The sequence below is a fragment of the Dendropsophus ebraccatus genome, chromosome 6 (assembly GCF_027789765.1).
Source record: "Dendropsophus ebraccatus isolate aDenEbr1 chromosome 6, aDenEbr1.pat, whole genome shotgun sequence".
Lineage (NCBI taxonomy): Eukaryota > Metazoa > Chordata > Amphibia > Anura > Hylidae > Dendropsophus > Dendropsophus ebraccatus.
The window spans coordinates 127,548,921-127,606,332 of NC_091459.1; the positions used below are offsets into that span (position 1 = coordinate 127,548,921).

Below are 57,412 nucleotides of genomic sequence, written 5' to 3' on the forward strand. Positions count from 1 at the left end.
AGACGAGGACACGTTCGGAACCCGGAAGACGCGTTCGGAACCCGGAAGACGCGATCGGGACGCTGGATCCGGTGAGTATGGGTCAATACCTGCTCTGGACACCTCAGCTACCTAGCTGAGGTGTCCACAGCAGGTATTTAACCCTTTCATGGGGTACTTATATCGCCGTGATCGGCCGGCCGGCCGGTCCCGGCGATCGGGACGTGGCACCATGGCCACCGTTACTTTTAACAGTAATGGCGGTCGGTGTCGTCCTCGGATCGGGTCACCGATGACCCGGAAAGCTGCAGATCGCCGCCACATGCTGATCTGAATTGATCAGCCAATAGCGGCAATCGTCAGCACGGGAGGGGTTAATCACCCCCCGTGCCGACAAGCAGGGATGGCCTGCTATACATTATAGCAGGCCATCTTCCCAGATCGCTGCGTGTGTACACGCAGCGATCGGGGAAACCGCGGGCGTAAATGTACGCCCGTTTGCGTTAAGGCACGGGTTTTGGGGGCGTACACTTACGCCCTCGGTCGTTAAGGGGTTAATTACAGAAACCTAAGCTCAGGGACACATGTAAGTCTATGGAAGCAGCACAGGTGCATGGAGATAATGCAGATGATGTCTCCAAGTTAATAGACAGCTAACTCAGCCCCCAGAGAGGAGATAACATGTCCTGTTTACAAAGGGATAGGGGAAGAGGGAGCAGCGTGTTGCCAGAGTGAACATAGAGAAAATTATTTTAGACATCCAGAGCGGATAAGTATGAGAAAAACAAACCAACAAACAAACAAACAGGGAAAAGGTGCAAGATGGGGTTTACATGTATATTAAACATAGGGTGGTATTGGGAAGGGGAATTGTTTAGAATATTGTTTTTGTTACCCGGATAACCCTTTTAATCCCTAGATGACCCTGGGCGTACACATACTTGCAGGGCCGCCTACGAGTGTTCAGGGCAGGCCCATGTGATGGCTGCGCTCTGAACCGCCGTGCTCTCGGGTGCAGCATGTAGCCCGGGACCGCGGCTATTAGCGGGCACGGTGCAATCGCTGTGCCCGCTAATTAAGTAATCAGATGCAGCTGTCAAAATTGACAGCTGCATCTGATTACTTGTTTGCAGCCTATCCCTGGTGTCTAGTGGGGTGGATCGCCCCCTCCAGTACGTTGTCCCGGAGGAGCGATCCACACATCCTTTACTGGCCGGGGTTAGCGCTGTAATGGAGCGCAGCTGCAGCAGCCGGAAGCAATCAAGTGCCTATCTCATTGATCTATGCTGTATAACTATACAGCATAGATCTCAATGAGAGATCTGTGTGCTTATACTAGAAGTCCCCCAGGGGGAATAACCCTAACCCCAGGGGGGCTTCTAGTATAAGTGTAAAAAAAAAAAAAAAAAAGTGTTGTTGTTAATAAAAAAAAAACCCTCCCCTAATAAAAGTGTGAATCACCCCCCTTTCCCCATGTTATAAAAAAAAATAACTAAACATGTTTGGTATTGCCACGTGCGTAATCGCCCAGACTATTAATTAATCACATTCGTGATTTTGGTCGCATCAAAGCCAGAAAAATTGTAATAAAAAGCGATCATCGTATATGTGCAATCAAGGTACCGATAGAAAGTAAACATCATGGCGCAAAAAATTACACCTCACAGATCAAAGGACAGCCCCATAGACCAAAGGATAAAAGCGCTATAAGCCTGGGAATAGAGCAATTTTAAGGAACATATATTTGTTAACAATGGTTTGAATTTTTTACAAGCCATCAAATAAAATAAAAGTTATACATCTTACATATAACAACTTGAGTACTTCCTTACATCTCTAGTCAATCACATCACATATTCCACTCTGCTAAGCCATGCCATATTAATTGTAAAGTTCACTGAACAAGCTATAGATGGCAAATAAAGAAAGAGTGGGTTACTGATGCACTGTGTTTGGTGGGCATAAACAGCAATAGTACAGAAAAGAAAACAAAACACTGAGCTGCTGCTGAGGGGAGAGGGAGATTACACTGCTGCACTGTGGTTACACAGCAGTGGATACACTGGTATTTATGTAAAGGAACAGTTGTTTAGAATTTTATGGATAATAAAGAAGCATTGATTTACCTTAAAGGAACAGTGTGGATCATTTTCAGATGGCAGACTGGCTCAGCTTGCAGGTACACAGCTAATGTTTGCTCTGTCTCTCTCTCTTACCGCTGCTGTACATAGCACATTCTTATCCTAACCCCACTTCCCTTGTTCTATTCACTTTTTTTTTTTTTTTTTCATTTTATTTTTCATTTTTCAGGAATAATTTCTCCTACATTTAGAAATTATCTTGACATTTATCTCAGATTAGGCTTGACTAAAAAAAACTTCTAGCTGCGGGGTATGGCACAGATTTCGTAAGGTTTGGGCCCATTTGTTGAGGACATTGCAGGGCTCAGGTCCAGCTTAGCTCCCGGTGGGGCCTGGAATATGAAGTTCTGAAGGAGGGTGGTGAAGAAGAGGAACAGCTCCATTTTGGCTAAGGTCTCACCTGCACAACTTCTCTTACCTGGCAGACAAAGACACAAAGGATAATAATTAGTAATTCCTTTATTTATATAGCACCACCGTATTCTGTAGCACTGTACATAGCTTGTCATCACTCAGATCAGCCCCTGTCCCCATTGGAGCACACAAATAAATTCACTTATCTACAGTATATGTCTTGGAGTGTGAGAGGAAATCACAAACATGGGGAGAACATATAAACTCCTTGAGGATGTTGTCCTTGGTGGGATTTAATAATTGGCAATAGTGCTAATCACTAGGCCACAGTGCTGCCACAAAAATATTAACATCAGGTCTGTATTGGTGTATAATGTCATTTAAGGTGACGGTGTGTGAGATTTTAACCAAACCTTGATCACCTGCAGATAATACTTATAGCTCGTCAAAAGAAGCTGTTCTGAGCTGCTGCATGCATGTCTCCCCCCTTCCCTGCATGATTGATGTATTTTGTCTTTCAGCACTGAGCCCTGCATTTCAATCAGTTAAGGCAGAAATGGTGGGGGAGGAATGAGGCATGCATCCTGTAGCTCAGCATAGCCTTCTGGACACTTGACCATTAGTTAATGGAGCCTTGTGAACACTGATGTCTATTTGACAGACATTTGTTTACATGGGTATAAAAAAGGAAGACCCCCGGTTTAGGATCCCCTTCCATTAGCTAACATGCTGAGCCACTAACTTAAAGCACTTGAGACTAGTCCAGCCATGTACTTCATGCACATTATGTAACATTAGGCTATGTTCACACTACGTACGTTTCGTAATAATCACGGCCGTTGTTGCCGATTTGCAACAACGGCCGTGATTACTAAGGAACTTACGTAGTGCTGCCATCGATGGAATCTCAGGTGGAGTGTATACACATAGTATACACTTCGGCCGGCATCCCTAGTGGCGCCACAAAAAACGGACATGTCAGTTTTCTGCGGCCCGCCTTCCAGTTCATCAGCAGCGAAGATCATTCAGCCGGTACTGATTTTCTCTGACACCAGCCGCTCCGTGATCGGGCCGGGTCACGGAGCGCTCAGTGTCTTACATTGAATTGTAAAGCTAAAAAGTCTTTTAGAGTGGAAAAGCCTTAAGAGACTCTAAAAGCACATGCAGCAAAAATGTTACCGATAGAGAATGGTATGAAGGCCTCGATCTTCTTTAGTTTTCCTTCTGAGTCAAGAAAGTGTTCAGGGTAAAACTCGTCGGGTCTCTCAAAGTAAGTTTTGTCTCTGAGCACAGAGTGCAGTAGTGGGATGATAGCAGTGCCCTGGGGGGGTAAGAAGTTTGGCGTTATGTAGGATACACATACAGGTAACACATCCTATTCATGCAGAATAGCCAGTTTATCCCTTCTTTTTCAAAGCCAAAAATGGTGCCCTCTCTTAGGATACCAAAAGACTGAGGGAAATATTATGTGTGAACATAGGCTAAAAGAGGTATTCCACTCAAACATAACTTTTCATATGTTGCTGCCCATGGTGAGACTAATAATAATTATTCATTCCATAGTTATTATCTGTTCAGTCTCCTTTCCTCATTTGTCAGCTATTGCTTTCTGTTGGACACACAAAAAGAGTGTGTGAGCTTTTCTTTCCATCTCCCTCTCTTCTCCCCCTCCCTTATAAGAAGACTGAAGTCCCTATGTGCAACTTTGTAGCAACTGAGTAATTTCATTAGCTTCTTGACCTCAAATTAACCCTACAAAAGTTGCAGATAAAGCCTGCCAGGAACTTGTTTACATGACCCGTCTAAGAAGGGAAGGAGGGAAAGGGGGAGACAGAGAGAAAAGCTCACACACAGTTTTTTGTGTGTCTTCAGCAGAAAGCAGCAGTTCAGAACTGGGGGAAGGAGACTGAATAGATAATAAGTATGGAATGAATTATAAGTATCACCATAGACAGTAACATATGAAAAATGTTTGAGCGGAATCCCTGTTTATATTATTGTTTGTCAGCTGTTCAAAAGTAGATTGTTAATCCTAGTGACAGATTTCCTACTCACTTATGATTGTGTGTGAGTGGTCACTTGGACCTTACTACGAAGAAAAGAAACAAATGCAACAATTAACTGATCACCAGAGTGGCTTCATTCCAGTTGGGATGGCTCAATCTATGCATGGCGTATTGATACGTGAACCTGATTCTTACCTTAGGAATAGAGTAGCCCCTGAAGTTAACATCCTGGGAGGTTAGATGTGGGGCACTCCCTGGTACAATATCCCCAAACCTCTGCATTTCATGTATGACTGCATCTGTATATGGCATTTGTCTCCTATGATCTATCTGAGGCTGAGCTGATCCGATCACTGCTTCAATTTCATTATGAACTTTTCCTGTCATAAAAGAATTATCTTTGTAATTGTCCAAATTTAGATTTCACAATAATAGATGAGAACAAAAGCTTACAGACAGTGAGGTAGCTACCATGGAGGCAGAACACACAACTGCTACGGGGCCCTTGCAGCAGGGGCACCTGGTTATTCAGCTACAGCTCACAGCACCCACATCTACCACCAATGGCAGGACTCCCTACCCCGAAACAGCTGTCTGTGGATGGATACCTTGCTTGGGTGGTTTACTTGAGTAGAGACCTTCCTTAGCTTGGTTGTTCCTTCACAGAGCAAGGTCTCTGCAGTGTTTTTTGCATATTTTTCCCCTTCCCTGCCAGTATCTCTTGTGGCCGAAGGAAGCATCGCTCCTCCAGCCATAAGAGCCCCCTATACTCACATGACCCGGCACAGTCCTTCGGTGTTTATTCTCCGCGGTGCACCAGTGACGTCACTCGGGTGCTGGGGATCTGGGAGAACTGTAACGCCATGGAACTGCATCAGGTCATGTGAGTATTGGGGGCCCTTACAGGATTCATGGGGCTCCGTACAGTTTCTTGCCTTGGGGCCCCATGAATCCTAGCTACGCCCCTGCTTACAGTTGTGTTCCTCCTGTGTTACTACTTCTAAGTTAACAACTTTGCTATAAAAAAAAAGCAAGCATCATATAAATTTTACTATTTTAGATGACAAAACCAAAAAATGTTGTTCTATAGAAACTTACGTTGAATTTCTGGATACTTCATCATGAGCAGTAGACCCCATCTAAGGGTGGTTGATGTGGTCTCCATTCCCGCAGTAAAGAGATTTTCCACAAGTGCAATTAGGTTCTCGTCATGGAAATACTGAGTAGATTCTGGTTTTCCCTGAAAAACAAACAAAAAAAATCAATGTGTATAACTAACGAGGAATTGCCGAACTGTTCAGATTCTGCAACGTTCTCCGAACCCAAATGCTCAGCATTTGATTTCTGACATCTGGAGAAGTTAGATGCCACCCTAGGGAGTCCTGGAAAACATGAATACAGCCATAGGCCGTATCCATGTTTTCCGGGTAGCCTTAGAGCAGCATCCAACTTCTCCAAATGACAAGAGTCAAATGCTGGGAGTTTGGGTTTGGAGAACGTTGCAGAACCCGGACAGTTCGGCAACTGTGCTCAACACTATACATAACTTATTACTATGCGTTTTATTCCCAGAAGTAAACCATTTGGTATCTATACCTGCTACAGTAGCAATGTGAAGAGAATATGTGTATAGATGGGAGCGCCGTTGTGTCTTTACACATTTTATTAATGACTCAAATCTCTCAAAATAGAAAATGTATTTTTGAAATGCTAGTAAAATCCATAACAAGTGGCAATCCTCATCATTACCACTAGGTGGCCACACAGACACACAGAAAGCATAGCTATCTCCCCGTAATGTGACATTTTTAAAAAAATTCAAAGTGTCTGTAGCTCATGGCAGCAGTCTGTAGCTTGGAGGTAAGGAGGTGCTGTTTATCATTGAAGAGATCCAATGGTGTATGGGGATTTATGAAAAAACTTGTTTCGGGTCAGCACTTATTTATTTGTAATCCATATTCAAAAGGTCATGGCAAATTATCGGATAGGAAAAACATACAGGACACACAGTCTGACACGTTTCTGGCCTCACTGACCCTATGGGGATTTATATTCAGGCGATGGTCTGTGGGAGATCAGTGCGAGAATTAGCTCTCCTCCAGGAGGGAGAAAACTATTTTTTATTATATTTTCATGGGGTTCTCTTCTCTCACTAGTGCTAAACAGGGTACTGTTTAGCTAGAAGGTTGTTTTAATGCAGCTTGGGGGGAAGGGTTACTATTTCTCATTGAATACTGCTAGTTAGAGAAGGCTGTTTATGGATGGGCTTCTCAGCCTTTTGGATAAAACTCCAGTATGGCTAATGTAAGATAATCTTTTTCCTTACACAGAGTAAAATTGCAAAAAAAATATCACATAGAGTCAAATTAAAGTTTGTTAACCAGGTTAGAAAAATATAGTCGATGGTCAATATGATGTTTTACCACTTACAACTATTAAGATCTACTTCCTCTACCTACCTCTTGTTGCTTAGCAAGGTAGGCATCTACGAGGTTCCTCTGGTCATTGATATCCAGCTCCGTCCTTTGTCTGGTAAAGGTTTCTCTTATAAAGTCATGCATCTCCTTCATGTTGACAAAAACTTTTTTGTGGGGGCCCGGCATCCAGTGGATCAGGTAGGGATAACTGTTATAAAGCTTTATAGAAAGTAATAAAAATCAATAAATCATAAATCAACATCTTTTATAGCTGAACATATCACAGTGTATCCATTCCAATTCAGGCTGGGTTCACACTACGCATATTTCAGTCAGTATTGTGGTCCTCATATTGCAACCAAAACCAGGAGTGGATTAAAAACACAGAAAGGATCTGTTCACACAATGGTGAAATTGAGTGGATGGCCGACATTTAATGGCAAATATTTGCTGTTATTTTAAAACAACGGCTGTTGTATTGAAATAATGGCCGTTATTTACTGTTATATGGCGGCCATCCACTCAATTTCAACATTGTGTGAACAGAGCCTTTCTGTGTTTTTAATCCACTCCTGGTTTTGGTTGCAATATGAGGACCACAATACTGACTGAAATATACTGTACGTAGTGTGAACCCAGCCTCAAGAAGGATAAGTGTAAAAACAAAAAGGTAAAAAAGTTTTACATGTCACAGAACTAGAGTATGTGCAAAATTACTGCACAAAAAACACATAAAGAAAATGGGGGTTCAATGATTTCTACCCCCCAACAACCCGACATGAGTGACTGTGAGAGTAAAGGACATATTATTACTATTTACATCATTGGTGAGGGCCGACATCTGAGATCCTCACCCCACCGATCCTCAGAATAAAGTGCTCACAACACTGATATAACACTTCTTCCCTGTCTATGTCTTTTCTGCACAATAATGCCCATGTTTAACTTATATTTATACCATTTCCAGAAACTTTTGACATTTTCAGAAGTCCCCAGAACCTCATCCTTCAGTTACTGATTGCACAAGGTCTCATTACAGAGACCTTTTCAGATCCTGAGATACAATTTGGTGCAGCAGATCCTCCACTTTCCATCCATCAGGGCCTTTATAGACTCCATAGACTCTAATAGAGTGAAGGAGTTAGATTTAATCAACAGATGGAACTCAAGAGCGTTTTAAGTTAATTGTTCACTTTTGGTCTTTTGAGGGACATAATGGGGGACATTAAACGCAGTAAACGCCGGACTTAAAAATTACTCCGCAGCTCCGACATTACGGAGATTTATATAAATCCTGTGCGGCGAGTTCAAGCGCCAGGAAACCTACTCCAGCTCAGAGCAGGATTAGGTTTCCTGACTATTTTATGGCAAACAAATTGATGAATAGAGCAGACTCTGAATCTGTGCCCCCTGTTCCGCCCCTCCACAACCCCTCCCCGCCCACCTGGCGTACCGGGCGAAAAATGGCCAGATGAGAAAATTTTATTCCCAAAACAGCCATTTGCAAATAAATTTATTCGCATCTGGCCATTCTCGGCGAAAACTACGACTTTTTTCATTGATAAATGTCCCCCAATGTGTTTTTTTTTTTAAGTAAAAGAACCAAAAAACAGTAAATAAAATAAAAATTTAATAAAGGAAAGCATGTTTCCCCTAGCCTAAAGTCCAGCTTTGTCCCTGCCTTTAAAACTCAGATCTATACGATACGTATGTTTATCAAAATGAATGGATCCACTTTGTAGCACTTTGTATTTAAGATTTAAATATAAAAAAAAAACACCCCACATTTTAGCATTCCTTTTATAAGATTTTTCACTGTAAACACTCAATAAAAGTAAAACAAATACTACTATAAAAAATTTCATAAAAATAAAGCCTCTTGCATAAAGAAAAAAAAAAAAAGACAAACATTGGTTTTAAAAAAATCATAGTCCATGTATGTACTATGCACCTACAGTATAAAAATGATGGTGTGCCAGGTCAATAATAAGGGCAAGGCAGCTAGTTAGACAACCAGAGACTCACCCTGACCAGAGGACTTCCTAACAATCTGATGTTCTCATTGATTAGACCAACAAGCTTGGTTATGGTGGGATCTTCATAGTCAAATCTGATACCGATCACCGTGGACACGATTATATTGGCCACTGCTGTATTGATTACTTGCAGGTTATCAAAGGATTTTCCTGAAAACAAAACAAAACAAGAGAGAACAGCTGTAATGGTGCTATGCTAATTAATAATAATAATTCACAAATAAAAACCTTATGGAGGGATTTATAATGTTGTGCTCACAAAATACAGCCAGAATCCATAGAACGGATAAAAGCGGCACTCACAGGTACACACCATGCTTCGTTATGCTTTTGTGAGCCAGGTGACATGTGGTAGCGTGATACGTGTGGTGCTCTCTCAGTGGAGCGTACTTGCTGTATTGTCCATTACTCCCTGAAATAAATCATCATGTATACCTGTGAGTGCCGATTTTATCAGTTCTATGGATTCTTGATGCTGCCATTGCCTTACATCTTAGCATAGAGAAGAGAAGCCCAACAGGTCTCCTGATCCCAAGCACACTGCAGAGACTAGCACACAGTAATGCCAACTGACTTGTTGGTGTTATTTGCAGATTTTTTATTTTTATTTTTTTTGTCATTGGCGAGCCAGCGATACCAAAAATAGGTGAAATAATGTATCAGATATGGCAGTCTTGTGTTACTTCCTACCCAGCACAATGGGAACTAACAGGTTACAAAAATACATAAATTTTTTAACCAAAACTATTTCTAAATCTGCTTCACTTTGTTCTCTTACAAAAGATTTACAACTTTTTTTTCGAGATCTTGCAGCTGTTTTTGACGCTAGTGACATGAATGTTTATGAATGTAAAAGATATCTACTATTTCAGAACTCAAAAGAAGTTTTTAGTTGAAGAGAAACAAGAAACCTATAAAACAGATGAAGAGAATGGCTTAATGGTTATAAAGGGATTTAAATCAACACACAAGTTAATTTTTTTTTTTACATAAATTGTTTAAAATATCTTCTTATTATATATAATTTTTGTACTAATCTGATATATATATATATATATATATATATATATATATATATATATTTATTTTTTTAAGAAACGTACAACCAAGGTGAATAGGTAGGGAAAACACAATAGTGAGCTCTAGTGCCCCCAACTGTCCCTACCTACTTGCCCATCTGACCCAAGGTAGTCCATTAAAACTGTTCAATCTTCCCATCCTACGCTGAAGTGCACACTGAGACAAGACAAGGCAAATAAACACTAAGGAATGGTCACACAGAAATGGGTAAAAACCAAACACAGTACCAAATCAGCAGAGAAAAGGCCAGTCAGAAAAGAGCAAGACAGAGGTCAGAAAATACAAAATAGCAATCCAGGTAAATGCCAGGAAAATTCAAAACATACTTACAACAAGCACTGAGTAAAGTGCTTGCTGAGGGTGGAATTCATAGGTGATGTCAAAGTCCTGGTCCAGGGCATCATTGGACCAGCCCTCAGACATCCAGGCCACACAGATCACAGACTGGTAAGGAAGGAATATAAGTGTTGAATGAACTGTCAATCACAACTAGCTTAACTGTTTGCAGCCCAGAACAAAATTGTTAGGAGAAACAGACAGGTGCAGTGGAATCCAATTACCACAGCAAAGTGTGAAATAGAGCAGTGTTCAGACCACTGCAAGACAAAATACAATATATGTACAAAACCACAATTAACGGCGTATCCACTGCCATACTTTACAAACCGAGGCTGACACTGAAACCTGTGCGGGCACGGATGTTACAATTTTACATCTAATTTTATCAATCTGGACTTCTTTTTAACCTAAAATAAAGAAAATGCTAATTAATTTAATGGTCGTTAAAATAACAAAGATTCTTCCCCTAAGGTGTGCAGTTATGGCCAATTTCCCATTGACAAAAATGGGACACAACTCAAAATGAAAATAAATAAATAAATAAAAAATACAGCCAATTTAACAAGAAAGTTAAAATAATTCTATAAGCCTTACATAGTATTGTTTCCAATGCACCCATGTAATAATGATGGAGTAGGCACTCACCTTTATGCGCTTTAAATGCCTGAACTAAACAACTGGCTTCATCGATGATCTTGTTTTCTATGCCTTTTTTCCCCATTCCATAATCTCGCAGGGTGGACAGAGTAAATCTTCTCATCACTTTCCAGTTTTCCCCATTAGCAAAGATTAGTCCTAAAAAAAAATATATAGTATTGCTTAGTGGCCTAGTGTCGGGGGGAGGTGTTGTCCTGCCTATTTTGTCTGATAGCATAGGGCACCATAGAAACAGAGTGCTATGACATCAGGATAACATGGCATGAGATGACTGGGGTATTGCTGATGGCAGCTGAGCAACCATGGGTGGGCAGTAGAGATGAGCGAACCTGGAGCATGCTCGAGTCCATCCGAACCCGAACTTTCGGCATTTGATTAGCGGTAGCTGCTGAACTTGGATAAAGCCCTAAGGCTATGTGGAAAACATGGATATAGTCATTGGCTGTATCCATGTTTTCCAGACAACCTTAGAGCTTTATCCAAGTGCAGCAGCCCCAGCTAATCAAATGCCGAGAGTTCGGGTTCGGATGGACTCGAACCCGAACCCGGTTTCCTCATCTCTAGTGGGCACGCTTAAGCTTGAAACTGAAGCTCCCCCTCTGACTCACCACCCTTATAGTCTCCCATTCTCTGCTAAGTAAACCCCCCCCCCCCCCCCCCCCCCACCACCACCACCACCACTCCATGCCCTCTATTTATCTTTGGATAAGATTGTATGACATTAGGAAAGGCAGAGAATAGGGGAATACGGTGGAAATACCAGGGTAAGGTGAGAGGTTAGATGCTGTATTGTTGAAACAAGTAATGCAACCCCCTAACTTATTCTTTTAGCCCTTCCAGAGTCATATTACAGGGATATGAAAATGTTCAAGGTGCCTGATGTTAGGGCACAATTGTTTTTTAATTGCCCGTGCTATGTAACCGGTACAGAACCATGTGTAGCTGCTATGCGATATAGGAATTCTATAAATACAACATTTAAAAAAATAAATAAATTAGCATGAAAAATATTTTATTAGTTACCGTGATCCTTTGTAGTTTTAGAAAAGAGTTCTAATTTTGGCCGATCAGAGAATTCCTCCCCATGGTTGACAAGAGCGTCTTTAATGGTGTCATAACCACACAGGATGACTAATTTATCGAAGCCGATCTGCACACTGAATACCGTTCCGTACGTTTTAGACAACTGGAAGAACAAAGGGAATAGTATTATCATTTAGATCTGTTAGATTTTATTGGGTTGTTCTGTGTGCTATAAAGCTACAAAAATAAAGGGAACACTCAAATAACAATGAATGAATGAAATATACTCATTGAATAAGTTGAATGTGCTGCTGACAACAACATCACACAACAATCATTAATGGAAATCAAATGTATTAACCAATGGAGGCCTGGATTTGGAGTCACACACAAAATTAAAGTAGAAAAACGCACTGCAGGCTGATCCGACTTTGATGTGATGTCCTTAAAACAAGTCACAATGAGGCTGAGTATTGTGTGTGGCCTCCACGTGTCTGTATGACCTCCCTACAACGCCTGGGCATGCTCCTGATGAGGTGGCGGATGGTCACCTGAGGGATCTCCTCCCAGACCTGGACTAAAGCATCTACCAACTCCTGGAGAGTCTGAGGTGCAATGTGACGTTGCTGAATGGAGTGAGACATGATGTCCCAGATGTGCTCAAGGAACGGACAGGCCAATTCATAGCTTTAATGCCTTCATCTTGCAGGAACTGCTGACATACTCCAGCCACATGCGGTCTGGCATTGTCCTGCATTAGGAGGAACCCAGGGCCAACTGCACCAGCATATGGTCTCATAAGGGGCCTGAGGATCTCATCTCGGTACCTAATGGCAGTCAGGCTACCTCTGGCGGGCACATGGAGGGCAATGTGGCCCTCCAAGGAAATACCACCCCACACCATTACTGACCCACTGCCAAATCAGTCATGCTAAAGGATGTTGCAGGCAGCAGATCACTCTCCACAGCATCTCAAGACTCTGTAGCGTCCATCAGTGTGAACCTGCTTTCATCTATAAAGAACACAGGACCAATCCTGTGCTGTGAGCACAACCCCTATGTGTGGACGTCAGGCCCTCATACCATCCTCATGGAGTCAGTTTCTAACCGTTTGCAGATTTGTGGCCTGCTGGAGGTCATTTTGCAGGGCTCTAGCAGTGCTCGACCTGTTCCTCCTTGCACAAAGGCGGGGGTAGAAGGCCTCCTCCATGTTTCCTGGTGTACTGGCCTGTTTCCTGGTAGCGCCTCCAGCCTTTGGACACTACGCTGACAGACACAGAAAACTTTCTTTCCACAACTCACATTGATGTGCCATCCTGGATAAGCTGCACTACCTCAGCAAATTGTATGGGTTGTAGAGTCAGTCTCATGCTACCACAAGTGTGAAATCACCACCAACGTTCAAAAGTGACCAAAACATCAGTCAGAAAGCATAAGTAGTGAGAAGTTATCAGCCTGTAGTGTGTTTTTCCACTTTAATTTTGTGTGTGACTTCAAATCCAATTCCATTGATGATTTTTGTGTGATTTTCAACTTTGTACAGAACAAAGTATTCAGTGAGAATATTTAATTCATTCAGAGCTAGGATGTGTTATTTGAGTGTTCCCTTTATTTTTTTGAGCAGTGTATATTCCTTCCTTACTTCATGGCACTCCACTCCCAGGCGCTGGCACTGCCCAATAGCTTTCTTCCTGCTTATAGGGGGCAGGCTGTGCTGAAACTGCAGCATATGGGTGAAGCCAAGCCTGTGTGCAGTGGTCAGGGGCTGCACATTTTTTTCTACAACCTTGGCACCATTGTGCTGCCATTGGTTACTTTAGGCAGGGGCAGTTTCACATGTATGCTGCAGTCATGAAATAAAATTTCAACCTTATTTAATAAAAAAAATAAAAAATTTGATCAAGGGGGTCCAGGTATTGATACCCCCACCAATCCTTAAAAATAGCAGAGAGAAGCATTTAGCTATAAAACTCTAAGGATTCTATAGAAAGTTTATGGAGATGGCAAGGAAAGAAGCACTTAGCTGAGCACTTCTTCCCGCTTGTCCAAGCAATCACTAGGTCAACACCCAAACACGACTGAAAACTTTTAAAATATCTCAATGACAGTGACATTTTATACCACGCCCCAGAAACACAGCTCGTCCCCTTTCGCCCAGCTTCAGGACTCACCAAGGGGTGGAGCGCTAAGGAACATTGACGGCAATTGTTTTTTTTTCCCAGGTAGACCCCTTTAAAGTGAATTTGTGACCTCCTGGCTGCTTACCAAGCTGGTTGCACCATTGTATATGTATGAGTGGAAACATTCAGGACATACCTTTGTTCCCTATGTCTGGGGGTTTTCTTTATTATTCCCTGGGCTCTAGCCCCGCTACACCTTACTGTGTAGCAGAGTGTATGTGTTGGATAATGCAGGGGGTGGACATACAGCATAGTAAGGCATTAGAGGGCTCAGGGAATAATAAGCTCCACCTCTTTGACACCATTCAGAGTTATCTAGTGATTTCCAATAAGACGCCACATATATATACACCTATATTGTACAATAAATTCTATTTTACCTCCAAAAATGTTTTATGGGGCTTTGACATGTCCAGCATCAGCGCATTTCCAAGGATCGGTAGAGGTCTTGGTCCAGGAGGGAAATTACTGGGTAACTTGCGATTTTTATTAAAGACAGTGGCCAAAAACAAGACAACGGCAAAAGCCAAAAGAACGGTCACCAGGTCCATGGCGAACTTCTGTAACAGAATAAAACATAAGCCTAGTGAGTCCCAGAGGTGGTGAGTCCATGCCATTACCTCTTCCTGGGCCAAACAGATTCTCTTACCTGATAAAAATTCAACTGTTTTCAGGTCATTTTTTAAATTATATATAATATAATATAATATATATATATATATATATATATATATATATATATATATATATATATATATATATATATATATATATATATTAGTGGAATTTTATACTCACCGTAAATTCTCTTTCCTGTAGTCCGAAGCAGCAGCACATAATAGGGGAAGATTCTATCTTCCTGCAATGATAGGACAGATGGTAACAAGCAATAAAGAGTTAATTGCCCCGCCTATAAGGCCCTATGCTGACCCAGCCTCCTTGTGTACTTCTAACGATCTAGGAAAACATAACCCAAAACACTCAAGGTATGCTGCATAAACTTTTATAGGGAGGGTTAGTTTGTGCTGCTGCTTCGGACTACAGGAAAGAGAATTTACGGTGAGTATAAAATTCCACTTTCCCTTACGTCCTAAGCAGCAGCACATAAAGGGGATATAGCAAGATCACATAAAGGGTGGGAGAATCATACAGCAGCCATGAGAACCGGTTTACCAAGATTGGTTGCCCAGAGGTTCTAATGTCCAAAAGTATAAGAAGACCACAATGCAGTTCTGTATATCTGATCAATGGGCATGCACATCTCCTCCACCCAGGATGTACACATTGCCCTTGTGGTAAGGGCCTTAATGGATTCAGGTACTTGGACTCTCACCTCTTGGTAACACACAGAGTCTGCCGTATCCATCTGGATAAAGTGGCTTTTGAGGACTTCCAATTACTGTTCCTTCCTGAAAAAGATACAGATAAAATCTTCTGACTTCTCTGGTTCTCACTAAATAAACTCAAGTCTCCGCCCACAACCAGAGAGTGCCGGCACAAGGCTCCGCCCACATCCAGAGTGCGCCGTTGTAACGCTTCCTCATTGGAGGAGTTTAGGCAAAAACAGGTAACTCAATCTGCTGAGTAATGTTGGATAGGGAAGGAACCTTAAGGGTAAAAGACGAAGTCCTGAAGGATAACAAGATATGGTTCAGTGCCTCCTAATGTCTGAACATACTCCTGCGTTTAGCAGATGTAATAGCTACTAGGAAGCATACCTTGAGGGTCAGGTATTTTAATTCAAGTAAAGATAAGAACTCAAAACGGAGCCGTGCAAGGTGATGAAGGACGAGTCCCGGAACCCTCCTGGGAGTTGAATCCATTACAGTTGCTTTAATCATTTGCGTAGCTTTAATAAATCTCTGTTTTAGGGATTTATGGGACAGTCAGCTGTCTGGAAGAGCAGAGACATGTACTTGACGGTCGCAGCTTCAGCTCATTCTCAAACTCATCCTGGAGAAATCGAAGGATCGCCTTTCTAGCCAGTGATATAAGTCCAATTCTTCACACCAGGATAGAAAACCTCCTTCACCCTCAGGGAGGTTCTCTTTGTGGGTTCTGCTCTTAGTAGCAGAATCATGTTTACCACCAATTCTAAAAAGCCTCAGCTCATCAGGCCTGTCAATCTTCAGGCCGTCAATCATAGGTGGTCCAGACCCAGACACAATCTGCCCTTCTGTGACAGTAAGTGAGGATTCTGGGGAAGTCTCCAAAATGTCCTTTTGGACACATGCATCAGGAGAGAACAACCATGCCTTCTTGAGCTATTAGGAGTAATGAGGCATGATTCTGTCTTGTCCTTACAAGACTACTACGGGTTGTCGTCCCTAGCAGTTTTAGGGAGTAAAAACCACGTATTCTGGCGTTATCCGAAATGGCCATTAGGTCCACGTAAGGGTCGCCATAATATCTGGTGATTTGCCAGACATAATACGTCCTCATGGGGCAGTAGGTGAGGAATCTGGGGAAGTATCCAAAATGTCCTTTTGGACATATTCCATCAGGAGAGGACAACAACTACCACAATGACCTCTTGGGCCAATCCGTGGCTATCAGCATTAATGAGACTTGATCCTGTATTGTCTTTTACCAGACTTCTACTGATTGTTGTCCACAGTAGTTTTTAGGAGTCAAAACCACGCATCCTGGTTTTACCCGAAATGGCCATGGGACCAATGGGTCGCTGTAATATCTGGCGATTCACTAGAACATCTCTTGGTCCAGAGACCATTCTTCTGTCAGGGTAATATAATGGCTTTAGCCTTTTACATTAAGGTATTGTGACTTCCCTTGTTGCTGGATAGATCTCTTGGTCCATGCAAAAACAGCTTCTGCTTTTAACAGTAATGCTACTGGTCACATGCAGCTCTGAAGATCGATATGCACCACTGTAGATGCTTTCTTGAGCTTACCCCGATAGCTTCCCCATAGATTGATGTGCTGAAGTGGACTGGAGCTCACTTACCGCACTCATCTCTCACATGTTGGATGACGGCCACTTCTGTTAGGAACAAAGTCTTCTTCGCCTGTCTCACCCTTTGTTAGATAGATCGGTGGTTGCCTCCACCCACTTTGAGGGAGAGATTGGTCTGCCACTGACTGAAGAAAATGTTGAGGCCCTTGTATCTGTGGGTATAAACCATAACCCAATGTAGGCTGTTTATTCTTTGGTCCCATACTGACAGCATCTGCTGCAAGGGGATACATATGCCAACCTGCCGATTCAATTCGTTGCTTGCAGACGTCATGAGACCTGACAATCATTGGGTGAAGGGACACCAATTGGGGAGTTCTAGGAATCCTGACCCAGGAATGGTTCCGGGTAGGTGAAAATATAGTACTGTAAGTTTTTGACAATTAACTGGTGCAGGAAGGAGACAATGGTGATCTTGGATTCTCTCCAGATGGTGACTACAGCTGACATAACATAGAAGAGTGTCCCATCTACTTACCTTCTTATCTTAGGATAGATATATGTCATCCCAGGCCCGGCAGGTAACCTTAGTGAATGTAAAGGGAGCTGGGGTGATTTCAGAAAGATGCAAAGGAATATGCAGTCTTCTCTGTAGCCAGGTATATGCAGGTGTATACAGTCTTCTCTGTAGCCAGGTACATGCAGGTGTATGCAGTCTTCTCTGTAGCCAGGTATATGTAGATATGAGTCTCTCACAACTAGCATGGTTAGTCACCTTTAGGAGGGGGAACACAGAGCATATGTTCTCCATATAGAACCTTCTTTGCTTAGAACTGTAGATCTATGGACGTTCACCAACAACTTACCTTCTTTGGATCGGAAACTGTCGAGAATTTGGCATCATAAGGTAATCCCACGGTTGCTGCCAGAGGAGCTTTTGTCACAAGCTTTTTTTTTTTTTTTTTTTTTCACATCCACAAGACCTCTAAGATGGACGATCCCTTTTAGTGACTGATCCATCATTTCTTCCAGTACCTTCAATGCTGGAAACTTCTATAGAATGGGGAACAAGGGAGGATTTCCTTCTCCTTTTCAGACTGGGGCAGAGATTGTACCTTTCTGTAAGGAAGAGTCCTTCCTTAGAGTGTCCCCAATCCATTCAGGTGGATTCTCATGGTACACAGAGTATTATTAGAAAGAACATCGATCTCTAGCAAAGTCTAATGCTCCTCTCCAAGCGTGGAGGGGCCACGGATTGGGAAGCCAAATGTGGAGGGGCCACGCATACTCAGAAGTAAGCACTATAGTATCTTCTGTAATGGTTTACAATGAAGATACAATCTACAAACAAAAATCAATTCCACTGCCATCTGGATGTGGGATCTTGCAGGATACACATACATAAGTGACTGAGCTTTCCCAAAGGTTTCCTCACCCTGAAACCTTGGACATTAGATTCCTGCATTAAGTGAGATAAAATGATAATAAACCTGTGCCAGGTAAAGAGGCAACAGACTGCTGTGTAGTGCAAGAAAACCAGATACCTCAGAGCAGCTGATACACAACTAGCAATTCTAAGGCTGTGTTCACACAATGCAGCCTCATTGTTTCAATGGATCATTGTTTCAATAGCAGAACTAATGTAAGACAGACACCAGGTATACTCGGTACACAACTAGAAACTCTAAAGTTGTGATCATACCATGCAATATCTTCGTTTTACTATTTTTAAAAATAGCAGTACTATACAACTCTAGGAGTGTGTACACACAATGCTGTTTCATAGCTTCAATGCAACATTAAATATCAGTAACTGTGCTAGAAAAACCCCCAGATGCACTCAATACACAACCAGGAACTTTAGGGTTGTGTTCATACAATGCAGTCTCATAACTGCACTGCATCAAACAAAAAGCAGAGCTATAGATGACATTAAGGTGCAATTAATACACCACTAGCAATCCTAGGGTTGTGTTCACACAACGAAGTTTCATAACTTTACTGCCTCATTCAATAGCAGTACTGAGAGGAACATCAGGTGTAATAAAAAAAAAAAATAGCAACTTTAGGCTTGTGTTCACACAATGCATCTTCCCACAACAGAACTAGAGCAAGGAATCAGACATCAGGTCCAATAAATAGCAACTCTAGGCTTGTGTTCACACAATGCATCTTTCCACAGCAGAGCTAGAGCAAGGAATCAGACATCAGGTGCAATAAGAGCAACTCTAGGCTTGTGTTCACACAATGCATCTTTCCACAGCAGTGCTAGAGCAAGGAATCAGAGGTCAGGTGCAATAATAGCAACTCTAGGCTTGTGTTCACACAATGCATCCTTTCACAGCAGAACTGGAGCAAGGAATCAAGGAATCAATATTCACCGAGCAACTCTGGGCTTGTGTTCACACACTGCAGTCTCACAGCTTCACTGCATCCTTCAATCACAGTACTAGAGCCAGGAATCACACTCAGGTGTAATTAATCACGCATCAGGTGTCACCAATACACACCTAGCAAATCTAGGGTTGTGTACACACAATGCAGTTTCATAGCTTCAATGCAACAAGAAAAAGCAGTGCCAGTGTCAGAAAGATACCAGGTGCAATCAATACACAACCAGCAACTAGTGCAAGAAATCAGCAACCAGGTGCACAAACAGCTCAGTGACTGCACAACTAGCAGCTCTATCTAAGGCAGCATTCACATATAGCAGATCCATAGTTTTTACTGTATTATTACATAGCAGGACCCATACCGCATGATCACATAGCGGAACTGTCTCACCATGAAATTTATATCCATTAGCCTGCACACAGGCCTCCTGCAATACAGGTCAGGCTTCCAGGCAGAGAGCCTGCACAGGCACCATACAATTCCTCACAAAAAAGGCAATATGACTTACCTCTCTGAAGAGTGAGGACAGACACCAGGCGAGCGGCGTCCTGTCTGACCAGCGCCATGGTTAGCAGCCACGTGCAGCCCGGCAGCGGATGGCGCCATAATACTTACTGACCAGAGCATAGAAGCTGAGCAATCACTGAGATGGCGGCTGCTTCCATAAGAAAAATAAAATCTTTGCTCTGTACACAACAGAGCAGGATAGAAAACAAAATACATATACAAAATAACTCTCCCTCTCCACACGACCATGTGGAAAAGAAGAATTATTGGAAGGAGAGCAGAGAAACACACATAGGCCTGCTCCCTGCTCTCCTCCTACCACCTGTCCCACAGAAGGACAGAAAAAAAACACAAGGAGGCTGGGTCAGCATAGGGCCTTATAGGCGGGGCAATTAACTCTTTATTGCTTGTTACCATCTGTCCTATCATTGCAGGAAGATAAAATCTTCCCCTATTATGTGCTGCTGCTTAGGACGTAAGGGAAATATATATATATATATATATATATATATATATATATATATCTTTTCTTACTTATTATTTTGATACAGGAAGTAGATGTCGGACAGTTACCATCCATTGCCACCCATATACGTTGTCAGTGAATCTGTTAGCTGTAATTCAGGTTACAAACTGGAGCGAGGAGACCTCTTGACAAAATAAAACCATTTTTCTATGTTATGGAAGCAAAGATACATAAATGAAAGGTACCATGCGTCTCCTTGACCTAATAGTCATCTAACATAACAGCATCAGAGCAGTTTGAGGCTACTTTAAGTTGTCCCAAAAGACTGCCATAAAACGGACAAAAAAAAGATGTTGTGTGAACATAGCCGGAAACATGAATTGCAGCCCATGACATTTATTTCTGTCAAGGGGATAGGGAGAAGGCTCAGGACTCCATACACAATGACTCACTGAACCCCACTGTTAAAAGCTGACAGAGCGATTACTCTGCCATCTATTTAACAACTTAGATAACACAGTCAGAACTGACAGCAGCAATAAATGAAAGTGTTTAGAAATATAAATAAATCCACCCCATAAAAAAAAAAAAAAAAAAATATATATATATATATATATATATATATATATATATATATATATATATTTTTTTTTTTTTTTTTTTTTTTTTTTTGGGGGGGGGGGATGTGTAATACAGATCTTGGGGGGGATTTATATTACGCTGGTCTTATATTAGGCCCCGCCCCCTTTCTCCGGCAGGATTCACTAAGAGGTGCATGCAACTTCCAGCAGGTGTAGATCTGGATCATGATTTACACCTGCGAGGCCACGCCTCTTCCCCACCTCATCACGCCCCCCAAGCTCCCCCAGGCCGCCCATTGGGTGAGCGGGGTGTATGGGAGGCGTACGCCAGGGGAGAAGGGAAAATCTGCACCTTCTCCCTGGCATACGCCTCGGGAGGACGCTTCGTAAATGTCCCCCAATATATATATATATATCAACTTTACCATACAATAAACAGTGTAAAAAGAAGCCAAAGTATTATTATTATTATTATTATTATTATTATTATTAATTTATTTATTTTACTTTTTTTCCTGTTCTGCAGTATAATTTATGGAATAATAAAAAATATCCTTAGGGCCCATGCACACTGCGGAAATCCCGTGGATAACTAGCTACGGATTCCAACCCTGTGCTCCTGCTTGAAGTTCCACCAGTTCCATAGGCTCCATGGCTCCATTCTATGGTCCGGAGGATTCTGTCGACTACCCGAAGAATTGACATGTGTTTGGTTACATGGCTGAATCCACCCAAGCATGTGCAAGGGCCCTTAGAAGGAAAAGTGGAACAAATGGAAATGCGCATATTTCAATTTCAAGTGTCCTGAAGAGGTTAAGTATGAAACACGTGGGATGTTGCAGACAGAAAAGAGCCTTCACTATGCCCTTGTCTGTACATTTACAAGGTAAGGCTACTTCTAAAGTCTCCATATTTATACAGTATGTTCCTCTTCTAGATTTTGATTGTGCATAAATATAATGGGAGTCTCACATATAAACCTCTGTGTATCGCTTTGCTTTAGTACTACAAAAAGAACATTGCATGGGAAAGAACATGGGAAAGAACATTGCATGTGATCACTTAGGAAATTTTTGCAATTGGGGTGATTTTTTTTTTCTTTTTTTCCTCTCATTAAGAGACAATAAAGGTGCAAACCAGATTGTAGTATTATTTATAGGCAAAGTCATGTCCACCATGGAGCTTGGTAAGTACAGCTACACAAAATGAATTCTCTTTGACATACTCATAAACACAATGGTCACACAGAGTTATTTAAAAAATGTTAAACTAAGCCTCACATGTACACTGAGATGTAATGAAAAAAACATCAGGTCCAAGACCATGAAAGTATTAGGATTGTACCTTGTTCCTAGGACACCTACAGGCTGTATTGCGGTGAATGTGACACCATGGGCCTGCTGGACTTGACTCCTCCGACTTTGCAGGTAGTTGTGAGCTTTCAACTCTTGGCCAATATTTAATCTTTATACCCACAACAGCAGCTGACGTGACTCACCTGTGAAAGGAATATAGTCCCAGCCCATATTCATAGCTTTATTTCACGAGAACTGAATGAACACATGTGACCTTTCTTAAAGGGAACCTGTCAGCAGCTGTTTCAACATAATGTAGATCATTTAATATTCAAACTATACATGTGTATTATATGTTTGTCTGAAAAATAGGTTTTTAGATATTAAAGTGTACCTGTCCTTATAAAAAAAACAAATAAATAAATAAACTTTTGACACGTCAGAGAGACATGTCAAAAGTTTTGATCGGTCCCAGAATCCGCTGCCGATTCTGTACATGTGAACTACAGGTGTGCTTGCAGCAGTGGGGTGTGGTTGATACAGTGACATCATAGTGAGCTGTGATTGGCTGTTGTAAACACAAGATGTGATATCACTAGAGATCAGCGCATGTTTGGCACCTTTAATCAGCCAATAAACATGCAGGGAAGGGGCTGGGAGGTCCTGCTACACTGCAGCTATGTTGGCGGTTGATATAGCAGTGATTGAGGGTCCCACCAGGCTCTTACCCTCATTTATACGGACGGTCACACCAGACTCTCACCTACAAGTTTTAACAAGGTCACAACAGATTCTTACCCACAGTTATAAGGAGAGAGACACCAGGGTTTCACTTACAATTATTAGGAGGGTCACAACCGGCTGTCACCCACAATTTTTACGGGTGTCACCACCAGGCTTCCTCAGTTAAAAGGAGGATGGCCACAAGACTCTTGCACAAAATTTTTACAGTGTGTTCTACAGGCCCTCCTTTATGTGTTAATGTGTATGGGATTGCCTCTTACCTTTACAAGGGAAGTCCAGCCATTTAAAAAAAATTGTTCGGAGTTTTGGTCCAAAAGCAGTTTGCTCTCTCGTCATGCCTGTGATCCCAGCTGCATAGTTGCGCTCCCGGGAATATGCAGCCAGGATATTCCAGGGAATCGATGTTGAAATCCCTGGAACATCCTGGCCGCATATTCACAGGATCACAACTATGCGGCCGGGATCACAGGCATGACGAGAGAACGCCGATGCCATCGGACCGAAAGTCTGACGGTCCGCTCATCTCCAATAATAATCACCAACAGTTTATACCATTTGGAGTGTTACAGCTTTTCAGGTCTAATACCTAGTTTACACCTTGGCTCTTGGTGTGGTGCCCGTTGTATCTTCACTGAGTACCATGGATTTTTGTAGATAGATAGATAGATAGATAGATAGATAGATAGATAGATAGATAGATCGATCTATGTATATCAATTAAATCTATGTATATCAAAATTTCTATAAAGATTTAGTTCTATCTAGCATGGAGTCTCTGCACCATTGAATTACTTCCTTGAAATCCTTTTTTTTATGTACCTGAATAGCTCCTTTGAGTTATTTGGGACATGGTTTCAGCTATTGTGTCTGCACACTCTATACCCATGCTACTGGCTCATATCAACTTTCCCTTAGAATAGGAACTTGGTTCACCTGTCACCTGTGTATCATCTAACTCCACCCCACGGGACAAAGTGCAGAATTGCTGCTGAGTGCTCACATTTCTATACGGGTTATAGAAGTGCAAACATCCATGATAGTTTGGGTGATTCCGCACGTGGGAATGTTTTTTTTTTTGTATTATTTATTAAAAACTTATTTTTTTAACAGTAATTTGTAGTCCCTAAAGAGAACTTGAAGTAATCACCGAGCTGGAGACAGCATCATGGCATATGGGTACGTCATGGGTCCATAAGGAGTTAATGGAAAACTTAATGGACATAAAGATCCAAATTTACCATTGAAAGAGTAGAAAAAATTTTGCATTCAAAAAATATCTTTTTATTTGTAAAATGAACACAAGAGGGAAGGGATGGGGATACAGAAAGAAAAAAAACAATTAGGCACGGGGGTTTGGGTAAACAAAGTGAAAGACATCAGAATAAGGTAGATCCTGATACAACAGGTATGGTCACCAAGAGAAATATACACCACTAAGCCGTGCAGTGTAAGCTAATGGCAAAGTTCAAGAGGATATTTAAGTTATATAAGTTGAAGAAAATATTGATATGTAGCTGCAATGGGAAGGTTATGCTACATATAAATTGCATTCACTAAAACAATTTTATTAGCCAAACAAGAACCAAAACAAGTGTGCTTTAGTAGGTATACAACAGGCTCAAGATAGTACCAATGGGATCCCGCCAACTCCTCCAACCAAAGAAGCCCAGAGGGAGGTAGCGGTATAAAAACTTGTCAAGAAGGGCCTATTTTAGAGCTTCCCTTACGTCCCATTGGCATCACAACGATAGGGGTATTTTCGCCCCTGCGAGCCCCTGGGACGAAGGAATTTTTAATGAAAACAATAGCAAAGCTTTTATTAACCCCTCCTACAGGAAGTATAAATAAGCCCCTCCCCATAGATACATCAGTCTTTTTTCTTCGTCCTAGTGACTAGCCCCAAGGGACCTTGCTCCCTCCTTCTATTGTGGATATATTACTATTCTATTCCTTTTATTAGGTTACCTTAGGTTGCAGGACCTGTGTGCAAGATCCTGCATAGCTATTCCGGGTCTCTGATGTCCGTACCTGTGGTTTCAGGTAAGCTGGATCCTTCTCCCGGGATTGCGGGCGCCATCTTGGTCGCGTCATCATTCTGAGGCGTGTAGGCGTCTGCGCATGCGCATGCGTTCCACATGCGTTCCAGCGCCGCCATTTTTTTGGGCGAGTGTTAGTGACTTCATCAGAGCGCCGGGAGTGCGCGCGGCACGTACGGCAGCGGCGTCGGCCTCGCTGTCAGCCTCCTGCTCATTTAAAACAGCGCCTCTCTACAGGTAGGACTAGGTCTGACTTCCTGAAGTCCTACCTAAGAGCTGTATAGAATCTTCATCTGTACTCAGCACGCTGTGTCATATACCAAGCTTCTGCTGTATACTTAAATGTAAGTAAGACTCTGCTGCCATCTAGTGGTCTGTTTTCAGTATGACACTGTATAATTCAGGCTAGGCCTGTGCATATATTGGAGACTTGTTATGTTCATGGAACTTTTTTATTAGATGTCTGCCATGGAAACCAGCCCATCGGGGAAGAGAACTGCCAAGCGTAAACATCTAGCTTGTGTGGATTGCGAGAATCCGTTACCGGATGGATATGAATATCGTACGAACCATCTAGCAATTATAAGGTTCAATTTTCTTGATAAATTTCATATATTTATTAGCATTATATATATTATTACAGTACGTTGTACTTCATGCCGCCCTAAAAATTCCGGAGAACCGGATACTCAGGATGTTGTCATATGGGTGAAGGATTATGTTGAGAAATCCCTTGCCAATAGAGATTGCCGTCATAAGAAGAAATCTAAACGTAGCATTTCTCCTTCTGCCTCCCATCCTGTGAGTATATATTATTTGGGTACATAGCAGACAGATAGTACCCTAGCTAAGATTATGTTTTTTTACCCTAGGGGTCAGAATTTAAGGTGATAGATGAGGTTGGTTCTTCCTCCTCGTCTGACTCATCTTCACCATCTGAGGATGAAAAAGAGAGCTTCAAGGGTTATTTCCCTATGGACAGCATTTATAAACTTAGAAGAGCTGTTCAGGCTGAAATTCACCCTGAAGAAATGGAGGATGGACCCTCCGCTTCGAGGAAGCCTAGGGCTTTTTCAATCGGAGAAACATCCATGTCCATGCTGTATACTGAGTGGAAGAAACCGGAAAAAGCTCCGGTTTTAAGCAAAAAATTCAAGACCTTGTATGTCCTCAAGGAGGAGCAATGCAAGGATTGGGCTGATCCTCCCAAGGTAGATACTGCCATAGCCAAACTATCCAAGAATACGGTCTTGCCGGCTGAGGATGGGTCTAATCTCAAGGACCCAATGGATAGGAGAATTGAGGTAGCTTTTAAAAGATCATACACGGCTGCAGCTGCCCAAGGGGCAGTTGCTATATCTGCCTTTGAGGTGTCCAGGAGTCTTAGAAGATGGTTGGCTAAAGTGCAGGAGGATCTCGAGTCCGGAGTGAACCGGGACAAGGTCCTCCGTTCATTCAAAAAAGTCAATATGGGGGTTGATTTTTTGTGTGATGCAGCCTCACAGGAGACTCGGTTAGCAGCCAAGACTATGGCTCTCTCTACGGCTGGTCGCCGGGCCTTATGGTTAAGACCATGGGCTGGTGACTCTAACTCTAAGTTCCAGCTATGTAATTTAGAGTATCAACCGGGACGGCTGTTTGGCTCAGAATTGGATAAGATCATGGAGGAGATGTCGGACAAGAAGGGTAAGTCCTTACCCCTTTCTTATGTGAGTGGAACCTACAAGAAACCTCGGGGATCCTTTCGTAGAGGCAGATCACCTCAACGAGGAAAGAGCCGTTATCAGTTCCGAGGAAGAGGAAAATATTATAACAGAAGAGGTGCAGGCAAGCAGCAGAGGGATGCTACTAAGAAGCCGGACTTCTGACGCCAGAAGCGTACCTGTGGTTGGCCATCTTACTCTGTTTCTTCCTGCCTGGAAAAAACTAATAAAGGATGTGTGGGTGATAAGCATTATTCAAAGTGGTTATGCGCTTCCTTTGTTTCTCCTTCCCCCCCCCCCAAGGTTTCTGGTGTCTCATTATTTAGGTCCGGTAAAACATCCCATTATAGAAGAAGAAATTCTTCACCTGTTGAAAATCGAAGCTCTAGAAGAGGTTCCTCTGCCAGACGTCGGTCTGGGAGTATACTCTCCAACTTTTCTCGTGCCAAAGCCGTCCGGAAAGTGGAGACTTATTATCGATCTGCGATACTTGAACGGATTCATGGTAAGAAAGAAATTTCGTATGGAAAATATCAAATCCGTAAAGACCGTCCTCCAGGAGGGCGACTTTATGGTATCCATAGACCTCCAGGACGCATATCTGCACATTCCCATTCTGCCAGAGCACAGGAAATATCTGCGGATTGCCATTCAGCTGCACGGGAAGGTAAGACATCTTCAATTCAAGGTTCTTCCCTTCGGCATAACTTCGGCCCCCTTTGTGTTCACAAAGGTGGTGTCGGCCATGATGGTTGTCTTCAGACTTCAGGGAATAAAGATCATTCCCTATCTAGACGACTGGTTGATTATGGCTCAGACTCAGACTCTTCTGAGCTCTCAGCTGAATTATGTCTTGGACATTCTTCAGCAGTTAGGGTGGCTAATCAACCAGGAGAAGTCGGAATTGGTACCATCCACAACAAGGACCTTTTTGGGTTTCGTCATAGATTCCACGCGGATGAAACTGTTCCTCTCAACACCCAGGCTGTTACGTATACAGAGGGGAGCCCAGTTTCTCATTCCTCCTCGTCAAGTGTGTCTTCGGACACTAATGAGATTCCTGGGACTCCTTTCATCAGCCGCAGAAGCAGTCCCGTGGGCACTATGGCACATGAGGTACCTCCAGAGAGAAGTCCTGATGACTTGGAACCGGAGTCTAGAGGATCTAGAAACATTACATATCTTGTCGACAGAAACCCGACAGTCCCTAACTTGGTGGAGACAGGTGAAGCATGGAGCCTTCATAGCCGAACCCCAGTGGATCACAATCACCACAGACGCTTCAGGTTCGGGATGGGGTGCGCATCTAGAAGAGAGCATTGTGTCAGGGACATGGAACACTCAAGAATCGTCTCTTCCATCAAATGCACGGGAACTCAGGGCTATTTACCTAGCCCTTCTACACTTCGGTCCGAGATTATTACAGGAAGCGGTAAAGATCAGGACGGATAATATTGCTTGTGTTGCTTACATCAACAAGCAGGGAGGTACCAGGTCGCCTCTACTTCTCAGAGAGGTGGAACACATCTTCAAATGGGCGGAACCCCGGATAACCAGACTATCTGCTCTTCATATCAGAGGTATTCACAATACTCTGGCGGATCGTTTGAGCCGGGGTCTAACAGTGCCAGGGGAATGGTCGCTTTCAAGGAAAGTGTTCCTACAGTTAACCAAAAGGTGGGGAAATCCTCAGATAGATCTTATGGCATCAGCAAGCAATGCCAAACTGAGGAGGTTTTGTTCCCTATATGCAGCCGACAATCCGACGATGGTGGATGCAATGTCAATTCCATGGAATTTTCAGATGGCTTACATATTTACGCCCTTCTCGATGATCCCGAGAGTTCTGGTGAAGATCAGATTAGATCAGGCATCGGTAGTTATAATTACACCGTTTTGGCCGAAGAGGTCCTGGTTCACCCTGCTCATGAACATGAGCAGGGGCGAGTTCTGGAAACTACCACTACAAGCCGACCTGATATCTCAGGGACAACATCTGTGCCAGGATCTAACCAGCCTCAATCTCACAGCCTGGAGATTGAGGGGACCCTATTAGGTCCCGAAACCTACTCTGAAAATGTCCTCCGAACTTTGTCTCATGCACGTAGTGACTCAACAAATGCTTCATACGCGCGAGTTTGGAGAATATTTCAAGCTTGGTGTACCGATAGAGGGTTAAACCCTATTAAACCCTCTACTCCTCAACTTTTGGAGTTTTTTCAAGACGGATTTGACAAGGGCCTTACGCCTGGATCCATCAAGGTCCAAATAGCAGCCCTTTCTGCACATCTGAATTACAGACTATTCCAGATCATTGAAGTAAAGAATTTCGTCAAGGCTATTACGAGATTGAGGCCTAGGGTAGACAGGCATGTCGACTCCTGGGATCTCTCCTTTGTGCTCAGATGTTTATGTTTACAACCATTTGAACCCTTAGAGGAAGTAGAATTGAAATTCCTAACCTTAAAGTGTACACTCCTTTTGGCTCTTACTTCTGCCAAGCGCGTCGGAGAGCTTCAGGCCCTAGGATCGACTGCTCCATACATCATCTTTTCTGAGGATAAAGTGATTTTAAGATTCTTGCCGGGGTTTCTTCCCAAGGTTGCCTCATTTGTAAATATTAATGAGCCTATTGTGTTGCCAGTATTTTCTCCTTCAGATTCGTCTCATCAGGATGTTGATTTTTCTCTTCTAGATATACCTAGAACTTTAAGAATCTATCTAAATAGAACAAGTTCTTTGAGGAAGGAGGAAAATTTGTTGATCCTTTTCTCAGGGAAGAACAAAGGCAAAAAAGCTTCTAAGCCTTCCATATCAAGATGGATATGTGAAGCCATTGAATTATGTTACTCTGCGGCGGGGAAATCACCTCCTTTATTTACCAGGGCACATTCCACTAGAGCGGTCGCTTCTAGTTGGGCGGAACGGTCCTCGGTATCCCTGTAGAATATATGTCAGGCTGCATCTTGGTCACCTTTATCTACTTTTGTTAAGCACTACAGAATAGATGCTAACCTCTCTGCTAGAACGGCCTTTGCTAGGTCAGTTCTCAATGCAGCTGTATCAGAAAACCCACCCTCTGGGGATATTACTTGCTAGTTCCCCTATCGTTGTGATGCCAATGGGATGTAAGGGAAGCGAAAATTATTGTGTTAATTTGTTTTCCCTAAGTACCATTGGCATCACAAGTCTCCCTCCCTGTTGTTTTCTTGTAAATGACTGATGTATCTATGGGGAGGGGCTTATTTATACTTCCTGTAGGAGGGGTTAATAAAAGCTTTGCTATTCTTTTCATTAAAAATTCCTTCGTCCCAGGGGCTCGCAGGGGCGAAAATACCCCTATCGTTGTGATGCCAATGGTACTTAGGGAAAACAAATTAACACAATAATTTTCGCTACTTACTGGATCGAAAGAAAGGCAGGGGAAACTACCAATATCTCCCAAGGGCATCATATCCTATTTGGAAGAACTGCTCATGGGGACAGTTTGGTAACCAATATCTCCATTCTATGTAGCTGACCAATCTCTGTCAACCAATCCACAACAGTCGGGGAGGTGGGGGGTGGGGGATATGTTCTTCCACTTACTGTACGTGGAATCATCGTCCTAGCAGCTATGAGAAGGAAGCGTATCAGACCTAGAGAGAGAAACACTTTAAAGTATCGGGCAAAACAGAGATAACAGCCAAGCTTTTGGGTCTTTCGGTTATGACACACCAGTGACTGTTGCAGTAATGGAAATGACACTGCCCCAAAATTGGGTTAGCGCAGGGCAGGCCCACCAAATGTGAGTCATTGCTGCCCACTCCATCCCGCAGTGCTAGCAGGCATCAGAGACAGCAGGGACCATGTGATGTAATCTAACTGGAACTCTGTACCATCTCGTAAAGATTTTATAATTAGTCGCCTTTTTGATATTCACTGCATAAAATTTACAGTTGAAGAAAATTTTTTATTTCTGCCAGTTTTGATTTTCTTAAACACTTCTTCAATGGGTACGAAAGTGGGAAACAAAAAGACGTGGTTTTAGAGGCACATTTAACCCCTTCAGGGCAGGGACAGTTTTTGTTTTTGCGCATTTGTTTTTTCCTCCTCGTGTTTAAAAGGCCCCAGCGCTTGCATTTTTTTCACCTACAGACCACCATGAGCCCTTATTGTTTGCACCACTAATTGTACTTTGCAATGGCTGTGAAACCAGAAAAAAAAATATTTGTGCAGTGAAATTGAAAAAAAAAAAAAAGGAATTTGTTTTAATTGTGGAGGGTTTCGTGTTGTTGTGTAAGTTCCTCAAGTCAGTACGATTACAACGATATGTAATTGATATAACTTTTATTTTATTTGATGGCCTTTTAAAAAAAAACTAAATTTGTTTAAAATTGCTCTATTCCCATCCTTATAACGCATCTATCCTTTGGTATATGGGGCTATGTGAGGTGTCATTTTTTGCATCATGATGTGTTCTTTCTCTCGTTACCTTGCTTGCTTATATGCAACTTTTTGATCATGTTTTATTACAATTTTTCTTGATTTGATGAGACAAAAATGCACAATTTTGCACTTTGGTGGGTTTTTGCGCTTACTCAGTTTACCGTGCTAGATCAGGAATATGATAATTTAATAGTTTGGGCAAATATGCATGCAGCAATAACATGTTTATTTATTTATTTTTCTTTATTAAATAGGAAAAGAGGGGTGATTCAAACTTTTATTAGGGAGGGTATTTTTTATTACTAAAACCCCTTTATTTTTTTTACTTAATACTGTAACTTTTAGTCCCCCTGGGGGACTTTCAGTATTACTGCAGTAATCTCCCATAGAGATAACTGCAGTATACTTAATACAGCAATGATCAATTAGATCATTGCTATATTAGTCTGGTCTGCAGCAGACCAGATAGATTATGGAGCCGGCATCAGCGTCAGTGCTTCTCTCCACCAATGGGAAACAGCCACTGAAGTCTGTAAGTAGGGGTGGGCAGAGGCAAGTTCAGGTCAGTCCTGTCAGTCATGCTCCAGTAGGTGTCAGTGTGTTGCTTTTCTTTTGTACTTGACTAAAGGCCCTATTACACTGTACGATTAGCAGTCGTTATCGCCCGTTAGGGCCGATAATCATTTTGTATAATAGAAGGCAACTAGGGATGGTCCGAACCGAGTTCTGTTCGGGTTCGTACGAACCCGAACTCTCTGTAATGATTCTCGCTGTCTGCCAGCTCCGTGCAGTGGGCGGATCCAGCGGGAGGACCGCCTGGAAAACTGGGATACAGCCATAGCCATAGGCTGTATCCCAGTTTTCCAGGCGGTCCTCCCACTGTATCCACCCACTCCACGGAGCGGGCAGACAGCGGGAATCTGATGCCGAGCATTCAGGCTCATACGAACCCAAACCTCGGAGGGTTCGGACCATCCCTAAAGGTAACGATCAGCTGATATGAACGATGTCGGCTGAACGTTGCAGTCATTTGTCTTTCAACATGTTGAAAGACAAACGACTCATACAGGAAGGATCTGCTCCCATCGCTTTGCGGAATAGGAGCGGCGGCAGAAAACCGCTGCTATATGCTATGGGCTGCCTGGACGATCTAGCGTTCACCCAGGCAGCCCCTCAGGTGGAGGAGAGCGGGGACAGCGCTCGATTGTTCCTCCAGTCGCCCCGTGGAATACAGCCTTAAGGCTGGGTTCAGACTATGCGTTTGCAATCCGTTTTTTCATCCGATTTTGTAAAAAAACAAATGGAAAAACTGACGCATTTGTGTGCATCTGTTCTGATCCATTTTTCTATTGACTTCCATTATAAAAAAGTATCAAAACACATTTTTTTAACATACACAAAAATAAGGTCAGATACATTTTTGGTTATGTTAAAAAAACTGATGAGCTTTGATCCTTTTTTTTTATAATGGAAACAAATTAAAGCGAATGCACACAAATGCATCAGTTTTTCAAAAACGTAGTGTGAACCCAGCCTAAAGAAACCTGTAAGGGCAAATAAGTAATTTGTGATCGAAATCTAGAGGGCTCCATGCCTTTCCCAACAATGTGGACTGATGTAAGTGATATCTAACCCATTCTTTGCCATTTACTACTCCAATCTGGGAAACGTACAAAAGTTCAGTAAGTATATTAGTAAATGGGTTAACCTTTCTTAACCCTTTCCATTGCTAATTTATATTTTTTCCCCAGAATACCCCTTTAAAGTTATATCATTTGTTTAAAGATATTCTCCACCAAATCTATGTTACCTAAAATTACAATGATATACAGTACATGTCCTATGAGGGCATTGGCTGAAGACGTAGTCTATCTGCGAGATATGGCACAGATCTCAAAGGGTTTGGGGGAATTTGTAGCCCCCATGGCAGGGGTGAGGTCCAGTTTGGCTCCAGGTACAGGCTGGAAGGTAAAGTTCTGTAATAGTGTTGTAAAGAACATGAATAGCTCCATTTTAGCCAAGGTTTCTCCAGCACAGCTTCTTTTACCTATAGGGAAAAACAGAAAACATTGGTGGAAATTATAGATCATAAAAATCCACTGAATGACAAAAAAAGGACATAGACAAAAAGTGTAGGATTGCTGCAAACGTGGAATACAGATATGATTACACTTGACACCCGATAAGAAACTTGGTCTTGTCACATGAGGGAGTAGAAGTTCTTCCCCTGTTGCTCTATGAAAAAGGGTCTGAGATGCTACTTTGGGTTGTGTAATTTTGGATGGCTCAGACAGACCACCAGTAGACTAGATTTGATCCACCAGGAGGCATGAGCAGCTCCCAAAGTTTCCTTGCTCACCAAGTGATGAGCGAACATCCCAATGTCCAGTTTGGATCCCAAAAATAAACATAAAAAACAAAAATTATCGTGATTGGTTTGTCTTCAAGTTAGCTGAACATTCCCAAACAAATAGCATACGTTTTGGTCTACGCACATGCGTACAGATTATCAGGTGCAAAGAGTAAATTACTCTGTTGCTTACGTTTTGGTCTAGAGTTACGCACACGCGTACAGATCATCAGGTGTAAAGTGTATGTTGCGCAGAAGCGTACAAAGCGAGCTAAATGTTCACATGTTCGAATATGTTGAAAAATTATGGTTATAACTAGAGATGAGCGAACCTGGAGAATGCTCGAGTCGATCTGAACCCGGACTTTCGGCATTTGATTAGCGGTGGCTGCTGAAGTTGGATAAAGCCCTAAGGCTATGTGGAAATCATGGATATAGTCATTGGCTGTATCCATGTTTCCCAGACAACCTTAGAGCTTTATCCAAGTTCAGCAGCCCCTGCTAATCACATACCGAACGTTCGGGTTCGGATCGACTCGAACCCGAACCCGGTTTGCTCATCTCTAGTTATAACCATTCTGATCATCGAACAAATTGTTCGTGATCGGCAAACATAAACAATTAGCCTCATGTTCGTATGAACATACGAACACTTATGCACATGTTGGCTCAGGCATAGGCAGCCCGTTTTTACACCCCGTGTCTCTGCCCATTTCCAGGTGATTAGAAGAAGGAAATTTGGTGTCATGGTGCCCATCATGTGCCCTTCCATTGACATACAGCTACGGTCACCCTCACGTGCAGTCGTGTCATGAACAAAAATTCTGGACTGCTACAGAATGTACTGTCTTGAGCTATGAATCCTGAATCTGATGTGAAGCGACAAACTGCCCCCTGCTGGTATAATGATGTGGAAAGCCATCCTTTACGACAGTCAGTCACCATGGTAGTGATACAAAGACATTAACAGTTCATGTACAGGCTTCAACAACTGTACCACAGGATGCCATATTTAACCTGAATCCTCCATGCCTAGTTGTATCTAATCTTGTATCCAGGTTAGAGGCGCTCAACATGGTACTAGAGTCTCCACACAACTGTACAGTTTTCCCTAATATAATGTTATTAGATATATATTAAAGGTAAAGAATATATTTAATTCTATATTTTTGATTCATATTTCTTATCAATGTGTATTTAGCATAAAGCTTTGGGGTTTTGATCTCTTGTTAATGATGCTTGTTATTTCATTGCCCCTACCTGGAGGGAGAAACGACTTTAACGTCTCTTCCCAGTGTTTATGGTGACTGGAGGTCTAATGGTGCGTTTACACGTAACGATAATTGGCCCGATCGTACGATTAACGATGTCGGAGTAACGATTATTTTTTCATAACGAGCAGCGTTTAGACGGTATGATATATCGTACGGAAAATTCGTTGTGCGATCGTTTTGCGAACGCTTAAGCCTATCTCACACATTGGTTAAATCGGCGAACGAGTGTTCACACGGAACGATTTGCGATTTTTTTGCGAACGACAAGCGACGATTTGATTACATGTTGAAAGATCAAAATGCGCGATGTATCGTTCGTCGTATGATCGTTCGCTGCGTTTACACGTACGATTATCGTTCGAATTCGATCGTTATCGCGCAAATTCGTACGATAATCGTTACGTGTAAACGCAGCATTAGGAAAAGTAATGTGATTTATTATATTTTTACTTTCTGCTTCTACTATTTAAGCGTGTGTTCACACTGAGTAATAGAGGCGGAATTCTCTGCCACGGAATCCTCCGCCGCAGACTTGCATCATGCTACCCATTCTATGATAAAGCAATGCATTATAAATCTTACCTATGGAGAACGGTATGAAGCCCTCATTCTTTTTGAAATTCCCTTTAGAGTCAAGAAAGTGTTCTGGATAAAACTCATCCGGTCTCTCAAAAAAAGTTTTCTCTCTGAGTATGGAGTGTAGCGATGGAAGAACAACCGTGCCCTGGAGGTGAAGGAAAATCAGTACATGTATATCATGTAAACGTTAAAAGATGATGCAACAAAGGTCTATATCAGATTAAGGATTTGTCATCTCTTTCCTGTGTTGTGTAGTACAGAGGATGTGTCCTGTGTGGTGTAGTATAGAGGGTGTGTCCTGTGTGGTGTGGTGTAATATAGAAGATGTGTCCTGTGTGGGTAGTGTAGATGATGTGTCCTGTGTGGTGTAGTATAGAGGATGTGTCCTGTGTGGTGTAGTATACAGGATCTGTTCTGTGTGGTGTAGTATAGAGGATGTGTCCTGTGTGGTGTAGTATAGAGGATGTGTCCTGTGTGGTGTAGTATAGAAGATGTGGCCTGTGTGGTGTAGTATAGAGGAGGTGTCCTGTGTGGTGTAGTATAGAGGAGGTGTCCTGTGTGGCGTAGTATAGAGGATGTGTCCTGTGTGGTGTAGTATAGAGGATGTGTCCTGTGTGGTGTAGTATAGAGGAGGTGTCCTGTGTGATGTAGTATAGAGGATGTGTCCTTTGTGGTGTAGTACAGAGGATGTGTCCTGTGTGGTGTAGTGTAGAGGATGTGTCCTGTGTGGTGTAGTATAGAGGACGTGTCCTGTGTGATGTAGTATAGAGGACGTGTCCTGTGTGGTGTAGTATAAAGGATGTGTCCTGTGTGGTGTAGTATAGAGGATGTGTCCTGTGTGGTGTAGTACAGAGGATGTGTCCTGTGTGGTGTAGTATAGAGGACGTGTCCTGTGTGATGTAGTATAGAGGATGTGTCCTGTGTGGTGTAGTACAGAGGATGTGTCCTGTGTGGTGTAGTGTAGAGGATGTGTCCTGTGTGGTGTAGCATAGAGGATGTGTCCTGTGTGTTGTAGTATAGAGGACGTGTCCTGTGTGATGTAGTATAGAGGATGTGTCCTGTGTGGTGTAGCGTAGAGGATGTGTCCTGTGTGTTGTAGTATAGAGGACGTGTCCTGTGTGATGTAGTATAGAGGACGTGTCCTGTGTGATGTAGTATAGAGGATGTGTCCTGTGTGGTGTAGTACAGAGGATGTGTCCTGTGTGTTGTAGTATAGAGGACGTGTCCTGTGTGATGTAGTATAGAGGATGTGTCCTGTGTGGTGTAGTACAGAGGATGTGTCCTGTGTGGTGTAGTGTAGAGGATGTGTCCCCCTTTGTGGTGTAGTACAGAGGATGTGTCCTGTGTGGTGTAGTATAGAGGATGTGTCCTGTGTGGTGTAGTATAGAGGATATATCCTGTGTGATGTAGTATAGAGGACGTGTCCTGTGTGATGTAGTATAGAGGATGTGTCCTGTGTGGTGTAGTACAGAGGATGTGTCCTGTGTGTTGTAGTATAGAGGACGTGTCCTGTGTGATGTAGTATAGAGGATGTGTCCTGTGTGGTGTAGTACAGAGGATGTGTCCTGTGTGGTGTAGTGTAGAGGATGTGTCCCCCTTTGTGGTGTAGTACAGAGGATGTGTCCTGTGTGGTGAAGTATAGATAGTATAGCCTAAGCCAGGCCCGCTTAGTTACTGCAGCAGCAACCTGTCTCTTGAGTATGTCTCTCATACACACTGACTAAAGAGCTCTCAGTCCAAGAAGGTTACCTCAACCTATTTAGGGTCATGTCACAGGAAAGAGGAAGAGTAGAGAAAGAGAGAGTGTAGAGTGTCTTGCACCTGTGATTGGCTAAACACACAAAGCTAAACCTTATACACTGCAGCTGTGCTCAGGGGAGAGTCAGACACCTAGTGGCCAGAACGGAAAATCACAGCTCCTAGCTCTTGGTGTGACACCTTACAAAGTTATGGTCTGTTAACACAAAGCAATAATTCGCCTAATCGATTGTTTAACGATTTTGAAGCAACAATTTGGTTTTTATAACGATCAGCGTTTAGACAAATAAATCGTTAGAAAAATCGTTATTGCGATCGTTTTTAAGATCGCTTAAGCCCATCTCACACTTAGGGCGAATCTTTGAAAGACTGTTTACACAAAGCGATCTGCGAATGTTTAGCGAACGACCAACGACAATTTGAAAACATGTTGAAAGATCACAATGAACGATTTCTCGCTCGTCGCTTGATCGTTCGCTGTGTTTACATGGAACGATTATTGCTCAAATGTGATCATTATCGCGAATATTCAGACGATAATCGTTCTGTGTAAACGCAGCATTACTTTTTGACAGGCGGTGAAAAACTAAGTGATTCCCGTATTGGGAAACTACTGTAGTATAGAGGATCTATCGGCTCTTCTCGGGGGACATGATCAAAAAGGGCGGAAATGATTGAAACCTTTCATGGTGCGTTTACACAGACAGATTTATCTGACAGATTTCTAAAGCCAAAACCAGCAACAGATTATAAACAGAACAGGTCATAAAGGAAAGACTAATCTCTCCTCTTTTTAGATCCATTCCTGGCTTTGGCTTTTAAGAATCTGTCAGATATATCTGTCTGTGTAAACGCACCATAAATACTGTACATTAAAGGACTAAATAGGATTCAAGAGGAAAGTGTTTTTAGAAAAAGACTAAACTCTGCGATTAGCTGGAGGAAAGATCAGAAGAAAATGTGAGAAAATATTACTTTACTAAAAAAAAAGGTAGTAGAGGCTTGGAACAAACTTATTGCAGATGTGGTAGGTAAATTTACAATAAATAAATGTAAACCTGCCTGGGATAGATAGATAGATAGATAGATAGATAGATAGATAGATAGATAGGAGATAGATAGATAGATAGATAGATAGATAGATAGATAGATAGATAGGATATAGTAAGATAGATAGATAGATAGATAGATAGATAGATAGATAGATAGGTAGATAGATAGATAATAGGAGATAGATAGATAGATAGATAGATAGATAGATAGATAGATAGATAGATAGGAGATAGATAGGAGATAGATAGATAGAAGATAGATAGGAGATAGATAGATAGATAGATAGATAGATAGATAGATAGATAGATAGAAGATAGATAGATAGATAGATAGGAGATAGATAGGAGATAGATAGATAGAAGATAGATAGGAGATAGATAGATAGATAGATAGATAGATAGATAGATAGAAGATAGATAGATAGATAGATAGGAGATAGATAGATAGATAGATAGAAGATAGATAAATATTAGATAGATAGATAGATAGATAGATAGATAGATAATAGATAGGAGATAGATAGATAGGAGATAGATAGATAGATAGATAGGAGATAGATAGAAGATAGATAAATATTAGATAGATAGATAGATAGATAGATAGATAGATAGATAGATAGGAGATAGATAGATAGATAGATAGATAGATAGATAGATAGATAATAGATAGATAATAGATAGATAGATAGGAGATAGATAGATAGATAGATAGATAATAGATAGATAATAGATAGATAGATAGATAGATAGATAGGAGATAGATAGATAGATAGATAGATAGATAGATAGATAGATAATAGATAGATAGATAGATAGATAGATAGATAGATAGATAATAGATAGATAGATAGATAGATAGATAGATAGAAGATAGATAGATAGATAGATAGGAGATAGATAGAAGATAGATAAATATTAGATAGATAGATAGATAGATAGATAGATAGATAGATAGATAATAGATAGGAGATAGATAGGTAGATAGATAGATAGATAGATAGATAGATAGATAGATAGGAGATAGATAAATATTAGATAGATAGATAGATAATAGATAGGAGATAGATAGATAGATAGATAGATAGATAGATAGATAGATAGATAGATAATAGATAGGAGATAGATAGATAGGAGATAGATAGATAGATAGATAGATAGATAGATAGATAAATATTAGATAGATAGATAGATAGATAGATAGGAGATAGATAGATAGATAGATAGATAATAGATAGATAGATAGGAGATAGATAGATAGATAGATAATAGATAGATAATAGATAGATAGATAGATAGATAGATAGATAGATAGATAGATAGATAGATAGGAGATAGATAGATAGATAGATAATAGATAGATAGATAGATAGATAGATAGATAATAGATAGATAGATAGATAGATAGATAGATAGATAGAAGATAGATAGATAGATAGATAGGAGATAGATAGAAGATAGATAAATATTAGATAGATAGATAGATAGATAGATAGATAGATAGATAGATAGATAATAGATAGGAGATAGATAGATAGATAGATAGATAGATAGATAATAGATAGATAGATAGGAGATAGATAGATAGATAGATAATAGATAGATAATAGATAGATAGATAGATAGATAGATAGATAGATAGATAGATAGGAGATAGATAGATAGATAGATAGATAGATAGATAGATAGATAATAGATAGATAGATAGATAGATAGATAGATAGATAGATAGATAATAGATAGATAGATAGATAGATAGATAGATAGATAGATAGATAGAAGATAGATAGATAGATAGGAGATAGATAGAAGATAGATAAATATTAGATAGATAGATAGATAGATAGATAGATAGATAATAGATAGGAGATAGATAGGTAGATAGATAGATAGATAGATAGATAGATAGATAGGAGATAGATAGATAGGAGATAGATAGATAGATAGATAGATAGATAGATAGATAGATAGATAGATAGGAGATAGATAGAAGATAGATAAATATTAGATAGATAGATAGATAGATAGATAGGAGATAGATAGATAGATAGATAGATAATAGATAGATAGATAGGAGATAGATAGATAGATAGATAGATAATAGATAGATAATAGATAGATAGATAGATAGATAGATAATAGATAGATAGATAGATAGATAGATAGATAGATAGATAGATAGGAGATAGATAGATAGATAGATAGATAGATAGATAATAGATAGATAGATAGATAGATAGATAGATAGATAATAGATAGATAGATAGATAGATAGATAGAAGATAGATAGATAGATAGGAGATAGATAGAAGATAGATAAATATTAGATAGATAGATAGATAGATAGATAGATAGATAGATAGATAGATAATAGATAGGAGATAGATAGATAGATAGATAGATAATAGATAGATAGATAGGAGATAGATAGATAGATAGATAATAGATAGATAATAGATAGATAGATAGATAGATAGATAGATAGATAGGAGATAGATAGATAGATAGATAGATAATAGATAGATAGATAGATAGATAGATAGATAGATAGATAATAGATAGATAGATAGATAGATAGATAGATAGATAGAAGATAGATAGATAGATAGGAGATAGATAGAAGATAGATAAATATTAGATAGATAGATAGATAGATAGATAGATAATAGATAGGAGATAGATAGGTAGATAGATAGATAGATAGATAGATAGATAGATAGGAGATAGATAAATATTAGATAGATAGATAGATAGATAGATAGATAGATAGATAGATAGATAGATAATAGATAGGAGATAGAAGATAGATAGATAGATAGATAGATAGATAGATAGATAGGAGATAGATAGATAGATAGATAGATAGATAGATAGGAGATAGATAGATAGATAGATAGATAGATAGAAGATAGATAGATAGATAGATAGATAGATAGATAGATAGATAGATAGAAGATAGATAGATAGATAGATAGATAGATAGATAGATAATAGACAGATAGGAGATAGATAGATAGATAGATAGAAGATAGATAGATAGAAGATAGATAGATAGATAGATAGATAGATAGATAGATAGATAGATAGATAATAGACAGATAGGAGATAGATAGATAGATAGAAGATAGATAGATAGATAGATAGATAGATAGATAGATAGATAGATAGATAATAGACAGATAGGAGATAGATAGATAGATAGAAGATAGATAGATAGATAGATAGATAGATAGATAGATAGATAGATAGATAGATAGTAGATACTGTAGATAGATAGATAGATAGATAGAAGATAGATAGGGTCTTACCTTTGGAATAAAATATCCTCGGAATGTGACATCTTCTGACGCGGCATGTGGCACACTAGTAGGTATAATATCCCCAACCCGTTGAATTTCATGTACCACAGCATCTGTATACGGCATCTGTTTCCTGTGCTCCATCTGAGGTTGGGCCGATCCAATCACTCTTTCAATTTCATCATGAACTTTTTCTGCCAAGAAGAAATAACACGTCACTTATTAGTATTAGGCCAGGAAACACTTTTAACCTCATCCCTAATAAAGTTTTAAGAACAGGAAGTTTAGAGGGGTACTATCATAAAACAAAAATTGTTGGATGCAAGTGGCTTGTTTGGTTGATAATTACCACATCTAAAGGTGCCTTCACACTGAGAGATTTATCTGACAGATTTTTGAAGCCAAAGCCAGGAATAGGTTTGAAAGAGGAAGAATTTCTGTCTTTCCATTTTGACCTGCTCTCTGGTTATCGTCTGTTCCTGGCTTTGGCTTCAAAAATCTGTCAGATAATCGGTGTAAACGCATCTTTATAGCATTCTTAGACAGATGACAAAAACGAACAAGGCCACTTAACGGGACCTCATTCACTTGAATAAGTGAGGGAGTTGAGTGATCAAGTAAATCTGTTGTTCTTGCTTGTGCAGCCACTAACTACTGATACTGTCTTGGGTCACATTCACACAACGTATTATTTATTATTCAATGGCAGTGTCCAATCAATTTAATTACTATGGAATCCCGGCCAGAGTGTATACATTCTGTGTACACTCCATACGGGATTCCATGTGGCCGCACAAAAAGCTGAAACGGCCGCACAAAACTGACAGTGCAGACAGTATAAAGTGCGGTTCTGGCCGCACTTTCCATTGTTTGCTATAGCTAATTGGAACGCGATGAAAGTGATGAAAGTGATGTTCATCCAGCCGGTACTGCAGTAATGGCCAGGGTGAACTTCAGAGACAGTGGCTTTTCTAAGACACAGCCATGTCAAGGAACGGACGCTGTTATACAGTGTGTGAACAAGGCCCTGTAAAGCATTCCTTTCCTGTGATGAAAGAGGCATTGTGCCTTTGGGCACCAGACCATAAAAAATAAATATAAATGCACACACAAAAATAAACAAACAAAAAAATATGCACACCCTTAGGCTATGTTCCCACAGAGTATTTTTGCTCAGTATTTTGGTCAGTATTTTTCAACCAAAACCAGGAGTGGATTAAAAACACATTAAGGTTATGTTCATACACTGTTGAAATTTAGTGGATGACCGCCATTTAATGACAAATAATTACCATTATTTTAAAACAACGGCCGTTATTTGCAGTTAAATAGCAGCAATCCACTGAATTTCAACAGTGTGAGAACATAGCCTTTCTGTGTTTTTAATCCACTCCTGGTTTTGGTTGAAAAATACTGAGCAAAAATACTGCATGGGAACATAGCCATGTACAGTATTTATTGGTTATAATATCTTACGCTGAATCTCTGGATATTTCATCATGAGCAGAAGTCCCCATCTCAGTGTGGTTGATGTGGTCTCCATCCCGGCAGCGAACAGGTTTACTACCAGTACAGTCAAGTTTTCATTGTGGTAAAACTCTGTGGATTCCGGCTTTCCCTAAAAGACAAAAAAGTCAGTAGAGTCCTCCCGCTATCCACCCGTACAATCCACTAAAATTAAATTACGAATTGGGCATCCGTATTGCATCCGTATTTCCATAAATCCATTTTTTTTACTGTCTGCACAATATTAGTTAATAAAGATGAGTAGGTAAAAAAAAAAATAGCACCAGTATGCCCAACCCCTGAAAAAAGTCACATAATCACTTGTTAGACATTTTACTTTGCCATTTCTGGTTTGCTTTACTGTGAGACAGTTCTGTTAATTAATTAGTTAAAGGAGAAGTCTGGTGAAAATTTTTATTAAAGTACAGTATTGTATGGACCCCAAACAATTTTACAAATCCCCAATATACACTTATTATAGGAAATGCTTATAAAGTGCTTTTTTTTTCTCTGCACTTACTACTACATTGAGGCTTCACTTCCTGGATAACATGGTGATGTCACTTCCTGGATAACATGGTGATGTCACTTCCTGGATAACATGGTGATGTCACGAACCGACTCCCAGAGCTGTGCGGGCTGTGGCTGCTGGAGAGGATGATGGCAGGGGGACACTGAGGGACACAGGACACTGGAGGGACACTGAGCATCTTTCTGCCATCATCCTCTCCAGTAGCCACAGCCCGCACAGCTCTGGGAGTCGGTTCGTGACATCACCATGTTATCCAGGAAGTGACATCATCATGTTATCCAGGACGTGACATCACCATTTTATCCAGGAAGTAACATCACCATTTTTATCCAGGAAGTGACATCACTATGATATCCAGGAAGTGACATCACCATGTTATACAGGAAGTGAGCCTTGATGCAGTAGTAAGTGCAGAAAAAAAAAAAAACACGTTATTAGCATTTCCCGTAATAAGTGTATATTGGGGATTTGTATAAATTTTGGGGGCAATACAATACTTTCATTTAAAAATTTGCCAGACTTCTCCTTTAATTCTCTTTCTGTTTGTAAGCACATGTGCTTCTGCAGTTCCTTCTTCCTGGTTGTCGTTGCTTAGAAACACAACCTTATGACCTATGAGTCATCCGTATACAGATGCCAAACAGGTTACAATCCGTAAAAAATAGCAGATCCTATTGATTTCTATGAGAGGATCAGTAAATAAAAATCTGGGTCCGCATTGGGACATGTCCTTTTTTTTCAGCATTGGTTTGCTTCCTTGTAATCTACTGAGCGTGTAAATAGCTAATAGACATCAATGTGCACTAACTCGAATACGGAAATACAGATCTGTAAATTACAGGACGTGTGAATAAGGCCTTAGGGTAAATTCACATAAACTGATCCGTAGCGGATTTTACGCTGCGAATTTGCAGCGAAATCCGCTGCAGATCCTATGCCTTTCAATGTGAATACATACTCGCAGTGGGATTGCATTCTGATAATCTTGTTGTGCATTATGATAATTATGTCGCTTTTATAAAATAAATTGCTTATTTATATATTTTAACACATTTAGGCTGGGTTCACACTACGTATATTTCAGTCAGTATTGTGGTCGTCATATTGCAACCAAAACCAGGAGTGGATTGAAAACACAGAAAGGATCTGTCCACACAATGGGGAAATTGAGTGGATGGCCGTCATTTAATGGCAAATATTTGTTGTTATTTTAAAACAACGCCCATTGTATTGAAATAATGGCTGTTATTTACTGTTATATGGCGGCCATCCACTCAATTTCAACATTGTGTGGACAGAGCCTTTCTGTGTGGACCCAGCCTAACTCTGTATACATCTCATTTCCAAATATACAAGATACAACCTCCTTTTACCAACCAATTTATCCTTTCTCTAACTATCCTTGAGGACCTTAATACATTTTTTATTCTCTGGATTTACATCCCGCTTGGAGTATGTACGTGACAGCGCCATTAACCCCCCGCCGACCAGAGCATACATTACATGCTCCATGCTCCGGCTTTCTTCAGGGGTTCCCTGCTTGACATCCCGCTCAGCCAATCAGTGCACTGCCCCGTCGCAGCTACTGCTTGGCTGAACTGGGCGTGTAGACGCCGGGAGCCCCTGAAGCAAACCGGAGCGAGGAGCAGGTAATGTATGCTCCGGACGGCGGTCACGTTCATACTCCCAGCAGGATGTAAATCCCACTGCGAGCGTGTATTCTCATTGAAAGTAATCGGCATAGGATCCTCAGCGGATTTCAAAGCGAATTGGCAGCGTAAAATTCGCTGCGGATCCGTCAGTGTGAATTTACCCTTACTCTAAATGCTGTGGACTTTTTAGAAGTTTGACTGCAGATCTTACACAGTAGATTTAGGGATGACTATGCTTACAGTTTTAGGCCACGTTCACATTCTGTATGAATATTGACCGTTGTCTGACATAAAATAATAGAGTTCCTTCAGAGGAGCTGTATTCATTGTTAGAAAACATTAGATTGCAAAATTGGCCCTAAATAGTGAAGAGCAGAGTCTTCTGCCTCTGGTGGCAAAATAAGGCGGTCCATTCTGATCTTTGCTCTGCGGCCATCTACTATTGAATATTTGCCATAGAAACAAGTGCCAGATTAGGTTTTCTGGATTATCTAATGGGGTTCATACTAAAAACTGTATATGTTTAGCTAATATTTAATGTTATAATGTGTATCCCACCTCTTGTTGCTTGGCTAGAAAGGCATCAATCAGGTTCCTCTGATCATTTACATCCAGTTCTTTCTTCAGTTTTGTAAATGTGGATCTTATGAACTGCTGAAATTCTAAGATGTTCCCAAAAATTGTTTTGTGGGGTCCAGGGAGCCATCCCATCAATTTAGGAAAACTGTTATACAGCTAAATACACAAAGAATTAGGTCATCAATGTAACATGAAGTGTAACAGTAATGCTGCGATTACACAGACAGATTTATCTGACAGATCTTTGAAGCCAAAACCAGGAACAGACTATACACAGGGATCAGGTCATAAAGGAAAGACTGGGATCTATCCTCTTTTCAAATCCATTCCTGGCTTTGGCTTCCAAAATCTGTCAGATAAATCTTTCTGTGTAAACACACCCTAAGGCTGGGTTCACACTACGTATATTTCAGTCAGTATTGTGGTCCTCATATTGCAACCAAAACCAGGAGTGGATTGAAAACACAGAAAGGATCTGTTCACACAATGGTGAAATTGAGTGGATGGCCGCCATATAATGGCAAATATTTGCTGTTATTTTAGAACAACGGCCATTATATTGAAATAATGGCCGTTATTTACTGTTATATGGCGGCCATCCACTCAATTTCACCATTGTGTGAACAGATCCTTTCTGTGTTTTCAATCCACTCCTGGTTTTGGTTGCAATATGAGGACCACAATACTGACTGAAATATACGTAGTGTGAACCCAGCCTTAGTGTTAATAACAATCATGCTTAACCCCTAAAGGACAGAGCCAATTTCGATTTTTGCGTTTTCGTTTTTTCCTCCTTGTGCATCAATGGCCATAGCACTTGCATTTTTCCACCTAGAAACCCACATGAGCCCTTATTTTTTGCGTCACTAATTGTACTTTGCAATGACAGGCTGAATTTTTGCATAAAGTACACTGCGAAACCAGAAAAAAATTCAAAGTGTGGTGAAATTGAAAAAAAAAAAAAACGCATTTTGTTTATTTGGGGGAAATGTGTTTTTACGCCATTCGCCCTGGGGAAAAATTGACTTGTTATGCATGTTCCTCAAGTCGTTACGATTAAAACGTTATATAACATGTATAACTTATATTGTATCTGATGGCCTGTAAAAAATTCAAACCATTGTCAACAAATATACGTCACTTAAAACTGCTCCATTCCCAGGCTTATAGCGCTTTTATCCTTTGGTCTATGGGGCTGTGTCAGGTATCATTTTTTGCGCCATGATGTGTTCTTTCTATTGGTACCTTGATTGCGCATATAAGACTTTTTGATCGCTTTTTATTACAATTTTTCTGGATTTGATGCGACCAAAAATGCGCAATTTTGCACTTTGGGATTTTTTTTGCGCTTACGCCGTTCACCGTACGAGATCAGGAATGTGATTAATTAAGAGTTCGGGCGATTACGCACGCGGTGATAGCAAACATGTTTGTTTATTTATTTATTTGTTTACTTTTATTTATAACCTGGGAAAAGGGGGGTGATTCAGACTTTTATTAGGGGAGGGGGCTTTTTATTGACAACAACACTATATATTTTTTTTTTTACACATATACTAGAAGCCCCCCTAGGGGACTTCTAGTATATACACTTTGATCTCTCATTGAGATCTCTGCAGCATAGGTATGCTGCAGAGATCCATGAGATAGGCACTCGTTTACTTCCGGCTGCTGCAGCCGGAAGTAAACGAGTGCCGAGCCGGGGACGGCGCCATCTTGGAGCGGTCCCCGTCGGCTTCAGAAACGGAGATCGCTCCTCCGGGATAACATCCTGGAGGAGCGATCACCGCCACTAGACACCAGGGAGACGCTGGATCCGGTAATCAAATGCAGCTGTCATGTTTGACAGCTGCATCTGATTACTATATTAGCGGGCACGGCGATCGGACCGTGCCGCTAATACCTACGGTCCCGGGCTACAAGCGGCACCCGGGACCACGGCGGTTCAGAGCGGGGTCGCCGTGCGGCCCCGCTCTGAACGCCCTTACCGGCAATAGGGCGTACCTATACGCCCGATGTCGTTAAGGGTTTAAAGGGAAACTATCAGCAGCAGGTCAATCTAAACAATTAGGTGTCAATTAGGTTCTGCTTTATTGGCCTACAAATCTAAATGCCTCTACATGTCACATGACCATGGCATTGTTTTCTCATACGACTACAGAGCAGTACTACAGAGCTGTTACCTGTTATTAAATCAAGATTATCCAATCCTTGTTGTTTATGATTATTAGGGAAATAAATATTGTTAATCAAAACAACTAGGAAATATAATAATATAATTTGATTTTTACTTACCATGACCCATGGACTTCCCACAAGTCTTACATTTTGATTAATTAAAGCCATAAGCCTCTGTATGGTCGGATCCTCATAGTCAAATCGGCAACTGAGCAGTATGGACACAATGATATTGGCTACAGCTGCATTTATACTTGTCAAGTTATTAAAGGGCTTTCCTGGGAGGGAAATAAAAATATATTAATAAAGGGAAAAAAAAACTAGTAATAAACCCCTTCCCGCAGAAGGATGTACCGGCACATCCTGCTGCGGGTGAGGAGGTTCAGAGAGGGGCTGCGCCCCTGCTCTGATCCACTGTGTTCCTGGCTGCTTTCTGCAGCCCGGGACCTCGGCTATTAGCAGGTGCGGCCGATTACCACACCGGCTAATTAGAACAGTTAAAAGCAGCTGTCAAACATGACAGCTGCATTTAAATGCCCTGCACAGCCCTTCCCTGGTGTCTGGATCCCAACCCTCACGATGCGATCGTTGAGGTTGGATTTGTTGTACTGGCCGGGTTGAGACTCAGCCTCGGAATGATACTAATTCCGGCTTGGTATTCTATGTATCTGGTCTGCAGCAGATCAGAATAATAAAGCACTGATCTAATGGGTCAGTGCTCTATTAAGTATATTACACTGATCCCTAAGAGAGATCAGTGTAATTGAATTAGAAGTCCCCCAAAGGGATTCGTAATTAATGTATGTGGGGAAAAAAGTTTGAATCACCCTCCTTTTCCCATGTTATAAATAAAAAAAGAAACATGTTTGATATTGCCGCGGGCGTAATCGCCCGAACTATTAAATTATCACACTCCTGATCATGCACGGTAAATAGCATAAGCTCCAAAAAAAATTCTAAAGTGCAAAATTGTGCATTTTGATTGCATCAAATCCAAAAAAATAGTGATTAAAAGTGATCAAAAAGTACCAATAGCAAGGTACCAATAGAAAGTGCATTCTAATGATAATAGAGCAATTTTAAGGAACATTTCATTTTTTTATTTTATTTAGGTTGTAATTTTTTGATAGCCATCAAATAAAATAAAATTTATGCAAGCTGCCTATCATTTTGATCATACCAAACTAATGAACATAAATAACAGGTTTTATCATAGGGTGATTCCCATAAACAGGAAACCACCCCCAACAAAATATTGAATTTTTTTTTTTTTTATTTCACTGTGCATATATTTTTTTCTGGTTTTGCAGCATATTTTATGCAAAAATTAAGTCTGTCATTGAAAAGTACAATTAAACTTATATTGGGAGGGGGTTTATAAGGGTTTTTTTAATACTTGTATAAAACTTTATTAATACCTTTTTTTTTACTTTTATATCACTGTAAAATATGCAATCATTAGATTGCATATACTGATCTATGCTATGCTACAGCATAGCATAGATCAGTGTTATCAGCGATCTATCTGAAAGCTGTTTCTATACATGGATCGCCAAACCGACAGGACGGAGGTAAGGAATTTACCCCCGCCTGTCGGCACATGTGATCGGGACCCCCACAGCTGTCCCAATCACTCAGTGACAGATGCTTGATCTGTCACTGAGCACCTTAAGTGCAGTGATCGCTGTAGATCACAGCGTTTAAGGGGTTAATGAGAGTCGGCTATGGGATCACAGCTGACTCCCATTACTTCCAGGCCCCGAACATTTATGTGAGCGGGATCGCTCTCTCTGCAGCGCTCCCGCTCACATCAGGAAGCCCCTGTAGTCAGGAACGTATATATACTTTCCTACTGCACGGGGTATGTGCAGTAGGAACATATATATACCTGTTACTGACGGGAAGAGGTTAATAATATGGTAAATGATAAATTAAAGCAAAAGAATAAAACTAGTTTTTTGCCAAGAGTCAAAACGCAAAGAGGTCCAAACAAGAAACCTAGTTCCATAAATTACAGTGAGGGGGCAGGAGCTAGTCCTCTTCTACTCTGTTCAGGCATTAAGTATGTACACCTAAGAGTAAAAATAATCCCCTCACCTTCATAGGATCTGAACTTCTGCACCAGACACTCGGCCTCCTCAATAATCTTCTCTTCTATGGTTCTTTTCCCCATCCCATAGTCCCGTAGTGTGGAGAGGGTAAATCGTCTCATCACTTTCCAGTTCTCTCCATTGGAAAAGACAACGCCTGAATATAATGAATACGTTATACCATCTGTACCACATCCAGTATAAACAAGCCCATAGGTCGTGAGCTGATCACAGGAAACCTCTCTGGTCAGCTGGTATCATTGAGGGGGAAGCTGCCAGAGTGTTTTCAATGACTTGCTCATTGCACTTTCAATGACACCCTACACTATTAGCATAGGGCCCCATGTACAATTGATCAATTCGCTCAAAACAAATCCAAAACATTTTAATGGAAATTTAGAACACATTCAATTCAGAACAAACAGATTTCTCTATTGTGCATTAAAACTAATGGAATCCCCAATGACTGGGTTTATGTTCTACTATATTAGTTGACTATTATATATACAAGTGTATAAAAGTCTGTTCGAAGCATAGATGCTGTTCACTTTATTTAGGAGAGCTTTCTTACCGTTGTTCCCTAATAATTTTGCAGTCACAGGTTGAATAGGTCGGTCAGAGAAGGCATCGGCGTGGTTGATGAGCGCGTCCTTAACCGTGTCATAACCACTTAGGACCACTGTCTTTGTCATTCCTATGTGGACACTGAAGACTGGACCGTACGTCTTAGCAAGCTGAGAGCATAAGATACGTAGCAGTTAACTTTAACTTTAGAGGACACATTCACATGTACTGTGTTTTTTTTTTTTTTTTTTTTAGCTGCATATTTTTCCTGCTGCAAGTTTTGTCTTTTGTTAGGCGTTTGAAGCACAAAAACATGGTGTATGATACATGGTACATATCTGGGATTTACACTTTTAAACTTTTATGTTTAAAACTTTAAAACTTTTGTGTGTGTGTGAACTTCAGCCATAGCAACGTGCTCCTGCCTAGTGTGAATGGTGCTCTAGGAGAGCTGACCAAATTTGTCTTTTTTTCCCCCTTAAACTTTTATGGCATACAGTATATTAACTAAATGTCGTAAATGTATCAGATTAGTTTTATGTGGTCCCTGGAAAAAATAATGTGGCCCCCCAGAAAAGTTTTTCCCACCCCTGCCTTATACTTTTACCTATTATGGAATTTGTGCATTACCTGCATGAATGTTTTATGAGGCTTTGACATGTCTATTGAGAGGATATTTCCAATGATCGGTAGAGGTTTTGGGCCAGGTGGGAAGTTTAAGGAATTTCCTTTTTGATGGTTCTTAAAAGCATTGGCCAAAAATAAGATGACGACTATAGAGAGAAGGACGGTGACCAGGTCCATGGTGAGTGCGGGTCCTGTGAAATGGAGAAAAAAAAATTAAATCCATTTATTTTATATTTTGAGTATTCTAACTGATCTGCATTTTTTTTCCCTAAATTGACTGTCTGGAACTCGCCATGTGATCAGCATTACCAGGCTTCATCATGTGATCAATATTATTATTAGGCTTTGTCATGTGATCAGCATTGCCAAGCTTCATTTCAGGGATTTTTCTTTTCCCAATTGATCTGATAAAGCCTGGTAATGCTGATCCAATGATGAAGCCTGGTATTGCTGATCACATGATGAAGCCTGGTAATGCTGATCACATGATGAAGCCTGGTAATGCTGATCACATGATGAAGCCTGGTATTGCTGATCACATGATGAAGCCTGGTATTGCTGATCACATGATGAAGCCTGGTATTGCTGATCACATGATGAAGCCTGGTATTGCTGATCACATGATGAAGCCTGGTATTGCTGATCACATGATGAAGCCTGGTATTGCTGATCACATGATGAAGCCTGGTATTGCTGATCAAATGCAAAGCCAAGAAAGTTAAGGAAAAAACATGCCACCAAGTTGGGGGTAACAAGAGCAGTCAGAGCAATCTAAAAAAAAAAAATTAAAAAGTGCCAGGAAAACAAATAATGTGTAAAGGGTTGGGGAAAAACACCTCAAGCTAAATTATTTATGTACATGTCATTTCATATTTCTATATTGACTCCAACAACATCTGGATGCAATATTTTGTGTGTGTATATATATATATATATATACTATTAAAGTTTCTAGTGAATTTGATCAGTAATATAGGGGAAAATGCGAATAATAAAGCAAATAAATAAAAGTTAAATAAAGTCAAGTTTGGTAGCAAAAATAACATTTTTGTTCCTTACTTTCTGCAGTCCAGCGGTGAAGTCTCCAGTCTTCTCTCCTCCCTTTGTAGAACCTCGGCTTTTAAACTCTAAGAGAATCAATACACCGGGTGATTACAACACAAGAGATTACATAACTCCTGGAGAACTGGCTTCACCCCACAATACAGCCTCCTGGGAACATGAGTAAATGTCTGAAATATCTACAATGCCGCTCTTCTACTTAACCCTTTATGGCCTCACCGCATTTTTTTTTTTTTTTTTTTTGCTTCACTGCATTCCAGCTGCCAGAGTTTTTCCCCTTATTGCAGATGTGAGTTTTTTTTGTTTGTTTTTTTGCTACATTGTGTCTTTCAGTGGTATCATTTTAATTTTGTTTACACAGAGGTTCAAAAATACGTTTACTTTTGCGAGAGCAAGATTTTCAAGTGTTTTTGATTTATTTCTAGAATTTGTATGTTTTTGTTTTCCAGAGCATTCTCATGGAGTTTCTTTTTATTTATTTTGTTTATTTGTTTCTGGAGTTTTTCAGATGTTTTTTGAATTAGGTTTTTGCTTATTGATTGATTGATTGTTAAAAATAAAAATGACCATAAAGATTGTTTTACAGTTGGTACAATCATGCCTATAAAATTATACTACACATCAATTGCTGGACAACTCCTTATTGAAAGGGAACACCGGCAAATTGTTGTCTTTTAAATCAATTAGTGTCAGAAAGGTATACCAATTTGTTATTTACTTCTATTTAAAAATCTTGTCTTTCAGAACTTATCAGCTGCTGTATATCCTGTTAGGCTTTGTTCACACGTGAAGTTTCCATTGACCTTTGTAGGATTTTTGATGCCGGTACTCCTAAAGGGTTATAACAAAATGACAGCACTACTAGATCTGTTCAACAGATGCCAACAAAATTTGATGCAGTCCATTAACTTATGGGGTGTTAATGGACTGCATCAAATTTTGTTGGCATCTGTTGAACAGATCTAGTAGTGCTGTCATTTTGTTATAACCCTATCAATAGTTAAACAAAGCCAGGAGAATCACCAGGTAGTGCGCTTCACTTTCTTGCTTTCTGTCAATGAGACATTCTCCATTGTAAGTCTACCGCAGTGTTTTCCTGTCTAATGGTGGGGGTCTCAATACCCAGACCCCTACTGGTTAAACTTTGACATATCTCTATCACCCAAGGCCCTACACGAGGCATAACACTGTCTACTTGTTTCGCCTGGAATGTTCCTTTAAATATATTAGGCTTAGCAGTCCTTGCGGTGATATTTACTTTCCATGTAAACAAGCGCGCTTCACCTTTCCTCTACCCAGAGTTTTTATATCCTGATAGATATCTCCTGTCACTTTTCCTCTAATAGATAATCCCGGCTCACCTCTAACCTGTCTATTTCTATTACTCAATGCACCTTCAGCTTCATCACATGGACTTCCACCCCTCTCTCTGCTGTAGTCTATTCCATATTACTGCTGAGCTGTCACTTGGGATCTGTAATGGGCTGCTGTAGGGGTTTTGTGCAAGATACATGGATTCTAGTTGTGTACATGCATATCAATAGTGTTTCAAAGTAAATGTACCAATTCACTTTTCCTCATGTGCATTTTGGCCTGCTCTATGCACTAGAGGCGTGCCCAGTGCCGCGAGTGTGACAAGATCCACAGGGAGGTGATATCGGTACACTAGGGTAGTCGGGCCCCCCTCAGTGCATAGAGTGGATTAAAGTACATATGAAGATACCAGCATCAATTGCTGAAAAAGGCACATTTTGAAAAATAGACATTGGCACCAGCGCTGAACAGGTAATGTAAAAAAAAAAAAATTTGCTTTAAAGTGTAATAGTTGTCTATTTATGTATCCTCAGAATATATTGTCACTATATACATACATTTCATATGAATATATATATATATATATTTTTTTGTATATTATGTTTGATACATGTTTCTCATTGTGTCATGTAAATAATATGACAAAGAACATATTGTATGTAAAGTTATACTCCTGGTAAAACTGATCAACTGTACAAGGTCTGTGTCAGGATATGGAACAGGATGACAAAAGGACAGGTGTAGCCCTGACTCTGGCACCCGCCCCGCTGTCCCTGCCTATTTGCCTCACTAGCCCTAGGCGGCAGCAGACAACTGGTCGACGGTCCCTAATCCTGTATAACTGTGAGCACAGAACAAGACAGACACAACCCAATAAATCAGGATCAGGGGTCCGAGTCAGAAACAAGTGAGTGCCGCAGTACAAAAACGTGATCCAAAAGAGAAATCAAAAGTCCAAAAGCCAGAAAGTCAGAATACTGGTACACAATGTAGGGAAACGCTAGGTCAAGACACACTAGTGAACTAGGCACTGTTGCAGGCAAGGAACATATGAATGAGGAGCTGAATGTCAGTGCCGTCAGTCAACAAACCATGATGTGAGACACCTGATGCCGATCGACTGGGGGTGGTAAAACCCCAGCTATGGCTACATCAATAGCCATACAAGCGCCCACATGCCCCTAGCAACACACGCTGGGCTGGTTGTCAGGGACGGCATTGGCGCATTCCCTGCATGCGGCCCGGCCTGTTGCCAGGGATGCCGTCAGGAAGGGGCCGACTGGATGCTCCAGTGACACGAGGAGCTCGCTCCTGACAGTCTGAGAAGGCGGAGCATCGGAAAGGGATTTAATAAATACCAAACATGGTTACAATGCTCCTTCTCCTTAGGCTTCAAGCAAAGCGTAACGCTGTCTGACATGTTTGTCTGAAAAATTAATTTAAATATGTGAATATTTGGGGAAATGTATTTTGCTGTTTTCTAGTAAGATTTTATGTGTTGCCCATAGCAACCAATTACAGTTCAGCTTTTAGTTCTCATTTTTCACTTGTAAGATGAAAGCTGAGCTGTGATTGGTTGCTATGGGCAACAGAGATTCTTACTATGCGACAGTGCCATAAATCTCCCCCAATCTTCTTATATTTAAAGGGACATTCCAGGCAGAGCTGGCCGGCATTGTTATGCTATGTAGTCATTACTATGATAAGAGGAAATATCTAGTCACTGTAAACAAGGCACGCTTCACCTTTCCTCTACCCAGACTTCTTATCTCCTTATAGATATCGCACATCAACTTTCCTCTAATAGATAATCCTGGCTTATCTCTTACCTATAACTCTGTCTGCTCGTTCACCTTCAGCTTCATCACATGGCCCTCCACCCCTCTCTCTGCTATAGGTTATTACATATTAGTGCTGAGCTTCACCCCATAATCCAGGAAACATGAGGAAACTTCTTAAAAAGTTACAATGCTCCTCTTCTACTTTAAAATGTCACTGTTGTCTTTTTTCTTTTTTCTTTTTTTTTGCAGTACAGGTGATTTTTGGGTTTATTAGCCAAAAAATTAGTTTTTATCATGAAAAAGCAGTTTGAAGCTCCCCCCCCCCCCTGTCTTCATGGTTTTCTATAGAGAGGGGAGGGGTGGAGGGAGATGAGGCACCAAAACAGGGCAACAAATAGTTTTTTTTTTATTTTCAAATAATTTTTTATTTTCCACAATATACATTTAACTATTCATTATACATGTTAAGTGAGTTGCAGTACATTATTCAAATAAATATATATTATATACATAATACAGATACAAAAAAGAAAAGAATATCACCACTCTGCAGTCCATCATATCGTTAGCAGATTCCCCTCAGGGTATACTAACTGTTATCTGCAACCCCTAATCCCATGCAACTAAATCTAAATCTTTATTAACCCCTATAAAATTCCGCCCAACCCAACCCAACCCATCCCACCCATGCCGTGGAGAAGGAAGAGGGGGAGCGGAGGTAAGAAGTGAGGGGGAGAAACAAACAAACAAAATAAATAAATAAATAAAATAAACCCCAATACATACATACATAAATATAATAATAAAATATAATGATAAATAGACTCATCTATATCATTATTCCCAAGAGTCCCATATATAGTGGAAATTCTTTCGGCCCTTTATAGTGCGATAATAATAGACTTTTTCATATTGCTGAGTCTGTTTTATTAAATTTTCCCATTCCTTGACCGAAGGGGGTTTATGATCAATCCAAGCTCCCATAAGAATGACCCGTGCCAACTGCAACAGTTTGGTAGTTTTACCCAGAAGATTCATAGATGAACCCAGGACCATACACAAGAAAGAAAAGGGAACAGTGACTCTTAGTTTTAATTGAATAGTCTCAGCTATAGCCCTCCAATATTCCTGTATATAAATACAACTCCAAAATAGGTGAAGATGATCTGCTTCTTCCATGCCACACTTGCTGCATCTGGAGTCAGACCGCAGTCCCATCTTAGCCAATTTATCGGGGGTGTAGTGTAATTTATTCACTATTTTAAACTGAATGATCCTATAATTATAATCTAATACAATGACCTTATTATTCATTACTATACTGTCCCAATCAGTGCCTGGAATAACCCCAATTTCTTTTTCCCACCTACCTTTCATTTTAGTCTGCATTCCTTCTGTGCCATATCTCACCAAGAATTTATATAGCCTACCTAAGTCCCCTTTCTTATGTGTTGTCATTTTCATGACCTGTGTAGGGATCTCATGATCCTGTGTATAGAAAATAGATTTATCCTGTGTGCACTTAACCGCATGTTCTAATTGCTTAGAATATAAATAATGTGTAGCCGAAAGGCTGTAATCCTGAACCATTATATCAAACGGCAAAAGTGTACCAGCAGAAAATATCTGTGTAATATTTCTAATCCCCCCTATTTATCCAGAATTTATATTCAATATTTTTATTAAACTCTACCAAATTGTCATTTCCCCAAAGAGGGGTACATTTAAAGGACAACTCCCACGAAAAATTTTTTTTAGCTTATTTAACACACATTACAAAGTTATATAACTTTGTAATGTGGTTAAATACCCGGTCTAGCCCCCTTCCCCCACTTTCGGACCCCCCCCCCCCGCCCGGAAGTTAAAGAATATATACATTACCTATTACGATCGTCACGGTCCTCTTCTCCCGGGCGGCATCTGGTGACGACGACGTCA

At 40.8% G+C, this 57,412-nt stretch overlaps 2 protein-coding genes across 3 annotated transcripts; both read right to left on the minus strand.

Moving 5' to 3' along the window:
* Positions 1 to 1,691: 1,691 nt before the first annotated feature.
* On the minus strand, positions 1,692 to 22,514 carry LOC138796040 (cytochrome P450 2K1-like). 2 transcript variants are annotated; one of them, XM_069975922.1, is made up of 10 exons: positions 22,419 to 22,514; positions 14,593 to 14,772; positions 12,033 to 12,195; positions 10,998 to 11,147; positions 8,923 to 9,083; positions 6,940 to 7,116; positions 5,579 to 5,720; positions 4,676 to 4,860; positions 3,654 to 3,795; positions 1,692 to 2,538 (listed from the first exon to the last, which is right to left on the minus strand). In XM_069975922.1, exons 2-10 carry the CDS (start codon positions 14,761 to 14,763, stop codon positions 2,360 to 2,362), a joined length of 1,470 nt encoding a protein of 489 aa, XP_069832023.1. In that variant the 5' UTR covers positions 14,764 to 14,772; positions 22,419 to 22,514; the 3' UTR covers positions 1,692 to 2,359. The 2 variants fall into 2 exon arrangements, with proteins under 2 accessions (XP_069832023.1, XP_069832024.1); XM_069975923.1 differs by having other exon boundaries at positions 22,439 to 22,496.
* An 8,650-nt stretch (positions 22,515 to 31,164) lies between these two features.
* Positions 31,165 to 52,458, minus strand: LOC138796038 (cytochrome P450 2C14-like). The gene is made up of 10 exons (XM_069975920.1): positions 52,377 to 52,458; positions 51,321 to 51,508; positions 50,698 to 50,860; positions 50,134 to 50,283; positions 48,154 to 48,314; positions 45,838 to 46,014; positions 43,066 to 43,207; positions 41,599 to 41,783; positions 35,487 to 35,628; positions 31,165 to 33,327 (listed from the first exon to the last, which is right to left on the minus strand). Exons 2-10 carry the CDS (start codon positions 51,492 to 51,494, stop codon positions 33,149 to 33,151), a joined length of 1,473 nt encoding a protein of 490 aa, XP_069832021.1. The 5' UTR covers positions 51,495 to 51,508; positions 52,377 to 52,458; the 3' UTR covers positions 31,165 to 33,148.
* Positions 52,459 to 57,412: the final 4,954 nt, after the last annotated feature.

Coding starts and splice junctions, on each gene's coding strand:
- LOC138796040 (XM_069975922.1), bottom strand. CDS start 14,763: ATGGACCTGGTGACCGTTCTTTTGGCTTTTGCCGTTGTCTTGTTTTTG. Junction 7,117..8,922: donor TAGGAAGTCCTCTGGTCAGG/GTGAGTCTCTGG, acceptor CTTTCTATAAAG/CTTTATAACAGTTATCCCTA. Junction 2,539..3,653: donor CTTCATACCATTCTCTATCG/GTAACATTTTTG, acceptor TTTGTCTGCCAG/GTAAGAGAAGTTGTGCAGGT.
- LOC138796038 (XM_069975920.1), bottom strand. CDS start 51,494: ATGGACCTGGTCACCGTCCTTCTCTCTATAGTCGTCATCTTATTTTTG. Junction 43,208..45,837: donor TTCTAGCCAAGCAACAAGAG/GTGGGATACACA, acceptor TTTGTCTTTTAG/GGAAAGCCGGAATCCACAGA. Junction 35,629..41,598: donor GAGGATATTTTATTCCAAAG/GTAAGACCCTAT, acceptor CTTCACCTCCAG/GGCACGGTTGTTCTTCCATC.